The 72,089-nt window shown below is 42.9% G+C and overlaps 2 protein-coding genes across 3 annotated transcripts; one reads left to right on the forward strand and one right to left on the reverse strand.

Annotated features, from left to right (window-relative positions):
* Window positions 1–800: 800 nt before the first annotated feature.
* On the reverse strand, window positions 801–19,930 carry zufsp (zinc finger containing ubiquitin peptidase 1). Of its 2 annotated transcripts, none has more exons than XM_080038801.1 (11): window positions 19,814–19,930; window positions 16,969–17,420; window positions 16,146–16,247; window positions 15,213–15,323; window positions 14,367–14,455; window positions 13,533–13,701; window positions 11,579–11,767; window positions 8,077–8,242; window positions 6,178–6,338; window positions 1,889–2,109; window positions 801–920 (listed from the first exon to the last, which is right to left on the reverse strand). In XM_080038801.1, the coding sequence occupies exons 2-11, from the start codon at window positions 17,405–17,407 to the stop codon at window positions 873–875; spliced, it is 1,695 nt and encodes a 564-aa protein (XP_079894927.1). In that variant the 5' UTR covers window positions 17,408–17,420; window positions 19,814–19,930; the 3' UTR covers window positions 801–872. The 2 variants fall into 2 exon arrangements, with proteins under 2 accessions (XP_079894927.1, XP_079894928.1); XM_080038802.1 differs by having other exon boundaries at window positions 19,810–19,903.
* A 58-nt stretch (window positions 19,931–19,988) lies between these two features.
* kpna5 (karyopherin alpha 5 (importin alpha 6)) lies at window positions 19,989–38,126 on the forward strand. The gene is made up of 14 exons (XM_080039700.1): window positions 19,989–20,074; window positions 23,987–24,120; window positions 24,685–24,786; window positions 25,511–25,610; window positions 26,979–27,073; window positions 28,607–28,738; window positions 29,030–29,118; window positions 29,216–29,315; window positions 29,453–29,616; window positions 30,281–30,359; window positions 30,466–30,591; window positions 31,121–31,248; window positions 32,400–32,578; window positions 33,405–38,126. Exons 2-14 carry the CDS (start codon window positions 23,992–23,994, stop codon window positions 33,590–33,592), a joined length of 1,611 nt encoding a protein of 536 aa, XP_079895826.1. The 5' UTR covers window positions 19,989–20,074; window positions 23,987–23,991; the 3' UTR covers window positions 33,593–38,126.
* The last annotated feature ends 33,963 nt before the right edge of the window (window positions 38,127–72,089 follow it).

Raw genomic sequence — 72,089 nt, forward strand, 5'->3', positions numbered from 1 at the left:
CAGATAACATGTAAAAACCAACTTCTCAAACAAAAATATTGACGAAAATAATCTTTACTCAATGCCACTTGCAATTTTTTTCCACCATCCATTATCTTCATCAGCAAATGACACAGCCCAGGAAGACGGTGGAAACTACATCATCTTACTGCAATTTTCAAATGAATTAACTTCCCTACTTAAATGCATAAAAAAATAAATCAGTAATAAATAATTTTACATAAAATAAATTCCCTGCGTTCCAAATCACAAACTTTTTCTTTTTACTACACTACATACTAAAGTACAGAAGAGTTTAAGGGCCACAGGAGAGAGAAAAAAATCAGATATGGAAGTTTTTTGTCGAGAAATGTCAAGAATAAAGAGAATACTGCAAAACGCTAATGGAGTTAGTGTGGCATTTATGTATTTTCAGCATACTACAATTGACTTGCTTCTGCTATATTTACAATAACAACCTCATGATCACACCTTGGTTTCACACAGATGAAATGTAAAAACAGATGGCTACTGGCTGATTTAGGTGTGTCAAAGACAAGGGAGTAATTCACTTACGCAATCAAATATTTGTGGTTTTACTAACTTTCTACATATTTTAGCTCATATTGTAGGGATTGGCTTTCAATTAACCTCACTGTGTATATTTCAGATGAGCAGTGTTTTTTCTGCCAGTCATATGGCTCCATTTCCTCTCACAAATTAACTAATAACGGCAAAATAACTGGAAAGCAAAGAGAAGCAGATATTGTATTCAAATCTTTATTTAAAAAAATATTACATTTCTTTGCAAATTAAAATAACTCCTAAAGTAAAAAATTCAAAGTGTGTTCACAGTAAAAACCAACAGAAGAGATAAGGAAGTGCATTCCTGTTCATGGAATCCTTTCAGCGCGTAACGTCCTGGAGTTCAAGATGCTCGTCTGTAAAAACAAACAAAGTATACTCACTCGTACAGCACACTTCATCAACATTTGAATTCTTAATCGTTCAAACAAGCCCAGAGCTGAATCAGTATGTGTATCCTGAATACTCATTCAGTTCAGTATACACATACTACCATACATTTTATAACCTTTATTTGTATAGTATCTTTCAAAACAAAGTTACAAAGCTCTTATAACCAGGACAAAGTTCATAACGTAAAGACACAACATATACAGTCAAAACCGAAATGATTCATACCCCTTGCATATTTTGACTTACAGTTACTTTTATGAAACCAGCAAGCTTTTTCTTGATTGGATATGACCATAGATAGTAAATAATATGGCTGACCTCAGTTATTCACACGGCATCCAATAATCCTGGTTTGTGCACGTCGCCATTTTGTGAGATTTTTACTCCGCCTCACGTCGGGGGGAGGGAGATAGCTGACGTATACCTCCGAGGCAAAGTGAGGGACAACGGGCGGAGAGCTGTCACTCAAGAGATCGCGGCAATACATTTTAACCTCCAAAAGAATAAAAACCTAGCGTGGTCCAAATAAATTCACCCCCCTCAGTGTTGTTATGGAGATATGACCTAAACATACAGACTAGAATGTTTTTTTTAATCCAGGCCTGAGATAGGTTTAATAATGCTGTGAAAACGGCATGTTTAACATTGGAGTCAATGAGAAATGGCTGTCTTCTGCATCCAGCCCCCAGTGGCACTTCCGGGTTACTACAGTTGTGGTCACTTCCTTGTAAAAATCGCTGAGGTTGGGGCTTGGATATGACACAGGCTTCTCCCAAAAGATAATAAGACGATGTACAAATAAAATTAACAATTTTGGTTTTGACTGTAGGTAAAACGAGTGAGTTTTTTAACTGAGATTTTAAATAAGTTATACACGCATGCTAGGCATTTGACAAATAAAGAACTTGAAGTGGAACAATGGGAAGCTGACCTGTTTCTCTTCCTCAGATAGCAGTCCCTGCACGGCCACCACCTGGTACTGTTTGTGCTTCAGAGCGCTGGGGAACTTCCTGATGTGTCGCACGGCGGTGGAGACCGTGTCCCGGCTCAGTAGCCTCCTGGTGAGTGAGGCTGCAGAGCCCGGGTCCAGCAGCAGGAGGCACAGGCTGCCATTCTTCTTCTGCTCCAGGCCCACTATGGAACGGCTGTGTCCTGCAGGAGCACACAGGGCATGACAGGGGAGGGGGGTGGGGGGTATGGGATTATGTCAACTGCTGTTTTACCAGGTCTCAAAACTGAACAGCAACACAACATGCTAAACTTTCAAGTCAACATTGATTAGAAGTCACAGTCAACCTCACAGACAGTTTTGAACATCTACCATTTTGTGAGAACTGCGCAAAGTACATGTGCATTTTAATCAAAAGTTCGAGGACAAGAAATTAAAGGCCACATATTATGCCAATTTTTAGGTTCAAAATAGTTATTTGGTGTAGTGTTAATTTTTTTTTTATATTCCATACAGTACCATTTCTGAATATTCTCTTCTCATCCTCTGTCTGAAATGCTCTGTTTAAGAGTCTGTCCCTCAAACCCTACCTACCAAAAATCCCAGTCACAAAAGGGAGATATTTCTGACCACATCTGATCTGTTTTTGACCACAGGTTTTCAAACAGGTGGAGAGAAAGAGAGAGGGTGGTGTTTTCTCAGGGAGTCACACTCAATGTATTACAGGTAATGGAGATTGATTATCAGACTGAGCTGCCATCATATCAGAAGTAACAGGCAGCCTTCGAGGGATAAAGCAACACCAAGACATAAACAAGAATTAGGGGAAGTGGAGGCTTAACAGCGTAATTACCGTAGAGTGTGTCTGTGATGTAGTGTGCAGGGGAAATGTAACCACTTATTGTGTACCAAAAAAGGGCAATAACATGAAAGCTAGGAAATGGGGGAAGTACCTTGGTCAGAATTTGACCAATTACCTTATGGAAGATGTGTCTATATTAGGGATGGTAAAAAGAGTGTTATGAACCCTAGACAAAGATTCTGGAGTGCAAGAGGACCCTGCCACTACACTGAATGAAGAAATCGTCCTAAAGAGTAAAAGACAACTGTTGAGAGCTGAAAAAAAAACACTTCAACTTAGCTGGACCCTCAGGAGCACTATAGGGAGGCTGCTGGCAGAAGACCTAGGCCTGGCTCCTAATAGGGGAAACAGACAAAGAAGTCTGGGGGTTCAGCAGGTGCTTAGTGGCGCTCCGGGGGAATACTAAAAACCTCCGAGAGAGAGATGCTCTTGCACAATTCAAAGATGTTTGGGCCTTTTCCCATCCCATCTGAGTCAACCCTTTTCAAAGTTCCAATGAGTCTGTGAGTGGAGCAGCATTAAGGACAAGGTTTTTTAAGATTATTTTTTGGGCATTTTTGCTTTATTAGATAGTTTAGAGAGACAGAGTTGAAATGGGGCAAAGAAGAGAGGACATGCAGAGAACTGACCCAGGCGGGATTCAAACCCGGGTCTGCTGCGGAGCCTGGGGGGAAAGCCCTAGGGTTACTTTAACACATCGAGAAGCTTCTCCTTGCTAATGTAAAGGTGCAGCTTGTGTGTGTCTGAACCAGGCTCATAGATTGTGGGTCTGAGAGCAGCGCATTCTTACCAGCAAAAGTATACTTGCTTCTTAAAAACACCATCAACTAGAACAACTGTCACTAAAGTATTTTAACATAGCATATTTAAAGGTGAAATCAGTGATTCTGGAGAAAGCTTGTTGTCAAAAACCCTTTTTGTCAAAATCAGAGAATATCCCTTCACGGTTGCGATCTGTAAGTACCGTAATTTTCGGACTATAAGCCGCAACTTTTTCCCCATTTTTCGACCCTGTTATTACACAGCACAGTATATGTTCTGTAGCTACTAGGGATGGGCGTTAGTAATCGAGTACTCCTCGTTTCAAATGAACTCGATTGGTGGATGAGGAAAATCTTTTTTTATTTAATTTTTTAGTGTCTGTAGCCTTTTGGCCGGCGGGCCGCCCCTATTTTAAAATGTTATATACGTGTACAAAACGGCACGTTATTAAATATTTTGATGCAAGTGCAATAAACTGAGCGTTGTGTCAAAAAGCAACTGCAAATAACTGCCACCTCCGTGCCACCGCAGCGCAGCCTGTGTTCTCCACAGCACCGCGGAGCTGAACACGGTCTCTCCTTTCTCCAGAACATTTTCAGGAATATAACTGTCCAATTATTTCAAAGCAGATGATAAAGTTACGTTTATAAAAAGGGGAGATGACAACTGTTACTCTCAGTTAGTAATGAGTAGATTCCAGGTGAGCATGCAAGGTGCTCTCCGCTTGGAAAGAAAAGTAAAGAAGAAGCAAGGCTTACTTCAGGCACATTCGCTCCGAGCCAACAACAGTTAAGAAGCCTTCAATAGGGAATATGGGGATAAGATTCAAAAACCGACCGGTGTAACGTTCCGTTAATGAGGAATTAGTCGCGGTAATTATTCACGGACACGGAGTGAGCATTACGCGGTTGGATATACAACTATCTGCTTTGGTGAGTTATTTATATGTATTTAAATTGTAGGACAACCATTTTATATTATTTGCTGCACTTCTTTTTTTAAATGGGTGACCTAGGCTATTTTTCGGTTTAAATTGTGGCCCGTCTATTTAATTAGCCTACTTTCAGTGAGGAAAATGTTTTAAACTTTTGGAAAAAAATCCTTAATATCATATGCCAACTGTGACTGTTTGACAATAAGCATTGAGCGCTTTATTGCGGTCAACCGTTGTTCTGCAGACAGATGCGTTCTAAAAATAGAAAAAAGTTTAACGAGGAATCGATTGATCCTCGAGGAATGCAAGCGATCACACGAGTAGCGAAAACACTCGTGCCCATCCCGAGTAGCTACTATTGCACTAAATGGTAACACTTGAAAACGTTATGCAAATATGCAACTTGTTTGTTGAAATGTTAATAAATGGGAGATTCCTCAAGCAGCCATCTCTTTCCCGACAATCCCCTCTGTGCACAAACTCTTACATATGGTAATTAAACATTATAACACCTGCGGCTTATAGTCCAGTGCGGCTTATAGTGCGGAAAATACGGTACTGTGTGTGCGCTGGAAATAAAAAAGCCAGTGTTAATACACAGCTTAGGCTCTGTAAATGGGTATGTTGCTAGCTACAGTAGGCCCTTTTGTTTACATACAAAAGGTGATTTTGACAACAAGCATTCTCCAGAATCGCCGAGTCCGCCACTAAAGGTAAGAGTGAGAGGGCAGTGGAGAAGGCTGCAGGAGGAGGACAGTTAACAGCTGGATGCATCTCTTTCACATTAGTGTTTTGATAATGAAATACTTGACATACCCTGAGTTCCAATACCCATACTTCCCTACTATTTAGGATGCCAGAAAAAGATTTAGGATGTCCCAATACATGCACGTCAATTGTAGTATGCTGAAAATACATAAATGCCCCACTAACTCCAATAGCATTTTGGAGTATTCGTCTTTATTCTTGACATTTCTAGTTGACATAATAAAAAAAATTTCTTTCTTTCTCTCTCCCATGGTCCTAAAACTCTTCTGTACTTTAGTATGTAGTGTAGTGAAAAGAAAGAGTATGGGATTTGGAACGCAGGGTTAGAATACCAGTTTACCAAGTGTCCACAGCTGACTTAATACATTACACATATTTCACTGACTATACCCTCTGCACAGTGCAAACAGTGAACATTTGCACATCCATCTACTATATTTGAAACATTGTGCAGCTATTTCAATTAAACAAAAATGTACATTTTACATACAGTATTTTTCCAATATTTTTAATATTTGTAGTTTTCTAGTTTCTCTTTCCCTGTGTTCCGAATCACATACTCTTTCTTTTTTCCATTCTACATTATAGATCTGACGATAAAAACAATCTAGTTAGGATGCAGTATGCCACAATTGGGACAAACTTTTACTTATTTATTTCATCATAACATCGCGCCGTCGCATCCCTGTTTGTTTTCATATGGAGGCTCCCGTCGATGTGACGTCACTTCACGTGCGCACTGGATTATGGGTCAGAATCGCCCAAATAGGATGCTGTTTTCAACACAAAAAATCTTGGCCGGATGTAGTAGACATCAGGACTAACCATCCTAAATCTCGCCACAAGAATCGGGAAATCCTAAATATTTTTTCTAACATACTAAATAGTAGAAAGTATGCGATTCGGAACGCAGGGATTATTTTTTGGCAGGTGATCGCTGTGTACCTTGGTGCTGCAGGTATAGTGGGGGCAGGGAGGTTTGGATAAGTCTGGGGGGCAGTCTGCTGCTCCTGCTGGCCTGACAGTAGTACTGCTTGACCCAGTCAAAGAGCCGGAGGTGGGTGTCACCTGGGCCCGTCGGACGGTGGAAGTCCATGATGCGGGCGCTGAAAAGACACCGCAGAACAACAAACCTTAATCAGTGTTACATTTAACTAATACCATCACCAGTCCAGCTTCTCGAAGATTAAATCTCGCAGCTAAAATGTGGCAACGTGCAATGTTAGCTTTAAAAACAAAATGTATTAACGCAAATATTTGACTTGTATTTTTTCTATTTCAAAGATTACTGACGGCTGGACAGAAATCCAGCGGTCCCTAATGGTAATATTTTACAGAGCCAGGGAAACCAGGGAAGGACAAGTGAGATCGACAATGCCCCTTTTGTATTCTCAAATATTTTTCTGTGTCATTTTCATTCAAGTTTAGTTTTGTTTCTTATTTGTTGTCATTATTAGAAGGTTGTATTTATCAAATGTATTACCTGCTCTCTACATATCGTTATCGACCATAAAAAAACCCATATCAGTACACCACTACTTAAGTTGGTTAGTAGCCTAAAGTTGTAACCATGAAAACAACTGTAAAACGAAGCGCCCATGTTGTGTCCGTTGTTTAGCTTCACTGAGAGAATAGATTAATAGTTGACTATATAATGAGGCAGTATGACGTTGATATGGAATCAGTATCATTCATTCAGATTCCCTAGGCTCAAAGGTGCAGTAGATTTATCACATATCGAACTTAATCATTTAAAGTTAATTCACTTTGAGGTGGCCAATACCAAAAGCCATTTCCACTGACCTATGTTATGGGACACTCAGTGCGTTTACATGCAGACTCATAATCGGGTAACTAAACGAATAAGACTTCAACAGGACTTTTAAACTGCATGTAAACACCTTTATCCGATCTACTTCGCACACAAATCGGCACAATAACGGACAAGAGATGTCGGATAAGAACACCTAGATAAGTCGTTCGTTGTCGGCATTCTCTCTGCATGTATACAGGGATCGGACATCGCTTATCGGACTTCTCGTTCTGTGCTTGTGTGCCTGCGCGTGATAGGCTACACCATGGGTTATTGACGGAAGAGAACCGGACGTGGCTCTTTCAACACTTGTTGAAAGCATGGTTGAAAGGGCTACAGCGCCACCTAGCATAGTGGAGACAGCCATGCATTGGACATTTATCCGATATCTGAAAGGCCATGTAAACTCAGACAAGTGACACGGTCCGTTCGAGTGTCTAGTTCGATATATGTGATAATCTAATCTAGTTGTGCCATGGAAACGCACTGAGTGTCAGCCCTAAAGGCAGTGCTTGTGTTTAGTGTTGAAATATTGAATTTAAGGTTCTACAATGTGCAGCTGTCATGTTAGAAATAATAATCATAGTAGGCACTGAGAATCATCCAGCTCTACAATAAATGTATTCCTTTAAGGAATTAAGACATTAGTAATTGTCTGCCAGCATTCCTCTACCGCTTTAATATTCAGGGACAGTGTTGCTTTAAGTTGTAATATTTTTTTTTCATAGCTATTATAACAAACTAAACCTGGTGCAAATTGCTGTTCTTTGTGCCATACTTACCCTGCATTCCAAATCACATACTTTATACTACACTACATAGTAAAGTACAGAAGAGTTTTAGGGCCACAGGAGAGAAAAAAAATCAGATAAGGAAGTTTTTTTTGGCATACTGCAATTGACATTAGGACATCCTAAATCTTTTTCTGGCATACTAAATAGTATGGGGATTCGACCGCATGGTTTTTGTTACATGGCGAGCGCCTGAGGATGTGTGTTCTAGCAGCACACTACAGAGCGTCTTTTGCTTACTGAATTCCAAGAGAGGTGAGCACGCTGTATATCTCGGTGGCTCCGATCCAGGCCCGTGTTCCCTGCAGCTGCTGGTTGAAGTGGGATGCGCCCTGTGAGTCCACCCCTTGTCTCCAGGCCTCCTCGATCATACCCTGCACCCGAGGGATACTGGGCACTGCCTTCCCTGATGGAGGGAGAAGGACATTGTCAAGTAAAGAGCTGAAACAACATGTCCAGGTAAAGACCTAGGCGGAACAAAAACACAAAACCTCAACATTTTTTATTGTTTCACTCATTCTTTTAAAAGTATTTATAAAACTAGTTATATATCATCTTCACTAACTTTCTTCTCAGTATATCCTGTCTGTTTCAAGTGGCTACGAGGAACATTCCGTTAATTCTAGCGCCCCCTTTGGACAAAGCGTTTTCTTTCTGGAGTGTTTCTATCCATGGCTAACTGGTCGGATGTGATAGTTTCAGTACGGCTACAGTGGAACTTGACAGTAGACGGTGTAACAATAGTCAAAGTGACACATCTTGCTTGTCAATTTTGCAGCCACTGTCAACAACACTAAGAACAGGGCGAGATTCTAATCCTCTGCAACCACAATAGTGTCATCAGACCAGAATGCAGAACAAGTACAGGATGTAATGTACTTCTAGTAAAACAGCATTGCTTGCCATTGGACACACCCAGAGCTTACTTAACTACTGGACAGCTTTGAAAACTAGCTGTGTTCATACTGTATAGCCACATGCCCAGTTTCAGGAAAAAAATATTCAGTTTTCTGTTGCCAAAACTTAAACCAAACCAAATTCAACAACATGGACATGCCACAGCACTCTTCTTTTTTTTAAAGATAATTTTTAGTAATTTGTTTGCTTTTGTCAGAGAGTTTTGCAGAGACAGTGGTGAAATGAGGCAATGATGCTGCTATTGAGGACTGAGCCTCTATTGGGGAGGCGCTCTAACCACTACACCACGAGTGCCCCCTTCACAGCACTCTTCTGAGAACACTTCATTTAAATACACTTTCCTGGACAAAGTACATGCACGTGCTATTTGCTATTCACTGACAGATGTAGCGCTTTTTATAATGTAAAAGCAGGTCAGGATAAACAATATAATTCATAATGATGGGAGGTTATGTAAACCTGCAACAAGCTCATATTACTGGGTCCAGAAGGAATCCATTATCATCCATTATAGGCGGGTTGTGTTAGAGACAATCACACTCACTGCTTCCTTGTGTTAACACATGGTCTGCTACACGGAGAGCTGCAATATGAATACAGCAGCTCAAATATCCTGACACATAATTCCTGAACCGTTAGTCACAATGTTTTCGGTGCATATTTGTACTCATTCTTCTGTTGGTTTTGGAATATTTGAAGTGTATAAACGGTATTTAGATTTCTGTACCAATACTCTGCCAGTTATGATGAGCATCTCCTCTGCATTTTTTAGCTGAGCTGAAAGCGCGAAGTCATGTCAGGATACTTACACACCATTTACTGTATGTTATGATTCATCATATTTGTGGCTTTCCTATGCTGATACTCTGTCTGTGTGACACAAAGCAGACTATTATCTTCCTAATCATGTAATCAGCGGCTGTCATTTGAAGAATTGAAAGAATGTTGATATGTAACTTTCACGGACAGCTGCCAACTCATCTCAGTGTTCTTTCTATGATCATGATATAAATAATCACATACAATTATGAATACCGATAAACAGTCAATAATACAACTAGTTTCCTGGTAACACTTTACTATAAGGGGATATTAAGTTACTGTGCATTAATGCTTAGTTAATGCTATTAATCACTCATGGTCTCACTGCCGCTGCACGCCAGAGCAACAGATGGGTGAATGTTTATGCGCCTGCAATGGCGGAGCAGGTAATAATCCTTCCCAATGTCTGTTTTGATGGTTTTTAATCATGTTTTATCACACTTAAGGATCTGAGATGATGCTAGATAACTCGCTGCTTGAAGATCGCAGTGCATTAATGTGGTGACATAGGGACGAGCGAGGGGACTGCTAACTGCAGTCACTGACAGAAAGTTAGCTAAAAGAACCATTCCGCTTACAGCACCTTTAATGCTTATTAAACATCACATAAGCATTTATTAACGGTTAGTTAATGATGAGTTAATGTTCAGTATGCATCAGAGGTGTGGACTCGAGTCACATGACTTAGACTCGAGTCATGAATTTGATGACTTGAGACTCGACTTGACTAAATGTTAAGAGACTTGCAACTCGACTTGGACTTTAACATTAATGACTCGTGACTTGACTTGGACTTGAGCATTTTGACTTGATAAGACTTGCTACTTTCCCCCAAACCCAAAGATTAAAAAGTAGGCTATATTTTTAAGTAGGCCTACCGCTCTGTATCTTTCATCATGTAGTGTAGCGGAGGAAACTGGTGGATGTACCGGTACCGCGCTGATCTGCTTATCACTGGTTTCACTTCAGAGGTGTCGGCCAGAACACCACTTAAGGCCAAAAACGTCAGACTATAAGCATGAGACTAGGAGAGGAGGAGTATGGTTTATCTGCTCTTTATTTTCCTTCTTTCACAGAAACAGCAGCATATAGATCGCGGGAAAAGAACAAAAGCTTACATTCCGCTCGTGAGGAGACGTTAGAACAGCTGTAGCGACCGGCGAGTCGCGGCCGTTAATAACATGCATAAACTGTAACTTATAACAGCGATCGGGACTGCATGTACTCACACACGGGTGATTCACATAAACTCAAATAAACACGTTTCAACTGTGGAATGATCGACTACTGCAGCAACATGCACGTCGCTCACACACCTGACCGAGAGAGAGAAGAAAAGGAAACTTACTAAACAGACTCTCCGGCCGACTGACGTCACGGCCACTAACTGACAGCTATAATGTCATCCACACTGAACAAAACACATCTTAACACACTATAAGAAATAACAACACTGTTACCTATAAACTTTGGGGGCTTTTCTACATGTAGTCTATGTGTGAGTGTCTGTGCCTGTATGTGCTAAATATGAGTTAAATGTTAAAAATCACTGGTAAATAGGCTAGTGCAATTGGGAAGTGCAATGTCCGTACAATTTTTTTTCCACAATTTCAATTGCACTTGTTTTAATAAATAAATATAGATTTTAAAAGCGTTCATGGTGTGGGTAAATATAGTATTACTTTTTGGTTAAAAGGACTCGAAATGACTCGAAGCTCAAACTGCAGGACTTGGGACTTGACTCGAGACTTGACTCGGGACTTGAGGGCAAAGACTTGAGACTGCCTTGTGACTTGCTAAACAATGACTTGGTCCCACCTCTGATATGCATTTAGTGTACATTTACTATGCATTAACTAACAGTTAATTAATGTACCCTTATTGTAAAGTGTTACTAGTTTTCTTTGAATATCCACATGGAACATTCACAAAAAACCTCAGACTTACAAAAAAGAAATATAGAGTTGTCAAGGAAGCATTTTGAAGCAGTGTGACTGTGTACCTTGTAGGGATGGAGCGTATGTCTCTATTCTGTGCAGAGAGGAGAGAAGCATCTGGAAGTTCCTGTACCCACAGCCCCAGCCTTTGTCCCCCGCTGATGAGCAGTAGTGGTCGGTGTCGACACTCAACCACACGTGGGCACAGTCTCTGCATTCAGTCTGGTAGTATTCATACAACGCTCTGAGCACGCCTAGACAAGAGGGGTTAACAGGAGAGCATTTGACACAGGTTAAATTCAGCACATTCCAGCTCCAGTGTAACTGAACGCCATGGCTGATGGCTTGACACACATCAAGCCATCAGGTCGGACTCTCTCTGACCAATAGGAAAGGTTCAACCGGCAGAAATGTTTGCATGTCAATAAATCATTGTGGAGACAGCGGTCGAGATAGCTGTCATAAACAGGGGCTGGCAGATCACTGTTTGTCCAAACCCAACTCAAACATTATTATTTATTTGTCTTATAAGACAGAAAAAAAACTAAAACTAAAAAAAAAACACAGATCTCCCAATTGTTTTGGCTTGTTCTTTTTTAAACTAAATGAAGTGCTAAGATGTTTTTTGCGTTGGGAGAATGTTAAGATAACTGAAACCGAATGAGCATAGTAATTAGAGAGAGATGTACCTCCCGTTGCATGTACAGTCAGTAGCTACAAGTACCATTTGTGACTTCAGCTGTAGGGGAAGGACTGGACAAAACACCATTCGGACCATTCTAGGAAGAAAGTGGACATCTGTGAGTTCACAAAAAAATCCCCCCCGCTTTTCTCAGTACGTATCGCACAGTGCAGGTGCTCCTGTGGCCTACGGGGTTTAAAGGTTCAGTAAGAGGAATGGTCTGCTTAGCTAACTTCCTGTCAGTGACTGCAGTTAGCAGTCCCCTCGCTCGTCACCACATTAATGCACTGCGGTCTACAAGCAGCGAGTTATTTAGCATCATCTCAGATCCATAAGTGTGATAAAACATGATAAAAACCATCAAAAACTTGGGAAGGATCACTGTATGAATAAAGAGCGATTCAACATTTATATTAACATAAATAAATCGCTTACTTCACCTTTAAGGCAACCAACACCAGAGTGGGAACTTTTGTTGCATGAAACCCAGCCAACCCACACCACACACAAAAATAATAAAAAGATTTACAAAAGGAAATCTATATATATATATATATTAATAAGTCATACAACAGGAATTGACACACAACTCTCCCACTGCATGCCTCGCTTGTTAAACTGTTGCATCATTTGCAGAGCTGACAGTGGTTTGTATAAGCAGTTTTAATAGAGCACATGTCATTCGGTCAATTAACCTATCCCAACAACTACACAATGCTAGACATTAACTCAAAGAACATTGTGTGAAAATGGAGAGAATGTTGAAGGACTGGTTTGTGAGGTAAAGGCATAATTGAAACAGGAACTGCCAGGGACTCTTTGACATTCTCATCCCTGGAAACACGTCAAGGCTATTAACTGAAGGAATGACTACAGAAGCCACAAACCACTGGATAGGTGATCGGTGTGATTCCAGCAATAGCTACACACATACTAAACATGAACTCATTATGAGCTCAGTGTTTCGATTAGACTGCTTCTATCCTGCCATTTGATTTTACTAATACATGTCCTTTTTTTCGGTACTCTTTTTACTCATTAATCTTTTTTGGGAGATGTCAATTTTCTAAAACATCTTTTGTTATGATGAAATAAATAAGTAAAAGTATGTCCGCATTGTATGCCTATACTGCATGCCAACTATAGATACTTTTTATGATAAGCTGCACTATGTAGAATAGTTAAAAAAAAAATATATATATATATGCAGTTTGCAACACATGGCCGGACACAGGGATGGACAGTAGTGGAATATAGGGACGACTTAACCGACAGAGGCATTGGTGGATCTCTCTGTGTTGTACAGTGGTGGTTGCGGGACGTGCACACATACATACCCTGAGTTCTGGTTGTGCCATCATCCACCCCTGAGGCCAGAGACTCCATCATCTCAGCCTTCTTACAGTGGAACTCGGCGGGGGCCATGAGTCCCCGAGCGACAGCCGTCTCCATGGTCCTCTCCATCTGTCTGCTGTAGCCCCCCGTGCCGTCCACGCCAAACTGCCTCTGCGCAGACAACACACACACCACCCAGGTCACACTGACAGATAGGGTTACTCATAATGGGGAAACATAATGGGGAAACAGTAGTAGTAATAATACTAGAACGTTTTTTACAAGTGGCTGTAATCAGAGAACCCCACATGTCTAAACAGGAGAGCAGGACAATGATGGAGCTACACTTTACACACGGTTCACCGATAGACTGTATCAAAGAGGGGTTCAACCCACTATGAAAGTAGCCTGGCTCCGCCCGCCTACCTACCTACTTCCGCTCTATTTTCATTTCCCCTCAGTAGTCAGTCTGGGTCCGAGGTAAATTTGCGGGTTTTCTCAGGATATATTTTTTACATGACCAATCAGCGAACAGAAGGGAGTGGCTGAGAACAATGACGTGCGCCAGTTTCAGTTTTTAGAAGCTGGTGCATGATATACAACGCTATGTGATTGGTTGGCAGATCCAGAGTGGCACTGGGCAGATCCAATAGTTTTAAATTTCAACAGACACCCACCTTCAAGTGAGTTTACGTTTGTCAATTGAGCGATTCCAGACCTTCTGTACAAATGAAATGAAGTATGATGGTCTGGTAGGACCAGGCTACTATGAAAGTGATCCTACAAATGAATGCTAGAAGTCGGGCACTTTTGCTTTTCTAGTAATTCAGTCCGACCTGCAGCTTCTTGAAGTCCTCCCTCTCCTGCCGGGCCTCCTCTTCCTGCTGCAGCTGCATGGCCAGCTTCAGGTCTGAGTCAGGGCTCCCTGAGTGTGCACCAGAGCACAAGCATAAGACAAGGAGACAATACAAGCTTTTAATGTGCAATAGAAAGTTCTGAGTGAATCACCACCATCACCAACACAAATCACAAGTCTACCACAAAGTTCTATTGTATTTCATACAAACATATTGGATTTTATTAATATTATCTATCTTTGGACTTTCTGCACAATTTTAAATATTTTTTTAATTTGAACTTTTTTTATTATGTTTTCCGGTTGTCTGTCTGAGTGCAATACCTCATGAACGCTTTGAGGAATTTTCTCCAAATTTTGCACAATTGGTCGACTGACTCAAGGATGAACTGAATAGATTTTGGAGGTCATAGGTCAAAAGGTAAAGGTCCCTGGCTGTGACCCCATGCCTCATGAACGCTTTGAGGGGTTTTCATCAAAGTTTGCACACATGTCGAATGTCAAAGATGTACTGAATAGATTTTGGAGGTCAAAATCCTTAGATATTGTGAGGTCTCAGTGACCTTGTACCATATTGTAGCTTCTTAGGAGCATAACTTTGTTTGAAAAATTGCCTACCTACAACTGTACTTTTCATATCACTGCCAGGCCTAGGTTGTCTTAGTTTCTCTCATGCTTGATTTGATTAAATCATTTTTAAGAAAGCATCAGAAGTTTATTTTTGCAATGAATTCTTCATGTGTTGCTGTGGATGAGAGATTTGACAGTATCTGGGACATCTTCTGAATTGAATAGCAGGGAAGGACCTGTGTGAATATATGCTCACCTGCAGAGTTCCCAGCTGCCCCGTGTTCTAAATGCAGTTCCACATGTTCCTGCAGAGAGGCACTGTCACTGCAGATGACCGAGCATACTGGACACTCAAATCTCTTCTCTCCTGTAAAATAGATGGGGAAAGTCCATGTAAGTCCAGTTGTCTTCAAACTTACAGTCAGATCCAGTAATATTTGGACATTGACACGATTTTACTCATTTATGTACACCACCACGATGCAATCCAACGCTGCCTGCTAGCATGGCTAAAGAAAAAGCAGATGATAGCTTTCTGAGCTTTCTGCAGAGTAATACAAATCGTTAGCCTCATAGCATAATTGCCTAAATCATATTTACTCTACTCTACTTTTACTCTACATCTGCTGTATTATACATCTACTCTATTCTACATCTACTCTACATCTACTTTTGGTCAGCCTAATAGCATAATTGCCCAAGTCATATTTTAAGGGTTATAGAGTAGGGTAAAGTAGAGTAGAGTAGATGTAGAATAGAGTAAATGTAGAGTAAAAGTAGAGTAGAGTAAATGTGATTTAGGCAATTATGCTATGAGGCTAACAAAATACACCTTGAGAACCAGCTGCCACGAGACACATTCTGTGCCATTTCAGCTAAGGAAAAAAAATGTGATGGTGATGTCATGGCCTCCGGTATTAACCCCAGAACAAACAACCAGCCATGAATAAATAGACATCATGTACTAACAGACAGTACATGTGGCCTACGGGCATCTTAATTCTGAGGAACAATGCACTCGTCTATCTCCACTAAGCTCTCTCCTGAGTGGCTAGGTATGTGTGAAACGGAGGAAATTGGTCAGATTAGCATTAGTGCGCTGATGACGACATGTGACAGGCCGGCTTGAACAGAGTGTTCTGTACATGCCGAGTGAAGGGGTGAAACTCTGAGAGGCAGAGAGAGTTACCGTCAGCTGAGAGCTGTTCCTGTAGATGTAGCTCCACGTGCTCCTGCAGGAGAAAGCAGCTGCTGCACACCAGTGCACACATGGGGCAAGAAAACTGCTTTTCTGAAAAATACAGAAAAAAATAAATAAAGATTTCACCCACAAATTTTTTTCTCAAGCTGATCTACTAAGGTTTGCTCACTGAGGATTGTGTGTCAGATAAAACACGCTGTCCATTTAGTACGTTTGCCTGAATGAATATGCAAAAATCAGGCGTTTCTTCCTGAATGCGCAAAATATGGGAGGAGTAGATGCAAAAAGGTTTATTTAGCACACGCACTGTGATGTACAAAGCTTGAAAATAATTGCAGTAGTGATCCCGTCTTTATTTAATACGTTTCGAAAAGCAGGTGTTAAACTGTTGCTCAAAGACGCTTGGTGAGGAGGAGACATAAAAGACAACGGATAAAGTTTTTTTTCTGCTCGTGTTATATTTGGATTGACAGAAATAATCCAGACATATCGCCATGATGACACCCTTAATAACCATTATTTATTTACAGATTAATTGACGTTTATTCTGCGGCTTTAAAAGGAGAAAGAAAAAGGAATACTGGAAAAAATGGGATTGCTACAAACACAAAGAATAACTCCTAATTAATTCTATTTTTAATGTCAGAATATATTTATATGCATCACCTTCCATACCTGTGCATTTCATATTTGCACCTACATTTCCAATGTTTGTATTGTCTCCTTTCTTTGTTTCTTCTTGTTTTATGTTTATAACAATAACAAAATAGTAAAAGAAAACATAACAATAAAAAAAGGAAAGTTGAATCACCTTTTCTTGTTAATGACGGCCTCTTCTGTTTGGCCTTGCTGTGCTCAGGTTGACTGGCAGACTCCCCGGGAGATGGTCCACTGCTTCCTGGTGTAGGCCTACTATTCCGTTTGGGTCGCACTGAGTCCGAGGCTTCACCGGCTGTATCACCGGACTGAGAGGATGACCGCGACTTTAAGGCTGTGTGGAGCTCCCCCCTCTCCGCTCCACCACTAGTGTCTGTGGCAGCAGCGTTGCAGCCTGGAGTGGGGGTGGAGTGAGGCGTCCGCTGCTTCTCTGGATGTGCCGAGCTGATGTGGAAGGAGAGCTGGTCGTAGGACACTCCGGACAGGGAGCAGAGCGGGCAGCGCATGTCGTTCTCCAGGTGGCTGAGGAGCAGATGTGTCTTCATGTCTTCCTCCAGCAGCATCTCCTCGCCACAGATTTCACAGGTCAGCATGGCTGCAGCAGGCCTATATACAAGACACATCAGAGTTATCCAATCCAATCCAATCCAACTTTATTTATAAAGCGCTTTCATCAAACCAGAGCAGAGACAAAGTGCTGTACAGGCCTAAAATAAGGTACAATAAAAATAGATAAAAATAAGTCAAATAAAGTACAATAAAAATAAGTAAAATAAGGTACAATAAAAATAAGTAAAATAAGGTACAATAAAAATAGATAGAAAAATGAATAAAGCTAAGGTAAAAAATAATATCTAAAATAACAAAAATAAGGTACAATAAAATAACATCAAAAGTCTCACACTGGGTCGAAAGCCAGCGAGTAAAAATGGGTCTTGAGGTGTTTTTTAAAAATTGTGATTGAAGGGGCCTGTCTGATTTGGAAGGGCAGATTGTTCCATTTTTGGAGCAGCGATGGAAAACGCTCTGTCCCCTCTCAGCTTCCTCTTTGAGCTGGGTACTGCCAGGAGGAGCTGATCAGCTGACCTATCTGACAGGATCAACACAATCCTGTCAGAAGCACAGAGTTCTAGAAACACTCGCAGTGCCCTATCCAGGATTAACCAGACCAGACAACATCTCTGGTCGTATACTCAAGGACTGTGCGGAGCAGCTGAAAGACGTCCTGACAGACATCTTTAACACATCTCTACGTCAGGCTGCTGCTCCCAAGTGCCTCAAATCTGCCACCATCATACCCGTGCCAAAAAAGGTCCCCTGTATCATGCCTCAATGACTACCCCCCCACTGCACTAACACCAACCTTAATGAAATGCTTGAGAGACTGCTCATATAACACATCAGATCCATCATCCCCCCTAACCCTGGACCACCCTTCAATTTGCAAATGGTGCCAACCGGTCTACTGATGACATCATATCCTATGGACTGGACCTAGCCCTCAACACACCTGGATAACAAGGACACTCACGTCAGAATGCTATTCATACACTTCAGCTCCGTGTTGAGTACAATCATTCACCTTGCAGACCCATGACTGCACCACCTCATCCAGCTCCAACCACATCATAACGTTTGCAGATGACACAACTTTTTTTTGACAATTTTATTTTATTTTATCGTTCCAACTGCACTGTGGGCCAGAGATAAACACCATTTGGATTCTAATGTATGCCTTGCACATATCAGAACTGACAATAAAAGACTTTGACTTTGACCTGTTGTGGGACTCGTCACAAATAATGATGAGACGCACTATAGAGAGGAAGTACAGACATTGACCACATGGTGTGTTAACAACGATCTCTCCTTAAATGTGGAGACAAGCGAGATGGTTATTGACTTTAGGAAAAGCAGCAATGAGCACGCCCCACTGACCATCACTGGTGCTGCTGTTGAGAGAGTCAGTAGCACTAAGTTCCTGGGAGTACACATTTCAGACGACCTGTCCTGGTCCACCAACACCACAGCACTCACCAGGAAAGCCCAGCAGCTCCTGCACTGTCTGTGGAGACTGAGGAAAGTGAACATGTTCTACAGAGGAACCACTGAGAGCATTCTGTATTTAAAATGCATCACAACCTGCTTTGGGAACTGTACAGCTTTTGGACCGTAAGTCTTTGCAGCGGATAGTTAGGAGGACGGCGGAAAAAATCATATGTGTCTCTGTGCCTACCATAGATGACATCTACAAAGCACCATGTGTCCCAAAGGCCACACACATAGCAGCCGACCCCTCCCATCCTTCACAACACCTCTTTGCACTATTACCATCCGGGAGGAGGTTTCTGAGCATCCGGGCCACGTCTGACAGACTGTGCAACAGCTTCTTCCCCCAAGCCATCAGAACTCTGAACACACAACTTATTGTTAATTGCTCATCACCAAAACAGCGTTCAATAGTCATTCCTACATTAAATTGAAGCTTAAGCTTGAAATGTGTATCCCTCTCAGTTTCCAACTTACTGTAACAAAGAAGAAATTAATCATCAAAGACACCCTGACACATTGTGACAACCAACCCCATCAAGCCTCTCTCAAGTTACTATCTATGGTAACCCACCTATAATCTGAACTACTCCAGCCACTTTCACCCTGACTGGTCACTTCGAACACAGAATTGCTTGTCGGACGGGAGAAACGGTATTTCGTTTCGCTGTGTGTGCGTTCACAGGTGGGAATCATTCAGTAGCAAAGAACACTCTCTAGTCCTTGTCAGTTACTGAACCCTACTGGTTGTAATCAGGTCTGCACAACGCGTATGGAACTGGTGTGAGCCTGCTTGTTCAGCTTGTCACTGGTGAAAGGACCAAATGTGAGTAGGCTAGCAGCAGTTTGAATAGGAGCACAAGCTAGGTTAGGCTATACACTCGCCTTTATGTGCAGACACCATGCAGTGTTGCCGTGTCTCTGTCAACAACAATATAACACGTACTCACGGTTAATGCCACGACCTCTATGTTCAGAGGAACGACAAAGTGTATGTTTTGCTGTCCGTTCTCTGAAAGGGTCTGTATCATTCGGGGGAAAGCACTACTTCCGGCTAGAGAAATCGGCGGCCAGCTGACGGAAGTGGCGTACAGTGTTGTTGATGCGAGGGGTTCTCTGGGAAAGTTTCAGGAGTACGCCATTTTGCTCTGAGCAGCAAAGGCAGAGCAGCAGAGGTTGTAGCCTTTTCAGGTCCATTAAATCTTCAGTGGGTAAGATTCGGGGTTTCTGGGAATATTTTGTGGGGAACCGATGTTGTTTTCACTGCACCTCAATACCTTTGAAGTGCGTCACATGAGCTGCATTAGCTCGGGAGCTAGCCGCGGAGCTAGTTCAGTAACTGGCCAGGAGCAGCCCCAAATTGTTCTGTTGCACGGAGCGAGATCGTTACTAAACCTCAGTAAAACAAAGTGTTACTCGACTACGGGTTAATGTCCGCTGTAAGGTGCTTAACACAAAATTGACCAGAAAACACCCCACATGCGTTCGTGTTAGCCCAGTTATTCAGCTGTCTGTCAATGTGTACAAGCACATTCTCCTAAAATGACCACACAGTGACAGTGACTGGGAGTAGTTCCGCCTGTCAAAACTCCTAACATGCGGCTGCTAGTCACTACCTGAAGGGAGTGAAGTTCGTGCTCTGCACATTTCCTCTTGTTTTCTTGATGTTTGACATAAAGCTATAGTGCGTAACTTATGTCGCCCCCCATGAGGAATTCTGAGTAATTACAACAACACTGTCCGTGCATGTACATGAGGTAAGCCTTGGTGATGACGTGTGGATTTTTATACCTTCTGCTGTACATCCAGGTTTTTTCTTAAGAGCATAATCAGCCATTGCACCAGTGTGAGTGTCGACACCAGTTTGTAAATGCTGTCATACTGAGCAATGCAGAGACTTTTGTGGAGCTGATGGGCTTTATCAACTTTGTCAACCTATTTGGCGATGACTTGAATGTAAGCGAGATTCATTTAGATCGAAAAGTTAGGCACTCTAGCTTTAAACAATAGCATGATTTGCCAGGACAACCTACAGCACAGATGAAACTCGAAAAATTAGAATATCGTGCTAAAGTTCAGTAATTCAACTTTAAAGGTGAAACTAATATATTATACAGACTCATTACATGCAAAGTGGGATATGTGAATTCTTTATTTGTTATAATTGTTTGTGATTATTATGGCTTACAGTTTATTAAAAACCCCAAATTCAAAATCTCAGAAAATTAGAATATTACATCAAATCAATAAAAAAAGGTTTTTAAATACAGAAATGTCGGCCCTCTAGAAAGTATAATCATGCATATGTACTAAGTACTTTGTTTGGGCCCCTTTTGCATGAATTCTTGGCTCAATGCGGCGTGGCATGGATGCTATCAGTCTGTGGCACTGCTGAGGTGTTATGGAAGCCCAGGTTGCTTTGATAGTGGCCTTCAGCTCGTCTGTATTGTTGGGTCTGGTGTGTATCAAGGCCAGGACACACCGGCCCGATAATCGCCGTCGTAGAGTCGGAGGGGGCGGGGACACGAATCTGTTTGGTGTGTGCCGTGAAATCGGTCGTCGTAGATGTCGTCGGGCTTCTTTTGAGCCGATTGAACATGTTCAATCGGCGGCGGGCAGTCTTTCAGTTGGAGCAATTTGATTTGTGGAGGGCTAGCGAATCAGTGAAGCCCGGAAGTGAGGCGGGTAGCACAAACAGCTAACAACAGTTAGCCATCGTTTTAATGTGTTTGTTTGTTTCGTTCAGCGAGTACTCACATGCATCAACCCTTGTTGACTGCTCGACACCATGCTCGACACTCTCTGCTAAAAATGGTGCTCTTTATGGTCCATAAATATAAATACGTATTTCTATCTATGTTTATGGTCTAGAGAGCCGTCCCATCATTTCCGGCTTCCGTATTTTTTCGGGCCACAATACAGATTAGCGCCGCCTGCTGTTATGGAGACATTACGTCCCGGCGCGCAAGCGCAGAGCGTACGGAAAGTCAGCAGTCGGTTTGGTGTGTTCTTTGCACTTTTTCGGCCGTGACGGGAAGACTGGAGCTCCCTGAATCGGCAGTCTCCATTTTCGGGTAGTCGGACTGGTGTGTCCTGGCCTTCATCTTCCTCTTGACATTACTCCATAGTTTCTCTATGGAGTTCAGGTCAGGAGAGTTGTCTGGCCATTCATGCACAGTAATACCATGGTCAGTCAACCAGTTACCAGTGGTTTATGGTACTGTGGGCAGGTGCCAAGTCTAGCTGGAAATGGAAATTGTCATCACCATAAAGCTTGTCAACAGACAGAAGCATGAAGTGCTCTTAAATCTTCTGGTAGACGGCTGTGGTGACTTTGGATTTGATAACACAGTGGACCAACAGCAGCAGATGACATGATACCTCCAACCATCACTGATCCAAATTAAATGTTGCGTTTCATTTGGAAATCAAGGTCCCACAGTCTAGAGGTAGAGTGGAGGAGCACAAAATCCAAGGGGCAGTCAGTGATGATTTGAGGCACCCTGTCATCTGATGATGTTGGTCCACTGTGTTATCAAGTCCAAAGTCACCACAGCTGTCTACCAGGAGATTTTAGAGCAAGGCAAGGCAAGTTTATTTATATAGCACAATTCAGACACAAGGCCACTCAAAGTGCTTTACAGGGGCAAGATTAGAATACATAAAACACATTATAAAACATTTAAAAGCGAATAAAAGAAGCAAATAAAATAAAAATTGCAGGTTAAAATGGAAACAAAAAAGTCTTCAGACTCGATTTAAAAGAACTGAGAATTGCAGCAGACCTCAAGTTTTCTGGGAGTTTGTTCCAGATTTTTGGTGCATAAAAACTAAAAGCTGCTTCTCCTTGTTTAGTCCTAACTCTAGGGACTGTAAGTAGACCTGTCCCAGACGACCTAAGGGCTCTGGACGGTTCATAACGTATCAGCATATCAGTAATGTATTTTGGCCCTAAACCATTTAGTGCTTTATAAACCAACATCAGTATTTGAAAATCAATTATTTGAGTGACAGGAAGCCAGTGTAAAGACCTCAGAACTGGGGTAATGTGATCCACTTTTTTGGTCCTAGTGAGGACTCGAGCAGCAGCGTTCTGAATTAGCTGAAGCTGTCTGATAGATTTTTTTGGAAGGCCAGCAAGGACACTGTTACAGTAGTCAAGTCTACTAAAGATAAATGCATGGATAAGTTTTTCTAAATCTTGCTGAGACATAAGCCCTTTAATTCTTGATATGTTTTTTAGGTGGTAGTAGGCTGATTTATTAATTGATTATGTGTTTCTTGAAATTCAAGTCGGATTCAAGTCGGAGCACTTGATGCTCCTGTCTGTTGACAAGCTTTATGGAGATGCTGAATTACTTTTTCCAGCAAGACTTGACACCTGTCCACAGTGCCAAAATCAGAAGTAACTGGTTGACTGACCATGGTGTTACTGTGTTGATTGGCCAGACAACTCTCCTGACCTGAACCCAATAGAGAAACTATGGACTATTGTCAAGAGGACGATGATACACACCAGACCCAACAATACAGACGAGCTGAAGGCCACATCAAAGCAACCTGGGCTTCCATAACACCTCAGCAGTGCCACAGACTGATAGCATCCAAGCCACGCCGCATTTAGGCAATAATTCATGCAAAAGGGGCCCAAACCAAGTACTTAGTACATATGCATGATTATACTTTCTAGAGGGCTGACATTTCTGTATTTAAGATCCTTTTTTTATTGATTTGATGTAATATTCTAATTTTCTGAGATTTTGAATTTGGGGTTTTCATTAGCTGTAAGCCATAATAATTTATAACAAATAAAGGCTTGAAATATCTCACTTTGAATGTAATGACTCTATATAATATATTAGTTTCACCTTTTAGGTTGAATTACTGGAATAAATGAACTTTTGCACGATATTCTAATTTTTCAAGTTTCACCTGTACATGTCCTGTTGTCATAATTTTCAGCAATTAGCCCATACCTTTCTTTAAAAAAAAAAGCATACGTATTCTCACTCGGCCAACTGTTTGAGTACGGGTTAAAATAACTGAATGCAGGTCCTCAACATTTGATGAGTGAAATGCCCCCTCGATCCATATGCCTTATTTTCTTCCCCCTGCCCTCTCAGGCACCATGGCCAGTCCGGGGAAAGACACAGACAGGATGAAGAGCTACAAGAACAAAGCCCTGAATCCTCAGGAGATGCGTCGTAGGAGAGAGGAGGAAGGAGTCCAGCTCCGCAAACAGAAGAGAGAGGAGCAGGTAAACACTCCCTGCGTTCCAATCCCCATACTTCCCTACTATTTAGTATGCCAGAAAAAGATTTAGGATGTCCCAATACATGCAGGTCAATTGTAGTATGCTAAAAATACATAAATAACCCACTAACTCAAATAACATGTTGGAGTATTCGTCTTTATTCTTGACATTTTTCGACATAATGATAAAATAAATCTTCCTTATCTTTTTTCTCTCTCCTGTGGCCTAAAACTCTTCTGTACTTAAGTGTGTAGTGTAGTAAAAAGAAAAAGTATGTGATTTGGAACGCAGGGACTGTCTCACCCGTAACCCAAATCTACTTGTATTTATCCAAGAGTCTGAAAGCTTATGAAAAGTCTTATTGTGAAAAATGATTGACATCCTGTTTGTGTAATTCAGAATATGAAATGTTCTCAATTACAATTAAACCTCTCTGAGCTTCTTTCTATTTCTTTGTCAAATATGTTCTTGTGTATTTGTTTGTGCCAAAAATCTGTGTTACAAGTAAAGGTGGTAAAAATAGAAACAGCAGGTTAACTCATGTGACCTGAACTCTGTGCCCCACAGCTGTTCAAGAGGAGAAATGTATGTGTACCTGCAAATGAAGAGTCAATGCTGGAATGCCCCATCCAGGATCCAGACATCAGCTCCACAGTACCTGTGTCAGGTGTAAGTGTTGCTTTACTGTTGTGTTCTTTCATTCAGTGTACTTGTGGGACCTGGGAATTAAAGGAATACTTCACCCATACAGAACCAGCGTTCTATCATTATAAAATCACTATCATAATATAATGAATGAGGTTTTTCTTCCCTCAGTCTTCCCTTGGCCCAGCTGTCCTGTTAATCCTAGCCCTTACTGTGATCAGGAAAATGTAGGGTTAGACAGCGACACCATAAAACACTCTTTCTGCCTTTTCTCAGGCTAGGATGAACCAATTTTTTTTTTTTTTGCACATTTATACTAAATAGGATCTCAGAGTTCAATACACCTTCATATTCCCACCGGTGAAGTAGGGCTTTAATTACAGTTACACTGAAAGCTAAATCTCATTAAAGAATATGGTAAATGGATTCCACTTATATAGCGCTTTTCCCTGGTTTCTCACAGACTCAAAGCGCTTTACATTGTTTTGTACACATTCACCCAATCACACACACATTCATACACCGATAGCAGCAGCTACCACGCAGGGTGCAAGCTAACTATCGGGAGCAATTCGGGGTTCAATGTCTTGCCCAACGACACTTCGGCGTGTGGTGGGGAGGCGGGGAATCGGCCACTGCACTCCACTGGCCGACCGCCCTACCCGCTTTGCCACAGCCGTCCCTGAATATGCCGAATATGAATTTGAACATAATGTTAAATGTTTATCTCATCTTGACATCTGTGCAGGAAGGCGTCATTACTCCAGATATGATTCAGATGATCTTCTCTGAAGACCCAGACCAGCAGCTCATTGCTACACAGAAATTTAGGAAATTACTCTCTAAAGGTTTGTGTTGCGTCTCAGGAATACATTTGTTTTATTTGATTTGAAGTTAAAGTCCTAATCGATCACAGCTTTATTTAAGTGTGTTGTTTTTGTTGTACCACTCTTTCACTACTTGACATAATAGAGAGATATAAAACTGAAATATTAAGGGCCCACTTCTGAAACCCACAGCTACGCCACAGTTGAACAAGACAGTTTGACAAGTGATGAGCACTACGCATGGAATTGTTTTGATTGAAGTCATTAAAACTCAACTCGTAATGTTTTGTGTCAGGGTCATATTACACTTTAGGCAAGGAAAGTGTATTTATATAGCACAATTCCGACACAAGGCCATTCAAACTGCTTTACAGGGGCAGAAAAAACAATCAAGATTAGACATTAGAAATTGCATATAAGAAATAGTAAAAACAAAGAAAACACATCAAGATTAACGATTCGCCAACATTAGACATCATGTTGGCTGATCACATCCGTGTCTGTTCGGATTGAAGTCTCTTTCACCAAATTCCAGTGTAGATGAGAGATGGCAATTGAAAACCAGTTAAATACCAGTTGACACAATTTTCAATTAGGTGTGTCCCAGACACTTAACTCTTTGTGTATCCCTGACACTTATTTGTTTAAAATCTATTTTGTCAAACTAACCCGTCATTGTCCAAAACTAACTGGTAGACTAGCCGTCCACTGTACTTGGTAGCTACTCAATAATGTGTCCAACAGCATTAATAATAGGCTCGTTAGCTCTTTAGCAAGTGTTTCCCTTTAGGTCTTTTTCCATTACTTACGTGCAACATTGTGTCCTCATCTATTAAAGGAATACTTCACCCATACGGAACCAGCGTTCTATCATTATAAAATCACTATTATAATATAATGAATGAGGTTTTTCTTCCCTCAGTCTTCGCTCAGTCTTCCCTTGGCCCAGCTGTCCTGTTAATCCTGACCCTTACTGTGATGTCACAAGAAGGAAAATGTAGGGTTAGACAGTGAGACCATAAAACACTCTTTCTGCCTTTTCTCAGGCTAAGATGATCGGATTTCAATTTTTTTTGCACATTTATACTACATAGGATCTCCGAGTTCAATACACCTTCATATTCCAACCGGTGAAGTAGGTATTTAAGTTAGATTACTATGTGCAATTTATCACAGTGTATTAGCACAAAACAGCGTACAAATAACCTACATTTACCAGAATCAGCTCGATAAGCTTTTTATACACTCAGAAGTTCCCTTTCTAATAAATACAAAGGAATCAAATCTCTTTTTAGCTCTGATTAGCTGATCAGAACCAATATCGTCCTGTCATATATCTCTTTAATTCAATGATAAATGATCTGACCTGTTTTCTGTTGTTCTGTGCAGAGCCCAATCCACCTATCGATGAGGTCATTTCCACTCCCGGTGTTGTGAACTGTTTTGTGGAGTTCCTGAAGAGGAGTGAAAACTGCACACTGCAGGTGAGAGCTTCACAGCACAGCACAGGCTCTCTATATCTGAAGCCATTATTAACAAGAACCTACCAGGCATGAGTTAAAGGTGCTGTAAGCTAAATGGTACTTTTAGCGAACTTCCTGTCAGTGACTGCAGTTAGCATTCCCCTCGCTCGTCCCTACGTCACCACATTAATGCACTGCGTTCTTCAAGCAGCGAGTTATCTAGCATCATCTCAGATCCTTAAGTGCGATAAAACATGATTAAAAACCATCAAAACAGACATTGGGAAGGATTTTCCCAATGTAGGCGCATAAACAGGCTCCGCCATTGTAGGCGCATAAACATTCACCCCTCTGTCGCTCTCTGCGCCTGCACCGGCAGAGAGACGTGCCTGTTTGTAGCGTTCTCCCCTTTGATTGGGTATCAGTTGTGGGATCCCAGAAAAGTTTATTTGCCGATTACATGCAGAGCGGGTGACTGAGAGATCGTAGTTATTAGTTACTTCACCTTTAAGGAATTTGGACGTAAGATAACAGCTATGTTTTTTTTTAATGTACTGTAGAACTGCTTCTCCTTGGGACATATTACTAACTTTTAGTTCTGAATACAGATTTGTATTCATTCAGTTTAAGGAGCTTTTGGAAAGTAAAACTTCTGTTATTTCAATGTATTACATATTTATATTCAACATTTGATATATTCTGCTGCTATATTAATGTGTTTCTATCTTATCTCTTTTATTTTGCAGTCACATGTTACATGTACATTTTAATTAGGCAACAACTCAAAACTCGCTGTCTTCTCCACCTGCAGATTTTACCTTGATCTTAAGTTTCAAAATGATTTTAGTAACATCCAAGTTAAGTCAGTTTGCCCCTGTGTAAATAAATGCATTAATATTGCTTGATCCATTTGTAATTAATAAAGTAGTAAGGTAACTGATAGCATGGGAAAGCTGGTTAAGATCATAGATAGTATATTAAAATGGATGTAGCATCCGGGCTGACCTCAGTTATTCACACGGCATCCAATAATCCTGGTTTATGCGCGTCGCCATCTTGTGAGATTTTTACTCCGCCTCACTCCTCTTGCCGAAAAAGGGAATCGACGTCACGTCGGGGGGAGGGAGATACGCCCATTGAGCTGATGTATACCTCTGAGGCAAAGTGAGGGACAACGGGCGGAGAGCTGTGACTCAAGAGATCGCTCCAATACATTTTAACCTAGAAAAGAATAAAAACTAGCCTGCTAGAAGAAAATTCACCCCCCTCAGTGTTGTCATGGAGATATGACCTAAACATACAGACTAGAATGTTTTTTCGGACCAGGCTGTAAATAAGTTTAATAATGCTGTGAAAACGGCCTGTGAGTCAAAGAAAAAATGCTCAGTCTTGGTACCACCCCCAGTGGCCACCGGAAGGTACTGCAATGTGTGTCACTTCCTTATTGGATGCTGGTTAAAATCGCTGAGGTTTGGGCTTGGTTAAGATCTTACTTTGCGGGTGGTGATCTCACACTGTGGATTGACCCATATGTCATTATTGTGTTTTTAACAGTTTGAAGCAGCCTGGGCACTGACAAACATCGCCTCAGGTACCTTCCTGCACACCAAGGTGGTCATTGAGACAGGAGCTGTTCCCATTTTCATTGAGCTGCTGAACTCTGAGTACGAGGACGTCCAAGAACAGGTGAGAGCCTCTTAAACATAATATAATATACACTACGCAAAAAAAGTCAGGGATATTCAACTTTTAGGTGAGATTTATGGAACATTTCTAAAGTTTTTGATTGATTGATTTGAAATGTCATATTTCGAACATTTAAAAGAAAAAAAGAGAATGTCATACAGAAAATAAGGATATTACACAAAATAGAAAACAGAATTAGATACATGAGGCAACAGGATAGCACCTGAACTACACTGGGACGCTGAAGTGTGCTGACTGTGTGTGTGTTGTGTGTTGTGTGTTGTGTCTCAGGCGGTGTGGGCACTGGGGAACATAGCAGGAGACAATGCCGAGTGCAGAGACTACGTGCTCAACTGTGGCATCCTGCCTTCTCTACAGCAGTAAGTGTCCTTCCCCTCTCTCCCTCCGTCTGAATGTCTCACTTTAAAAGTATTATTATGTGTTAACAACTGGATCCTGTTTGCTGTCATGTACCAGGCTACTCGCCAAATCAAACCGTCTCACAACAACCCGCAACGCAGTGTGGGCTCTGTCCAACCTTTGCCGAGGGAAGAACCCACCGCCGGAATTTGCCAAGGTTGGGTCAACTTGTCGTAACTAAATGAACTAAAGGCACCGTAACTAAAACACCATTGAATTGTTCATCCAGCTGTGGTGTTTTAACTGTCCCTGCTTCTGGGTGTATGTATGTGTGTGTGTGTGTGTGTGTGTCAGGTGTCTCCTTGTCTCAGTGTGCTGTCCAGGCTTCTGTTCAGCAGTGACCCAGATGTGTTGGCCGATGCTTGCTGGGCTCTGTCCTACCTGTCCGACGGCCCCAATGAAAAGATCCAGACGGTCATAGACTCCGGGGTCTGCCGCAGACTTGTAGAGCTGCTCATGTAAGGAACTGACAAGTCAAGTGTCCCCGTTATTGGAGAATAGTCCTTTTCTTAAGTCACTAGATGAAGAACAGGCCAAAGTTACCTGTCAAAATATTAGGCTGTGATATATATATTATATACAGCCAGGTGACAAATGAAAGGAGAAACCTGAAGAAATTAATGGACAAACATAACCAATGCATGCTACCACACTCACACAATCATTACTTTATTCTATCGAGTATTTTCAGTTTCTATATCTTTTGGCATCAAAACCATAAATTCTTTTTAGCACACAATTTAGCCAATTTTAACCATCAGTAGGTTTTTCTAAAAGGTAGGGAATTGGCATTTTTCGTAACAGACTTTTTTTTACTCAATGGCCTTGCACATTTTTATATATAGTGGGCGTCCTGGGGAAATGCACCAGAAGAAGTACTATAGAATAAATAATTTAATACATCTTCACCTCAACAGTTGGTAATCTGGAAATACTTGAGGCAGTGGTGGATGATGCCATCTTTAGTAACAAGATTCTTGTCCTTAAAGGCCACCTTAGCTTCTGTAAATTCTTCAAAAGGAAGGGGTTAGCAAGGGAGCACCACTAGATGACGAAGAAATACACCTTTATTACACACAGCACCTTTATAATCAACAATGGTTTTTTTTGTGTTTTTTACAGGCACGGTGACTATAAGGTTGTTTCTCCAGCTTTGCGTGCTGTGGGCAACATTGTAACAGGAGACGACATTCAGACTCAGGTAGTGGATCAACAGACACTGATTCTCTCATTTAGGAAATTTGTTAGGGATAATACACAGTGGTGAATGTAAATGTTGCCATCTGATGTCTGTCTGTCCATTTCAGGTAATCTTGAACTGTTCAGCACTGCCATGTTTACTCCACCTCCTCAGCAGTCCCAAGGAGTCCATCAAGAAGGAGGCGTGCTGGACCGTGTCCAACATCACAGCAGGAAACAGAGCTCAGATTCAGGTAAAGGCTGCTTCCCCTGAGCTGAGAACCACTACTCTGACGACACTGCTATATATACAATAACTCTGTATAAGATTACCACAACACTGTCACACACTTCTCCCAATGGTGCATACATAACTTCCTCCATCTCAATGTAGCCAAAACAAAAGAAATAACAACAGGTACCCCATCTCCCCAGCCCCCCACTCTCATCAGCAACGAAGTAGAAACAGTTGACAGCTTTAAATACCTTGGACTCACACTTGACAATAAACTTCTCGACCAGCACACAACGGACATTCAAAAAAGGAGCCACCAAAGACTGTATGCCATCCGTAAACTCAAAGGACTCTATGTTGCCCCCCATCTCCTCCTTCTGTTGTATCAAAGTATTGTCCAGCCCATCCTGCTCTTTTGTTCCACCTGCTTCTTCAACATGCTCACTGTCAAAAACCGGGTCAAACTCACAACTCAGTCTAAATGCATTCTGAAGGACAAGATTTTGTTGGGTGTCTGTTTAGCTGACAATCTTTCTTCTTTTTGTCAGAATGTGATCGATGCCAACATCTTCCCGGTTCTGATTGAGATCCTTCAGAAGGCCGAGTTTCGCACAAGGAAGGAAGCAGCATGGGCTATTACTAACGCCACCTCCGGGGGCACTCCTGCACAGATCAGGTATGTTCACCAGAAAGAGGTGGTGTTCACTCGGTTTACACCTAAGGGTCGTCATCCTTGGGTACAGATCTGAGTTCCATACATTGTTTCATTATTCAGATTGTTTGGGTTTGTATTCACAAAAAACTTAAACGGACTTTAAATTGACAACAAAAATCACGTGCACAGAAATGCTGTTTAATTATTGGTCAGAAAGTTAAACAGGTAAAAAGGCAAATCCCAAGCAAACTCTACCATAGCCTACACAGTGGAGCTTCAGCAGGTTACTCATGTTGATCTTAATGTGGAGTGCATATTGTAACAGGCAGAGTCTATTAGATGTAGTTCCACAAGGTGGCAGTTCATGTATATTTAATGGGTGTAGTGCCGTGGAGACCTGGTGTTGTATGGTAGATTTGTTAAATATGAAAAAATTACAATAAAGTTGCAGTGTGGAAATCCAACTTTTATGCAACTCTTTAGTTCAACCACCAAGGCTGGTGTGAAAGTGCCCTAAAACAAAATGTGACATGTCCCTCACTACCAGCACATTTCAGTCACACTAATGCCAAAGTTGAGTCTGCCTTGGAAATGTTTTGAAATGTAACCCGACTTGTGTTTACAGTTTGAACGCAAAAACAAAATCAGTTGCAAATAATTTTTTTATAATTTCAACAACCAAAACCTTTAATAACATATTCATTAAAGGCATACTATGCAACATTTTAATGAAAATAATTAATTATTGAGTCACACAAAAATAATCCCTCTCAATGATCACTTCTGCCCCACTAGAATATGTGGTGGTGTGTTTGTCTGCACAGTCCTCCTCTCTCTGGCTGTATTGTACATAGTAGAATTTGTTGGTATTAACAGAAGACTCAGGTCTAAGCTCCACCCAAGCTCCTCCCTGCTACTTCGCCGGGCCCAGAGCAGAAGCCTCTCCACTTCCTTGACTTGGGTTAGCTTTGGTTAGCTCAGTGGCTAACACAATGATATGTACTGTATGTCTAACTGGAAAGTGGTGTCCTCTCTCCCTCCACCGAGTGTTGATGCCTGCACACCTGTTTGTGCGGCTCGCGCGAACATGCATAGTCAACCTTTAGAATAAATGTATTATTAATTAAATCAAAATACTTCATTTGATGACCATTTTGTCTTTGTGTGAACAGGTACCTGGTGTCTTTGAATGCCATCAAGCCCATGTGTGACCTGCTGACAGTGATGGACTCCAAGATCGTGCAGGTGTCTCTGAATGGCCTGGAGAACATCCTCAGACTGGGAGAGCAAGAGGCCAAACAGAACGGATCAGGCATCAACCCGTACTGTGCTCTTATAGAGGAGGCTTACGGTACACTTCTGCAACACAACACACACACACACACACACACACACACACACACACACACACACACACACACACACACACACACACACACACACACACACACACACACACACACACACACACACACACACACACACACACACACACACACACACACACACACACACACACACACACACACACACACACACACACACACACACACACATCAACTAACATGCTAACACTCTACAAAACATATCCTTATCAAGATGGGACAGGAACTCTTTATATTTTGTTGCTGTTTCCGGAAACAAAAATACATCTGTGAGCCAATGATTTATCAACTACTGTATTTACAATCGGAACTTCCCGAATTAATGGTTTCCTTTTTAGCGTATACTTACTGATGACATAACCAGCTCAGTGGATACACGGCTTTAGTAACCAATGCACTCATTACCAGGGCTAAGTCTTTACGGCCTAAGTATCATTACATTGTCAGAGGTAGTTACTAAGAACTGTATGAAGGACTGCACACAAACTAAGTGAAGGATTTATGAACAGCTGGTGCAATCCCATTACGGAATTTTAACAAACAACAAAGTAATCACTATCAGTGCACCAAAGAAAATGATGTTTTCAAATGAAAACCGAATGTGAATGTACTCAGGAGGACATATCTCACGGAAAACCTCCACTGTTTTTATACTTGGTCCTAAAGTCAAAGCTGTATCATCAATACTCATTCTACAGTTCAGTTGTTCCTGTTTGAACTTTTTGCCACATAGTTGAATTATTAAAGAAGAACTAGAATGAGCCGTGTATATGTGTGTTCATCCTCTCATAGGCCTGGACAAGATCGAGTTCCTGCAGAGCCACGAGAACCAGGAGATCTACCAGAAGGCCTTCGACCTGATCGAGCACTACTTTGGTGTGGAGGAGGAGGACGCCAGCCTGGCCCCGCAGGTGGACCAGAGTCAAGGCCAGTTCATTTTCCAGCAGCAGGAAGGACCCATGGAGGGGTTCCAGCTTTAACGACCGGCTCACACCCATAAAGCCCTTCTTCTACTTCTTCTTCCTGCTCTCTAAACCTCTGCCAGAGATCAGGGGCTGATTGGCCTGCAAACGCTCCTGGGAGGGCCTCACCTCATCTCTGCTGGGCCAGCTTCGCGAGCTCCTCCCCCAGGCCTTCACTTCTACTGTGTCCTCTCACAACAGAACCCACTCTGGAGGAGACAAGAGACATTTGTGAATATGGAGATGAATAAGGTAGAGCCTACAGTATTGATGCTGTTTGGAGCCTGAGCGGAGGGTTCGGCTTTGCTTTCCATCCCGCCGATGAGATGTCTATGCCATGGAAAGCCGACTCGTGCAAAGAACGAGACGTTGTCTTTCCTTTAGTGCCGCAGTATGCTGGTCCTTTGACTTCCTGTGATATTCATTTTATCATTCTAAATGTCAATGGTATTTGGGTTACAGTTAGATAATGGCGTCTCCAAATCAGCATCCAAATCCCCTTTTTTCAATGTGAAACTACCTCTTCAGTCTTCAGAGAGAAAAGAAACCAAAATAAAGAAAGAAAGGATGGACGGATTGAAATTCCCTAAATGAACTGACAAAGCAACAAACTGATTTATTTCCTTTTTATTCTGGCTAAAATCCAATCTTGAATCTTATCCTGGGTGTAGTGGCTGACCTGTCAGAGGTCTGTCAGCAGTTAGTGGATGTAAATACAGTACTACTGTACGTCCTGGTGTTGCCATACTTTAGGTGTGAAGCAGCTGCACATGCTCTGTGGGCTCCTTCTCCTCTACTGTCAAGTTCAAAGGACTTGCAGCAGAGCACCTGGAGCCTCCTGCTCTTTCATTTATTTTTCTTTTGCGCGCTGTGGAGGAGTTCCTCTTTCTCTTCTCCACTGACTGAAGGCGACTGCTTCCTGTGTGACATATCGAGCCCGAGTTGGAAATCTCTAACAATGTTGGCTAATCACTAGTGGTTTTTGCTGCTTATTTTAAATGTTCTCTATTTCAGAACTCAGTATCAAAACAGGCCAGGTGCTGTCTGTGTTACAAGATGCAGTGTGTGCATCAATATTGCTAGTTTCTTGAGATTTTTTCTCTTTAGTTTGTAACTCCTAACTAGCAACGTAATACAGTTTAACTTATTGTTTTCCCCTTTGCAGTCATTTCCTTGATGTGCTGGAACTCGTTGACTGGTTTGGAGGGTTGTATATTATATACAGTGCTGCTCGAAAGTATGTGAACCCCTTGAGCACTTTGGAATTTTATTTAGTTTAACCATTAATCATACATTTTTAACAATACCAGTATTTTTTTATATGAAATAACAGATTAAACATCATCAACATTTTTCTTTTCTGCAAATCAATTGTTAAAACAGATAAAACAAATGATTTGACAACTTTTGTATGTGCAAAAGTTTGTGAACCCTGAGCTGCATTGATTAAATCGAGCAAGGTAAACACAATCAGGTGGGCCAAATTGAGTGATTAAATGGACCAATGTAATGAGAGATCTTTAGGGAAGAAATTGGGCGGCACTAGATAAAACAGATCAAACCAGGTCAGTTTAGGCCCACCAAAGTGAACCCATTCAGGTCAGACACCTAAAAGGGAAAGTCTCAGAGTATCATAGGAATAGAGTTGTGATGCTGCACATTTGTCCGGGGACAGCTATAAATTGATTTAAAAAAAGTTTGAGCTCCATCGGTCCACCTTGAGGCAAATAATCTACAAATAGAGTGCTTTAAGAGTGACTGAATATCTGCCTAGAAGTGGACTTCCTTCAACAATATCCTCAAGCGCCACAAGAAAAGTGTTTTTTTCTGGTAAAGGCCAACCCACACATTACATCTGGAGATTTGTAGACCATTTGCCACCACCATTCTTCACTTGGGAGATGGTTCTTCTGGTGGTAGGCAGAGTTGCGTTTTAGCCCATGGCGGTTTTGGTTATGACTAGGGTTGCAAAATTCCGGGAATTTTCAAAGTTGGAAACTTTCCATGGGAATTAACGGGAATTTATGGGAATTAACGGGAATTTTGGGAATTAACGGGAATAAACGGGAATTTACTAAATTTAAAGCAACCCAAATGCACTAAATTCTCCTAACTATGTTATTTCAGTCCAGGCAAACGTTCTAGACTGTAAAAAGCAGTTTTTTCAATTAAGTTTTAATATATTTATGAACATTTAATTTAAAATCAGATTTTTTTTTTAAGTTTATTGAGATACCGAACTTGATATCATAAATTGATTTTTACTAGACCAGGTTTACAGAGGCTTAAGCTTTGATTTTAAATATAGTTGGGGACAATATATTTTAGCATAATCTTGACTAAAACAACCAGATTTTATGCAAGTACACTTGGCAAATTGCACATAGCACACATCCTACTGCAGGGGTACTGAGGCCACGTCCCCTACATGCTCTGTGCATTCCTCCATCACATGGTGGGGGGGCATTTGACTTTATTTATTGAATGGGGTCAGACATATGAGTAATAATTTAATCAACATTCATCTTTTTGTTGTTCAGTGAAATTATTCATTGTTCATAAAATAATCAAAACTTGATAAAGTTCTTCTTACAAATAAATCTGTTCAAATGTAATGTTTTTTGATTGTATTATTTTGCATAGATGTCTGCCTATGACCAAACATAGTGTTAAAAAGTTTAGATTTATGGTTGGTTATGAAAAAAAAATCATTTAAATTACCGCCATTTTGTTAATTCCTATAATATCCAATTTTGAATATTCCCAAAATTCCCGAGCGAAAGTTCCCGTGGAAAGTTTCTGGAAACTTTCCGGTAATTTACCGGAAACTTTCCACCCCTTTGCAACCCTAGTTATGACCAAACAGTTAAATTTTGGACTAATCTGTCCACAGAATAAGACTTCAGGTATGTCCAGGTGCTCTCTGGCAAAGTTGTGACAAGCAGTTTTGTTCTGTCTTGAGAGCAGAGGCTTCTTCAGCAAACCTCCCATGACAGCCATGTTGACTGAGTTTTTTTCTTATTGTGGAACCATGCACATCTGTCCCAGATGCTGCAAGAGAGGTCTGCAAATCACTACATGTAATGTTTGGGTTGTCTTTTAACTAAAAAATCACTTTTCTTGTGGCGCTGGTGGATATTTTTGAAGGAAGTCTACTTCTTGCCAGATGTTCAGTCACTCTTAAAGCTCACAATGGACCGATGGAGCTCACACTTTTTTTAAATCAATTTATAGCTGTCCCCAGACAAATGTGCAACATCACAACTCTATTCCTGAGATACACTGAGATTTCCTTTAGTCTTGGCATGTCTGACCTGAATGGGTTCACTTTGGTGGGCCTAAACTGACATGGTTTTATATGTCGCCAAATTTCGTTCCTAAAGATCTCTCATTACATTGTTACATTTCATCACTCAATTTGGTCAAACTAATTGTGTTTACCTGCTCGATTTTAAGCAATGCAGCTCAGGGTTCACACATTTTTGCACATGCAATAGTTGGCAAATCATTTGTTTTGTCTGTTTTAAAGGTGAAGTAAGCGGTTTATTTATGTTAATATAAGTGTTACATCGCTCTTTATTCATACAGTGATCACTTACATAATGTGCGCGTTTCATAAAGCCGATCTCTCAGTCAGCTGCTTTGCATGTAATCGGCAAATAAACTTGTTGGAGGATCCCGAAATTTTTATCCAATCACAAGAGAGAATGCTACAAACCGACACCCGTCTTATTCATGGTCTCACTGCCGGTGCACGCCAGAGCAACAGATGGGTGAATGTTTATGCGCCTACAATGGCGGAGCAGGTCAAAATCCTTCCCAATGTCTGTTTTGATGGTTTTATCATGTTTTATCACACTTATGGATCTGAGATGATGCTAGATAACTCGCTGCTTGAAGACCACAGTGCATTAATGTGGTGACGGAGGGGACAAGGGGACTGCTAACTGCAGTAACTGACAGGAAGTTAGCTAAAAGAACCATTCCGCTTACAGCACCTTTTACAATTGATTTCTGGAAAAGAAACATGTTGAATTGATAAACAAACATCTGTTACTTCATATAAAAAATACTGGTATTGATAAAAATGAATTAGTAATGGTTAAAATAAATAAAATTCCAAAAGGCTCAAGGGGTTCACATACTTTCAAGCAGCACTGTATACATGTAAGACTGCAAAGACTGTATTTTAGTGGATTGGGAAGGTATGATAAGCAATTATGTTTTCAGACCGATATGCAGTTGTTGTGTCTCCAGTCCATCGATGCTTCTCCTTCATGCATCCTTATTTTGAGTTTTGTTTTCTTGGCTTCGATTTATTTTTTATTGTGTGTTCTGAGTTTGTGGTGGAAGTCTTAAGATGGAATCACAGTCTTTCGTCTTCCAGACTTCTGGTTCCACCCCCATAACCATGATTTGACCGTTTTTTTTCCATGCGTTCATATTGGAAGACAGCAGCATTAATTGACGGAGAACTGAACACAGAATCAATATTTATGTGAAATGGAAAATATTTGTAATGCAGATATTACATAAAGCACATTCAATCGTGTATAGTTTTCTAATATGTCTGGTTTGTATCATTATGTATGTCTTTTTTTAGGTTTTGGTAGTGATTTTGGTTTTTCTCCTGTTTGGGAATTAATTTGGTGTGTTCTCGTGGCTCTCTGTAGGAATTGCGTGTTAGAACTGAAGCATCCAGTGTACAGGTGTGACTTTACTGAATGCAACTACAGTCTGGTTCCTTACACTGACAGGATCACAGAGGCTAGACTGTCTGGAATTATGCCTGGCTCTTTTGTGTGGGGATGCACACTTATATTATGTAACAATAATTAGGGGGCCAAGCCCGAGTAGGGCTGGGACCGCGTAATGCAGAGCAACGCGGTTCCCAAGCCCTGCGGGGCAGGGAACCCTATTGTTTTTGTTGGGCCTTTTATTATTAGGGGGCCAAGCCCGAGAAGGGCAAGGGACCGCGTTATGCAGAGCAACGCGGTTCCCAAGCCCTGCTGGGCAGGGAACCCTATTGATTTAGTAGGAATTATTATTATTATTATTATTTGGAGTCGTGTAGAAGTGGTGCTGCAGCCCAAACCAGAAAGTGTTTGGACATGCCACTTGTCGGGCTTATCCAGGTCCGTGCCTGGTACGCCGACACAAAAATTCAGACATGCCAACCACTAGGTGGCGCTACAGCAAAGGACAACGCGTTTGGGGCTATAACTTCCACACCGAAAGTCCGACAGTCAAAAACTTTATATCCACAGATGCCCACAAGTCAGCTGCAGCTTCCGGGATAGGCCACGCCCATTTGCGTATAGATAGATTTTTTGCTACATCGCAAAAACTGTGTCAGTCACCAAAACACACTCCTCCTACAGTTTTTATCCGATTTGGACGAAACCAAAAGCATTATGCTCTACCGACTCCCACGAGCAAAAGTTATAAAAAAGAATTTTTCGACGACCGTCGGAAGACCAAACGGTAGCGCTTTAAATATTTGTTGATTAGCTACGTTTTACGTAGAAATTCATAAATCCAAAATCATAAGTCGGATCAAGTCCAAATTTTAAACATATGTTGGGGCTACCCTTAATTGCGTTCAATAAAAAATTTGGAGAATTTCGCCATAAGATGGCGCCATAAACGAGGACATTTTATATCTCCTAATTGGCCAAAGGAATTTTCTTAAAACTCACGGGAAACCATCAAGGGCCATACCCGAGTCTATACAAAAAATATGGCCAAGAAATAGTAATGTTTAAGGGACTTTTTAATACAATTAGATTTTTTTTTTTTCCGTCAAAGAAAAAAGGCGGGAATGCTAGCATGTCCATTGACATTACATTGTGCAATTAGCTCCGGCCGCCATTTTGTCAAGGCTGACAATCTGCTTTTGCTCATAACTCCCCAACCACACATCGCACATTAAAAAACTTGACATCCACTTGTTTGGTACATTGACCTGCATCTTTCTATCTAACGCAGTTTTGCGAATGTCATCCATAGGGGGCGCCAAAACCACAAAATGCAAAGAAAACGCGTTTGGGGCTATAACTTCCACACCGAACATCCCACAGTCAAAAACTTCATATCCACAGATGCCCACAAGTCAGCTGCATCTTTCGGGATAGGCCACGCCCATTTGCATATGGGAAATTATTTCGCTACATCGCAAAAACTGTGTCAGTCACCAAAACACAGACCTTTCGGTCTATAACTCCCAGACCGAACATCCCACATTCAAAAACTTTACATCCCCAGATTCCGTGAAGCGAGGGGCCGGCGCCGCGCACGACGACGCCCGATCCCGAGTCGCGCGGGACGGCTTGGCCCCCGTCCACAACTGCTTGCAGTTCTAGTTAGGGGGCCAAGCCCGAGTAGGGCTGGGACCGCGTTTTGCAGAGCAACGCGGTTCCCAAGCCCTGCGGGGCAGGGAACCCTATTGTTCTTGTAGGGATTATTATTATTCTTTATTCTTCCATGCGTAAAAGTGGTGCTGCAGCCCAAACCGTAAAGGCTTGGGACATGCCACTTGCATGGCTTATCCAGGTCCATGGTACGTACGCAGACACAAAAATTCAGACATGCCGGCCACTAGGTGGCGCTACAACAAAGGAAAAGGCGTTTTGGGCTATAACTTCCGCACCGAAAGTCCGACAGTCAAAAACTTTATATCCACAGATGCCCACAAGTCAGCTGCATCTTTTGAGATAGGCCACGCCCATTTGCGTATATATACATTTTTTGCTACATCGCAAAAACTGTGTCAGTCACCAAAACATACTCCTCCTACAGTTTTCGCCCGATTCGGACGAAACCAAAAGCGTTATGCCCTCCTAACTCCCACAAGCAAGAGTTGGTCAATTAGTTTTTCTACGACCATCGGAAGACCAAACGGTAGCGCTTTAAAAATTTGCGAAAATCTGTAAAAAAAAAAAAAAAGAGGGATTTTCTTGAAACTCAAGGGAGACTATCATGGGGCATACTTGAGTCTATCTAAAAAATATGGGCAAGAAATTCCTTTGTGGGCCGGACTTATTAAAAAAAAGAGTTTTTCAATTTTTTTGCCTGTTTTCGCCATTTCCTAAGTCTTTCGGCGGGAAAATGGGAAAATTCAAAAAAGTGTCTTTACAATGGAGAGGTTGAGAATTTGATTTTGCTATAACTCCCCAACCGAACATCGCACATTGAAAAACTTGACATCCACTTGTTTGGTACATTGAGCTACATCTTTCTATCTAACGTAGTTTTGCGAATGTCCTCCATAGGGGGCGCCAAAACCACAAAAAGCAAAGAAAACGCGTTTGGGGCTATAACTTCCACACCGAACATCCCACAGTCAAACACTTTATATCCACAGATGCCCACAAGTCAGCTGCATCTTTTGAGATAGGCCACGCCCATTTGCATATGGGATTTTCTTTCGCTACATCGCAAAAACTGTGTCAGTCACCAAAACACACTCCTCCTACAGTTTTTGCCCGATTTGGACGAAACCAAAAGCATTATGCTCTACCGACTCCCACGAGCAAATGTTGTGTAAAGAATTTTTCTACGACCATCGGAAGACCAAACGGTAGCGCTTTAAAGATTTGCCTATTAGCTACCTTTTACCAAACTGCTCCTAAATCCAAAACGATTTATCCTATTTACACCAAACTTCACACATGTGTTTGTCCTATGGTTCTCAGGCTGGTTCTACTTTTTCCTTAAATTGCTCCAAAAGGGGGCGCCAAAAACACACTTGAGCATCTTTCTCTGCCATTATTTTTGCCTTTTGGTCTATAACTCCCAAACCAAACATCCCACATTCAAAAACTTTACATCCCCGGATTCCGTGAGGCGAGGGGCCGGCGCCGCGGACGACGACGCCCGATCCCGAGTCGCGTGGGAGGCTTGGCCCCCGTTCACAACTGCTCGCAGTTCTAGTTATTATTATTTTTCTCCGCGTAAAAGTGGTGCTGCAGCCCAAACCGTAAAGGGTTGGGACATGCCACTTCCAGGGCATATCCAGGTCCGTACCCCGTACGCAGACACAAAAATTCAGACATGCCTGCCACTAGGTGGCGCTACAGCATAGGAAAAACATGTTTTGGGCTATAACTTCCGCACCGAAAGTCCGACAGTCAAAAACTTTATATCCACAGATGCCCACAAGTCAGCTGCATCTTTTGAGATAGGCCACGCCCATTTCCGTATATATACATTTTTCGCTACATCGCAAAAACTGTGTCAGTCACCAAAACCTACTCCTCCTACAGTTTTCGCCCGATTTGGACGAAACCAAAAGCATTATGCTCTACCAACTCCCACGAGCAAAAGTGGGTCAAATAGTTTTTCTACGACCATCGGAAGACCAAACGGTAGCGCTTTAAAGATTTGCGCAAATCCGTAAAAAAAAAAAAAAAGAGGAATTTTCTTGAAACTCAAGGGACACTATCATAGGGCATACCTGAGTCTATAAAAAAAAATATAGCCAAGAAATTCCTATGTATGCCGGACTTATTAAAAAAAAGAGTTTTTCAATTTTTTTGCCTCTTTTCGCCATTTCCTAAGTCTTTCGGCGGGAAAATGGGAAAATTCAAAAAAGTGTCTTTACAATGGAGAGGTTCACAATTTCATTTTGCTATAACTCCCCAACCAAACATCGCACATTGAAAATTTTAACATCCACTTGTTCGGTACATTGAGCTGCATCTTTCTATCAAACACAGTTTTGCGAATGTCATCCATAGGGGGCGCCAAAACCACAAAAAGCAAAGAAAACGCGTTTGGGCCTATAACTCCCACACCGAACATCGCACATTCAAAAACTTTACATCCCCGGATTCCGTGAAGCGAGGGGCCGGCGCCGCGGACGACGACGCCCGATCCCGAGTCGCGTGGGAGGCTTGGCCCCCGTTCACAACTGCTTGCAGTTCTAGTTAATAAATTGATCTGTTGGATAAAAATCATACTCACTTGCATTACTGCTTTTTCTTCTTTTTGTAGGAAAATCTCATGCTGATTGACTGTCACATTTATTTTTTAATTGAGTTTACCTAAAATTCAAGAGACTGAAGAAAACAATATTATTCTGTATACTCTGGAACATAGGTATCCTCTTTTGTCCACAGTGTTTCGAATGGCATGCCTTCGTCAATTTTATATTCTCAAATGTTTGTTGTCTTGTTTATCTTTAATAAGCAACAGTAGATCAAACTGCTGATTGGCGGATTGATACGCTGCACTGCACCAGCAGGAGTTGCAATAGTAATACGTAACATGGCCGAACTACGCTTGAAAAAAAAAGTTAAAAAAATAAACGGCAGCCTGGTGACCGATTAAAGCTTTGCAGAAACCCTGCATTTAGCGTACAATTTTTCATATTTATTTTTTAATTAAGCATTTAGGCTATATGGTGAAAACTATTTTTCTTCTGGCCTCCTCTGCAACAGTACAAGGCTAACTTCTGCTACAGCAACATGTCCCGAAAACTCCTGACTGCAGTGACTGTCTGCGCTGATCGCCATCCACATAAGGTAAAAGACTAACAATGCTTAGTAGGCTACTTCATAGGCCTACAACCCCACTTCAGTTATACTGCACTATCCCTTGAACTCACACATTACTATCAATTACAATTGAGGTATTAATATGTCCATTTCATTCTACATTTATACTGTTGTAACTCGCATTCATTTGACTCTCTAGTTTTTGTTTTCTTGTTTATAAATGTTAAACTATTAATCATTTTAAAACCAAAGGCTGTAAACTGCATTAAGAAATGAGTCCTTGTCTGAGACCTTGGACAGGCCTCCTCCTAAAGGGTCTGGGGGCTGTTCTGATTGGTGACTGGGTAGTGCAACCTGGAGCACCAAGTCATCTCCCCAGGGTTTGAAGGCGGCTAGGACAGGAACTTCCCTGAGCTCATACAGCTTGATAGAATTGATTAAAATATAGAAAAAGAAAGTTTAAAAAAAGAGAAAAGAAGGAAAAAATTAAAATAAAAATTTAGTGAAAATAATCAGAATCAGAATCAGCTTTATTGGCCAGGTTTGCGTAAATAAACAAGGAATTTGACTTCGGCAACCATTGCTCTCCAACTACAACATACACTAAAAACTAAAACATTAAAAATACTGTTAAGTAAACAATATTACAAATGAACAAAAACAAATACACAACAACAATTCAAGAGATGGAAGAAATGGTGCAATCAGTCAGTTAGTGATTAAGAATTAAATAAAATATAAATATATAGATACGGTATACATGGTCAGATTTAAGAATACAAAATAAATATAAAAATATAAGTACAGTGCAAGGCAGATCTACGGAGCCCCTCTGGTGACATCCGAAAAAAAAAAAAAAACTGTTTGCCCGACTTAGTGATCTGTTTGCATGACTTAATAATCTGTGGCCACAGTTTAATAATTCGTGGGAACGAGATAATTATTTTGTGGCCACAGTTTAATAATTCGTGGGAACGAGATAATTATGTTGTGGCCACGAATTAACAATTATAAAAGGAGTGTGTGCTGTGTTGTCTATCGTTGTAGTGTGTGTACTTCCGCCTGCACTGGATGCATGCGCACTCGTTAGTCATCAACGAGGTTGCAAAGTAGTAACTTCGGGCATATCTCTCCAAATAAATGTTTTTATTCTTCCTACGTGTTGACGATCTGTATTCAGTCATTGCGCCGCGGCCGAGGTGACAGCTGTCTACTGAACCAGCTGATCGTATTTTAAGGCTAATTCAAATTTCAGTTGCAACATCTGCCTTTCATTAGCCTACCCTACACAAATAAATACGAAAAATAGCCAAACGGAATAATGGATAAATAAAGCCAGCTCAACTGTCTACAGGTTGTGAAGGTAACGGAAGTAGGCTATCCTGTAAACCCTGTTGGCTCACGCATACGCCCCCTTCAGTGAGGCAGAGGAAGCCTACTTACTGGCTGCCTCATTTCATGCCTTTTTCAGCGCGGTTTTATGTTAGATCAGCATTTTATTTAGTCATGAAATAAAATGGCATTAAATAGGCTATCATTGTATATCATTCCGAGGTTAAAATAGAACGATATTTCTTCTAGCTTGTCCATAGCCGACATGGTCTAACCCCTGCTGCAACGATAGACAACACAGCACACACTCCTTTTATAATTGTTAATTCGTGGCCACAACATAATTATCTCGTTCCCACGAATTATTAAACTGTGGCCACAAAATAATTATCTCGTTCCCACGAATTATTAAACTGTGGCCACAGATTATTAAGTCATGCAAACAGATCACTAAGTCGGGCAAACAGTTTTTTTTTTTTTTTCGGATGTCACCAGAGGGGCTCCGTACAGATCAGTGCTGAGGTAGTGTTAACAATATTTGAGTTTGAAAATATACATGAGGTACATCACAATTTATAATGGACCTTCAGCGACAGGATGTGGGAGATCTGAGAGTTCAACAGAGTGACTGCATGGGGAAAGAAGCTGTCTTTGTGTCGGCTGGTTTTGGCAGGCAGTGCCCTGTATCGCCTACCAGAGGGGAGGAGGTTGAACAGAGTATAACCAGGATGTGAGGGGTCTGCAGATATTTTTACGGCCCTTTTCCTGACCCTGGACTGGTACAGGTCCTGGATGGAGGGGAGGTCAGCTCCTATGATCCTCTCTGCAGTCCTTATTGTCCGTTGCAGTCTGGCTCTGTCCCGTTTGGTGGCTGACCCAATCCAGTGATGGAGGTGCAGATGACAGACTGAATGATGGCGGAGTAGAAGGTGGTCAGCAGATCTTTAGGCAGATTAAACTTCCTTAATTGTCGCAGAAAGTATAACCTCTGCTGGGCCTTTTTCCGGACAGAGTTGATGTGGGGACACCATTTTAGGTCCTGTGAAATGGTTGTTCCCAGGAACCTGAAGGACTCCACAGTGGACACTGTGTCGTTCTGTATGGTGAGGGGGAGTAGTGGGGGGGGGCTTCTCCTAAAATCCACTGACATCTCTAGAGTCTTCCTGTTGTTTAGCTCCAGGTGGTTCTGACTGCACCACTCGACCAGCTGGTCCACCTCCTGTCTGTAGGCAGACTCATCACCATCCTGGATCAAACCAATGACGGTGGTGTCATCTGCAAACTTGATGAGTTTTACGGACGGGTTCTTTGAGGTGCAGTCATTGGTGTAGAGGGAGAAGAGCAGCGGGGAGAGGACACACCCCTGTGGTGCGCCAGTGCTGATGGACCGGGTTTTGGATGTGGTGCTCCCCAGTCTGACATGCTGCTGCCTGTCAGTCAGGAAGCTGATGATCCACTGACAGGTGGTGACAGGAACTGCAAACTGGGTGAGCTTATGATGTAGGAGTTCAGGGATGATTGTATTAAATGCCGAGCTGAAGTCGACAAACAGGATCCTGGCATACGTCCTTGGGCAGTCAAGGTTGTGCAGGATGTATTGTAGTCCCATATTGACAGCATCATCCGCCGACCTGTTAGCCCTATAGGCAAACTGCAGGGGGTCCAGCAGGGGTCCTGTTATGTCCTTCAAGTGGCTCAACACCAGTCTTTCGAAGGCTTTCATGACCACAGACATCAGGGCGACCGGCCTGTAGTCATTTAGTCCTGTGATGGAGGGTTTTTTAGAGACTGGAATGATGGTGGAGCGTTTAAAGCAGGAGGGCACTACACGCAGCTCCAGAGAACTGTTAAAGATATGCGTGAAGATTGGCGCCAACTGTTCAGCACAGACTCGCAGACAAGAGGGGGACACACCATCAGGTCCTGGAGCCTTCTTGATTTTCAGCTTCTGAAACAGCCGGCACACATCCTTCTGGTGGATAGTTAGCGCAGGTGGAGGGAGGGGGTTGGGTGTTGAGGGAAAACCTTTAGCGCGTGAGGGGTGTGATGGTGGGTGCTTTTCAAACCTGCAGTAAAAGTTGTTCAGGTCGTCAGCCAATCTGAGATTTTCTGCAGGGTGGGGGGGTGCCCTCTTGTAGTTTGTGATCTGTTGCAGGCCTTTCCAAACTGATGCAGGGTCATTGGCTGAGAGGCTATTATTTAATTTCTCACTGTAGCTTCTTTTGGCTACCTTGATCTCCTTTGTCAGATTGTTCCTGGCCTGCTTATATAGGTCCCAGTCCCCACTACTGTAGGCCTCCTCTTTGGCTCGACGCAGCCTCCTAAGGTTAGGAGTAAACCAAGGTTTGCTGTTGTTGTATGTGCAGAAGGTCTTGGTTTGCACACAGATGTCCTCGCAAAAACTGATGTAAGATGTTACAGTGTCAGTGAGCTCGTTGAGGTCTGTAGCTGCAGCTTCAAAAACGCTTCAGTTGGTGCAGTCAAAACAAGCCTGCAACTCCAGCTTTGATTCCCTTGTCCATTTCTTTACAGTCTTTGCCACAGGTTTAGATGTTTTTAGTTTTTGTCTGTAGATTGGAATGAGATGAAGCAGACAGTGGTCGGAGAGACCTAGAGCTGCCCGGGAAACGGCACGGTAGGCATCTTTAAAACAGTGTAGCAGTGGTCAAGTGTATTTTTGTCTCTGGTGGGAATCTTGATATGCTGTCTGTATTTAGGGAGTTCCTGGTTGAGTTTGGCGCTGTTAAAATCCCCAACAATGATAGCGAGAGAGTCCGGGTGTTTTTTCTCTGTCTGTTATCTGGTCGGCCAGCTGTTGCAGCGCGTCTGCTACGCAGGCTGACGGTGGTATGTAAACACCGACCATAACAAACGAGGAGAACTCCCCCGGAGAATAAAAGGGCTTGCAGTTTAAGAAGAGGGTCTCTAAGTGAGGGCTGCACGTCTTTTTCAGCACTGTAACATCTGTACACCAACCTTCGTTTAAGTAGAAGCAGATTCCTCCGCCTTTCGTTTTCCCCGAAAGCTCTGTGTTGCGGTCCGCTCGGATGAGTTGGAAACCGGGCAGCTGAAGTGCGCTTTCCGGTATGCGATCACTGAGCCATGTTTCAGTGAAACACAGGGCGGCGGATCTGTAAAAATCCGAGTTGTTTTGGATGAGAAGCAGCAGCTCGTCCATCTTGTTTGCCAGGGACCGGACGTTTGCCAGGTGAATGGCTGGAAGCGAAGTGCGTATTCCCCGTTTCCTTAATCTCACCAGCGCTCCTGCTCGTTTCCCACGTCTGCGTCTCCGGCTGAGAACTGCTGAGCCTCCAACCAGGATTTCCATAAAACTTGCTGAGTTTGTGAACACCGGAGAAGAGGTACCTGAAAAGGTTTGCCTGATGTTTAGAAGTTCCTCTCTGGTAAATGTTGTTGGTGAAAAACCGCAGAAAACGTAACAAACAAAGCACAAGAGAGCGAAGTACCGAGGCTGCCATCCGCGGCGCCATCTTGCTGCTGTATTTCCGTGTAAATACAGCAGCAATAATAATGATAATAATGATAATAATAACAATAATAACAATTTTGAATAAAATTAATAATTGTTGTTTGTGCTCTATCTCCTCGCCCTCCTCCTCTTCTGCAGGACTGAATTAAAGGCTAGAGAGTCGACTATTTACTCTATATTTATTTATTTTTGTCTCAAGTAATATTTCTACTATTATTCATTATTTAATATTTTATTTTTTATTTACACTCAACAAAAATATAAACGCAACACTTTTGTTTTTGCTCCCATTTTTCATGAGATGGACTTAAAGATATAAAATTCATTCCAGATACACAATTGTACCATTTCTCTCAAACGTTGTTCACAAATCTGTCTAAATGTGTGATAGTGAGCACTTCTGCTTTGCTGAGATAATCCATCCCACCTCACAGGTGTGCCACATCAAGATGCTGATCTGACATCATGATTAGTGCACAGGTGTGCCTTAGACTGTCCACAATAAAAGGCCACTCTGAAATGTGCATTTTTTTGCTTTATTGGGGGTCTGGGGACTCAGAACCAGTCAGTATCTGGTGTGACCACCATTTGCATCAACATACACGTTAGCCACAGATACTATCCCATCATCTCTATACATTTTCCCTCCTGAGCAAGGAGTTTTGGGTTTGAGTCCAGAACTATGTCACACTTTTGTTTCGACTCCTCTTTTCAGCCATACCTTTGATTGATCGAAACCATCCTCTGCTAAAAGCATCTTACCGGTAGTTAGTGGGCTGTTACAGTGCTTTCTAATTGACACAGTCAAGAGTTTACCCAAATTTGATGTTTCTCTGAATTAGTCAACATAGATGTGAGCCATAGATACAATCTCATCTTATCACCTCTATAACATTTGCCTCCTGAGCAAGGAATTGAGGGTTTGAGTCTCATTTGCAGCAGAGTGGCGCAGCGGAAGCGTGCTGGGCCCATAACCCAGAGGTCGATGGCTCAAAACCATCCTCTGCCAAGAGCCTTTTACTAGCAGGTCACACTGCTTTTTCATTGACGTTCAAGGGTTTAAGCAAAATGTGTTGTCCCTCTGAATAAGTCAACATTGTACACCAGCAACAACTTATATCCTGTCCTACCATCTCTATAACGAAGGCCTGCTGAGCAAGGAAAGGTAGGTTTGAGTCCCATCTAGGGTTTTTCACAGCAGAGTGGCGCAGCGGAATAGTGCTGGGCCCATAACTCAGAGGTTGATGGAACGAAACCATCCTCTGCTAAGAGCAATTTAATAGCAGGTAACACTGCTTTCTCATTGACGTTCAGGGGTTTAAGCAACATTTGTTGTCCATTTGAATAAGTCAACCTTGTAAGCCAGCCACACCTAATATCCCGTCCTACCATCTCTATAAAGAAGGCCTGCTGAGAAAGGAAATGTAGGTTTGAGTCCCATCTAGGGTGTTTCACAGCAGAGTGGCGCAGTGGAAGCGTGCTGTGCCCATAACCCAGAGGTCGATGGATCGAAACCATCCTCTGCTAAAAGCATCTTACAGGTAGTTTGTGGGCTGTTAGAATGCTTCCTAATTGACACAGTCAAATTTTTACCCAACATTTGACATTCCTCTGAATGAGTCAACATACACGTTAGCCACAGATACTATCCCATCCAATCCTCTCTATACATTTTCCCTCCTGAGCAAGGAGTTTTGGGTTTGAGTCCAGAGCTATGTCACACTTTTGTTTCGACTCCTCTTTTCAGCCATACCTTTGATTTTGCACTGATCTTTCTGCCGCTGTTGTCGCAGCAGTAGCATCAAGGGCCTTTGGGACGTCACTAAAAAAACATGTATTACAAATGTTAAGCCCCAGTGGCCACTGGGGCTTAACTCCTTGCTCAGGAGGGAAAATGTATAGAGAGGATTGGATGGGATAGTATCTGTGGCTAACGTGTATGTTGACTCATTCAAAGGAATGTCAAATGTTGGGTAAAAATTTGACTGTGTCAATTAGGAAGCATTCTAACAGCCCACAAACTACCTGTAAGATGCTTTTAGCAGAGGATGGTTTCGATCCATCGACCTCTGGGTTATGGGCCCAGCACGCTTCCGCTGCGCCACTCTGCTCCAAATGAGACTCAAACCCTCAATTCCTTGCTCAGGAGGCAAATGTTATAGAGGTGATAAGATGAGATTGTATCTATGGCTCACATCTATGTTGACTAATTCAGAGAAACATCAAATTTGGGTAAACTCTTGACTGTGTCAATTAGAAAGCACTGTAACAGTAAGATGCTTTTAGCAGAGGATGGTTTCGATCAATCAAAGGTATGGCTGAAAAGAGGAGTCGAAACAAAAGTGTGACATAGTTCTGGACTCAAACCCAAAACTCCTTGCTCAGGAGGGAAAATGTATAGAGATGATGGGATAGTATCTTTGGCTAACGTGTATGTTGACTCATTCAGAGGAACATCAAATGTTGGGTAAAAAGTTGACTGTGTAAATTAGGAAGCATTGTAACAGCCCACAAAATATTGGTAAGATGCTTTTAGCAGAGGATGGTTTCGATCCATCGACCTCTGGGTTATGGGCCCAGCACGCTTCCGCTGCGCCACTCTGCTCGAAATCACCCCAGATGGGACTCTAACCCACAATCCCTGGCTTAGGAGGCCAGTGCCTTATCCATTAGGCCACTGGGGCTTAACATTCGTAATACATGTTTTTTTAGTGACGTCCCAAAGGCCCTTGATGCTACTGCTGCGACAACAGCGGCAGAAAGATCAGTGCAAAATCAAAGGTATGGCTGAAAAGAGGAGTCGAAACAAAAGTGTGACATAGTTCTGGACTCAAACCCAAAACTCCTTGCTCAGGAGGGAAAATGTATAGAGAGGATTGGATGGGATAGTATCTGTGGCTAACGTGTATGTTGACTCATTCAGAGGAATGTCAAATGTTGGGTAAAAATTTGACTGTGTCAATTAGGAAGCATTCTAACAGACCGCAAACCACCTGTAAGATGCTTTTAGCAGAGGATGGTTTCGATCCATCGACCTCTGGGTTATGGGCCCAGCACGCTTCCGCTGCGCCACTCTGCTGTGAAACACCCTAGATGGGACTCAAACCTACATTTCCTTGCTCAGCAAGCCTTCTTTATAGAGATGGTAGGACGGGATATTAGGTGTGGCTGGCTTACAAGGTTGACTTATTAAAATGGACAACAAATGTTGCTTAAACCCCTGAACGTCAATGAGAAAGCATTGTTACCTGGTATTAAATTGCTCTTGGCAGAGGATGGTTTCGACCCATCGACCTCTGGGTTATGGGCCCAGCACGCTTCCGCTGCGCCACTCTGCTGTGAAACACCCTAGATGGGACTCAAACCCAAAACTCCTTGCTCAGGAGGGAAAATGTATAGAGATGATGGGATAGTATCTGTGGCTAACGTGTATGTTGACTCATTCAGAGGAATGTCAAATGTTGGGTAAAAATTTGACTGTGTCAATTAGGAAGCATTCTAACAGCCCACAAACTACCTGTAAGATGCTTTTAGCAGAGGATGGTTTCGATCCATCGACCTCTGGGTTATGGGCCCAGCACGCTTCCGCTGCGCCACTCTGCTCCAAATGAGACTCAAACCCTCAATTCCTTGCTCAGGAGGCAAATGTTATAGAGGTGATAAGATGAGATTGTATCTATGGCTCACATCTATGTTGACTAATTCAGAGAAACATCAAATTTGGGTAAACTCTTGACTGTGTCAATTAGAAAGCACTGTAACAGTAAGATGCTTTTAGCAGAGGATGGTTTCGATCAATCAAAGGTATGGCTGAAAAGAGGAGTCGAAACAAAAGTGTGACATAGTTCTGGACTCAAACCCAAAACTCCTTGCTCAGGAGGGAAAATGTATAGAGATGATGGGATAGTATCTTTGGCTAACGTGTATGTTGACTCATTCAGAGGAACATCAAATGTTGGGTAAAAAGTTGACTGTGTCAATTAGGAAGCATTGTAACAGCCCACAAAATATTGGTAAGATGCTTTTAGCAGAGGATGGTTTCGATCCATCGACCTCTGGGTTATGGGCCCAGCACGCTTCCGCTGCGCCACTCTGCTCGAAATCACCCCAGATGGGACTCTAACCCACAATCCCTGGCTTAGGAGGCCAGTGCCTTATCCATTAGGCCACTGGGGCTTAACATTCGTAATACATGTTTTTTTAGTGACGTCCCAAAGGCCCTTGATGCTACTGCTGCGACAACAGCGGCAGAAAGATCAGTGCAAAATCAAAGGTATGGCTGAAAAGAGGAGTCGAAACAAAAGTGTGACATAGTTCTGGACTCAAACCCAAAATTCCTTGCTCAGGAGGGAACATTTATAGAGAGGATTGGATGGGATAGTATCTGTGGCTAACGTGTATGTTGACTCATTCAGAGGAATGTCAAATGTTGGGTAAAAATTTGACTGTGTCAATTAGGAAGCATTCTAACAGACCACAAACTACCTGTAAGATGCTTTTAGCAGAGGATGGTTTCGATCCATCGACCTCTAGGTTATGGGCCCAGCACGCTTCCGCTGCGCCACTCTGCTGTGAAACACCCTAGATGGGACTCAAACCTACATTTCCTTGCTCAGCAGGCCTTCTTTATAGAGATGGTAGGACGGGATATTAGGTGTGGCTGGCTTACAAGGTTGACTTATTAAAATGGACAACAAATGTTGCTTAAACCCCTGAACGTCAATGAGAAAGCAGTGTTACCTGCTATTAAATTGCTCTTAGCAGAGGATGGTTTCGACCCATCGACCTCTGGGTTATGGGCCCAGCACGCTTCCGCTGCGCCACTCTGCTGTGAAACACCCTAGATGGGACTCAAACCCAAAACTCCTTGCTCAGGAGGGAAAATGTATAGAGATGATGGGATAGTATCTGTGGCTAACGTGTATGTTGACTCATTCAGAGGAATGTCAAATGTTGGGTAAAAATTTGACTGTCAATTAGGAAGCATTCTAACAGCCCACAAACTACCTGTAAGATGCTTTTAGCAGAGGATGGTTTCGATCCATCGACCTCTGGGTTATGGGCCCAGCACGCTTCCGCTGCGCCACTCTGCTCCAAATGAGACTCAAACCCTCAATTCCTTGCTCAGGAGGCAAATGTTATAGAGGTGATAAGATGAGATTGTATCTATGGCTCACATCTATGTTGACTAATTCAGAGAAACATCAAATGTTGGTAAACTCTTGACTGTGTCAATTAGAAAGCACTGTAACAGTAAGATGCTTTTAGCAGAGGATGGTTTCGATCAATCAAAGGTATGGCTGAAAAGAGGAGTCGAAACAAAAGTGTGACATAGTTCTGGACTCAAACCCAAAACTCCTTGCTCAGGAGGGAAAATGTATAGAGATGATGGGATAGTATCTTTGGCTAACGTGTATGTTGACTCATTCAGAGGAACATCAAATGTTGGGTAAAAAGTTGACTGTGTCAATTAGGAAGCATTGTAACAGCCCACAAAATATTGGTAAGATGCTTTTAGCAGAGGATGGTTTCGATCCATCGACCTCTGGGTTATGGGCCCAGCACGCTTCCGCTGCGCCACTCTGCTCGAAATCACCCCAGATGGGACTCTAACCCACAATCCCTGGCTTAGGAGGCCAGTGCCTTATCCATTAGGCCACTGGGGCTTAACATTCGTAATACATGTTTTTTTAGTGACGTCCCAAAGGCCCTTGATGCTACTGCTGCGACAACAGCGGCAGAAAGATCAGTGCAAAATCAAAGGTATGGCTGAAAAGAGGAGTCGAAACAAAAGTGTGACATAGTTCTGGACTCAAACCCAAAACTCCTTGCTCAGGAGGGAAAATGTATAGAGAGGATTGGATGGGATAGTATCTGTGGCTAACGTGTATGTTGACTCATTCAGAGGAATGTCAAATGTTGGGTAAAAATTTGACTGTGTCAATTAGGAAGCATTCTAACAGCCCACAAACTACCTGTAAGATGCTTTTAGCAGAGGATGGTTTCGATCCATCGACCTCTGGGTTATGGGCCCAGCACTCTTCCGCTGCGCCACTCTGCTGTTAAACACCCTAGATGGGACTCAAACCTACATTTCCTTGCTCAGCAGGCCTTCTTTATAGAGATGGTAGGACGGGATATTAGGTGTGGCTGGCTTACAAGGTTGACTTATTAAAATGGACAACAAATGTTGCTTAAACCCCTGAACGTCAATGAGAAAGCAGTGTTACCTGCTATTAAATTGCTCTTAGCAGAGGATGGTTTCGACCCATCGACCTCTGGGTTATGGGCCCAGCACGCTTCCGCTGCGCCACTCTGCTGTGAAACACCCTAGATGGGACTCAAACCCAAAACTCCTTGCTCAGGAGGGAAAATGTATAGAGATGATGGGATAGTATCTGTGGCTAACGTGTATGTTGACTCATTCAGAGGAATGTCAAATGTTGGGTAAAAATTTGACTGTGTCAATTAGGAAGCATTCTAACAGCCCACAAACTACCTGTAAGATGCTTTTAGCAGAGGATGGTTTCGATCCATCGACCTCTGGGTTATGGGCCCAGCACGCTTCCGCTGCGCCACTCTGCTCCAAATGAGACTCAAACCCTCAATTCCTTGCTCAGGAGGCAAATGTTATAGAGGTGATAAGATGAGATTGTATCTATGGCTCACATCTATGTTGACTAATTCAGAGAAACATCAAATTTGGGTAAACTCTTGACTGTGTCAATTAGAAAGCACTGTAACAGTAAGATGCTTTTAGCAGAGGATGGTTTCGATCAATCAAAGGTATGGCTGAAAAGAGGAGTCGAAACAAAAGTGTGACATAGTTCTGGACTCAAACCCAAAACTCCTTGCTCAGGAGGGAAAATGTATAGAGATGATGGGATAGTATCTTTGGCTAACGTGTATGTTGACTCATTCAGAGGAACATCAAATGTTGGGTAAAAAGTTGACTGTGTAAATTAGGAAGCATTGTAACAGCCCACAAAATATTGGTAAGATGCTTTTAGCAGAGGATGGTTTCGATCCATCGACCTCTGGGTTATGGGCCCAGCACGCTTCCGCTGCGCCACTCTGCTCAAAATCACCCCAGATGGGACTCTAACCCACAATCCCTGGCTTAGGAGGCCAGTGCCTTATCCATTAGGCCACTGGGGCTTAACATTCGTAATACATGTTTTTTTAGTGACGTCCCAAAGGCCCTTGATGCTACTGCTGCGACAACAGCGGCAGAAAGATCAGTGCAAAATCAAAGGTATGGCTGAAAAGAGGAGTCGAAACAAAAGTGTGACATAGTTCTGGACTCAAACCCAAAACTCCTTGCTCAGGAGGGAAAATGTATAGAGATGATGGGATAGTATCTTTGGCTAACGTGTATGTTGACTCATTCAGAGGAACATCAAATGTTGGGTAAAAAGTTGACTGTGTAAATTAGGAAGCATTGTAACAGCCCACAAAATATTGGTAAGATGCTTTTAGCAGAGGATGGTTTCGATCCATCGACCTCTGGGTTATGGGCCCAGCACGCTTCCGCTGCGCCACTCTGCTTAAAATCACCCCAGATGGGACTCTAACCCACAATCCCTGGCTTAGGAGGCCAGTGCCTTATCCATTAGGCCACTGGGGCTTAACATTCGTAATACATGTTTTTTTAGTGACGTCCCAAAGGCCCTTGATGCTACTGCTGCGACAACAGCGGCAGAAAGATCAGTGCAAAATCAAAGGTATGGCTGAAAAGAGGAGTCGAAACAAAAGTGTGACATAGTTCTGGACTCAAACCCAAAATTCCTTGCTCAGGAGGGAACATTTATAGAGAGGATTGGATGGGATAGTATCTGTGGCTAACGTGTATGTTGACTCATTCAGAGGAATGTCAAATGTTGGGTAAAAATTTGACTGTGTCAATTAGGAAGCATTCTAACAGCCCACAAACTACCTGTAAGATGCTTTTAGCAGAGGATGGTTTCGATCCATCGACCTCTGGGTTATGGGCCCAGCACGCTTCCGCTGCGCCACTCTGCTGTGAAACACCCTAGATGGGACTCAAACCTACATTTCCTTGCTCAGCAGGCCTTCTTTATAGAGATGGTAGGACGGGATATTAGGTGTGGCTGGCTTACAAGGTTGACTTATTAAAATGGACAACAAATGTTGCTTAAACCCCTGAACGTCAATGAGAAAGCAGTGTTACCTGCTATTACATTGCTCTTAGCAGAGGATGGTTTCGACCCATCGACCTCTGGGTTATGGGCCCAGCACGCTTCCGCTGCGCCACTCAGCTGTGAAACACCCTAGATGGGACTCAAACCCAAAACTCCTTGCTCAGGAGGGAAAATGTATAGAGATGATGGGATAGTATCTGTGGCTAACGTGTATGTTGACTCATTCAGAGGAATGTCAAATGTTGGGTAAAAATTTGACTGTGTCAATTAGGAAGCATACTAACAGCCCACAAACTACCTGTAAGATGCTTTTAGCAGAGGATGGTTCCGATCCATCGACCTCTGGGTTATGGGCCCAGCACGCTTCCGCTGCGCCACTCTGCTCCAAATGAGACTCAAACCCTCAATTCCTTGCTCAGGAGGCAAATGTTATAGAGGTGATAAGATGAGATTGTATCTATGGCTCACATCTATGTTGACTAATTCAGAGAAACATCAAATTTGGGTAAACTCTTGACTGTGTCAATTAGAAAGCACTGTAACAGTAAGATGCTTTTAGCAGAGGATGGTTTCGATCAATCAAAGGTATGGCTGAAAAGAGGAGTCGAAACAAAAGTGTGACATAGTTCTGGACTCAAACCCAAAACTCCTTGCTCAGGAGGGAAAATGTATAGAGATGATGGGATAGTATCTTTGGCTAACGTGTATGTTGACTCATTCAGAGGAACATCAAATGTTGGGTAAAAAGTTGACTGTGTCAATTAGGAAGCATTGTAACAGCCCACAAAATATTGGTAAGATGCTTTTAGCAGAGGATGGTTTCCATTCATCGACCTCTGGGTTATGGGCCCAGCACGCTTCCGCTGCGCCACTCTGCTCGAAATCACCCCAGATGGGACTCTAACCCACAATCCCTGGCTTAGGAGGCCAGTGCCTTATCCATTAGGCCACTGGGGCTTAACATTCGTAATACATGTTTTTTCAGTGACGTCCCAAAGGCCCTTGATGCTACTGCTGCGACAACAGCGGCAGAAAGATCAGTGCAAAATCAAAGGTATGGCTGAAAAGAGGAGTCGAAACAAAAGTGTGACATAGTTCTGGACTCAAACCCAAAACTCCTTGCTCAGGAGGGAAAATGTATAGAGAGGATTGAATGGGATAGTATCTGTGGCTAACGTGTATGTTGACTCATTCAGAGGAATGTCAAATGTTGGGTAAAAATTTGACTGTGTCAATTAGGAAGCATTCTAACAGACCACAAACTACCTGTAAGATGCTTTTAGCAGAGGATGGTTTCGATCCATCGACCTCTGGGTTATGGGCCCAGCACGCTTCCGCTGCGCCACTCTGCTGTGAAACACCCTAGATGGGACTCAAACCTACATTTCCTTGCTCAGCAGGCCTTCTTTATAGAGATGGTAGGACGGGATATTAGGTGTGGCTGGCTTACAAGGTTGACTTATTAAAATGGACAACAAATGTTGCTTAAACCCCTGAACGTCAATGAGAAAGCAGTGTTACCTGCTATTAAATTGCTCTTAGCAGAGGATGGTTTCGACCCATCGACCTCTGGGTTATGGGCCCAGCACGCTTCCGCTGCGCCACTCTGCTGTGAAACACCCTAGATGGGACTCAAACCTACATTTCCTTGCTCAGCAGGCCTTCTTTATAGAGATGGTAGGACGGGATATTAGGTGTGGCTGGCTTACAAGGTTGACTTATTAAAATGGACAACAAATGTTGCTTAAACCCCTGAACAACAATGAGAAAGCAGTGTTACCTGCTATTACATTGCTCTTAGCAGAGGATGGTTTCGACCCATCGACCTCTGGGTTATGGGCCCAGCACGCTTCCGCTGCGCCACTCAGCTGTGAAACACCCTAGATGGGACTCAAACCCAAAACTCCTTGCTCAGGAGGGAAAATGTATAGAGATGATGTGATAGTATCTGTGGCTAACGTGTATGTTGACTCATTCAGAGGAATGTCAAATGTTGGGTAAAAATTTGACTGTGTCAATTAGGAAGCATACTAACAGCCCACAAACTACCTGTAAGATGCTTTTAGCAGAGGATGGTTTCGATCCATCGACCTCTGGGTTATGGGCCCAGCACGCTTCCGCTGCGCCACTCTGCTCCAAATGAGACTCAAACCCTCAATTCCTTGCTCAGGAGGCAAATGTTATAGAGGTGATAAGATGAGATTGTATCTATGGCTCACATCTATGTTGACTAATTCAGAGAAACATCAAATTTGGGTAAACTCTTGACTGTGTCAATTAGAAAGCACTGTAACAGTAAGATGCTTTTAGCAGAGGATGGTTTCGATCAATCAAAGGTATGGCTGAAAAGAAGAGTCGAAACAAAAGTGTGACATAGTTCTGGACTCAAACCCAAAACTCCTTGCTCAGGAGGGAAAATGTATAGAGATGATGGGATAGTATCTTTGGCTAACGTGTATGTTGACTCATTCAGAGGAACATCAAATGTTGGGTAAAAAGTTGACTGTGTCAATTAGGAAGCATTGTAACAGCCCACAAAATATTGGTAAGATGCTTTTAGCAGAGGATGGTTTCGATCCATCGACCTCTGGGTTATGGGCCCAGCACGCTTCCGCTGCGCCACTCTGCTCGAAATCACCCCAGATGGGACTCTAACCCACAATCCCTGGCTTAGGAGGCCAGTGCCTTATCCATTAGGCCACTGGGGCTTAACATTCGTAATACATGTTTTTTCAGTGACGTCCCAAAGGCCCTTGATGCTACTGCTGCGACAACAGCGGCAGAAAGATCAGTGCAAAATCAAAGGTATGGCTGAAAAGAGGAGTCGAAACAAAAGTGTGACATAGTTCTGGACTCAAACCCAAAACTCCTTGCTCAGGAGGGAAAATGTATAGAGAGGATTGAATGGGATAGTATCTGTGGCTAACGTGTATGTTGACTCATTCAGAGGAATGTCAAATGTTGGGTAAAAATTTGACTGTGTCAATTAGGAAGCATTCTAACAGACCACAAACTACCTGTAAGATGCTTTTAGCAGAGGATGGTTTCGATCCATCGACCTCTGGGTTATGGGCCCAGCACGCTTCCGCTGCGCCACTCTGCTGTGAAACACCCTAGATGGGACTCAAACCTACATTTCCTTGCTCAGCAGGCCTTCTTTATAGAGATGGTAGGACGGGATATTAGGTGTGGCTGGCTTACAAGGTTGACTTATTAAAATGGACAACAAATGTTGCTTAAACCCCTGAACGTCAATGAGAAAGCAGTGTTACCTGCTATTAAATTGCTCTTAGCAGAGGATGGTTTCGACCCATCGACCTCTGGGTTATGGGCCCAGCACGCTTCCGCTGCGCCACTCTGCTGTGAAACACCCTAGATGGGACTCAAACCTACATTTCCTTGCTCAGCAGGCCTTCTTTATAGAGATGGTAGGACGGGATATTAGGTGTGGCTGGCTTACAAGGTTGACTTATTAAAATGGACAACAAATGTTGCTTAAACCCCTGAACGTCAATGAGAAAGCAGTGTTACCTGCTATTAAATTGCTCTTAGCAGAGGATGGTTTCGACCCATCGACCTCTGGGTTATGGGCCCAGCACGCTTCCGCTGCGCCACTCTGCTGTGAAACACCCTATCTGGGACTCAAACCCAAAACTCCTTGCTCAGGAGGGAAAATGTATAGAGATGATGGGATAGTATCTGTGGCTAACGTGTATGTTGACTCATTCAGAGGAATGTCAAATGTTGGGTAAAAATTTGACTGTGTCAATTAGGAAGCATTGTAACAGCCCACAAACTACCTGTAAGATGCTTTTAGCAGAGGATGGTTTCGATCCATCGACCTCTGGGTTATGGGCCCAGCACGCTTCCGCTGCGCCACTCTGCTCCAAATGAGACTCAAACCCTCAATTCCTTGCTCAGGAGGCAAATGTTATAGAGGTGATAAGATGAGATTGTATCTATGGCTCACATCTATGTTGACTAATTCAGAGAAACATCAAATTTGGGTAAACTCTTGACTGTGTCAATTACAAAGCACTGTAACAGTAAGATGCTTTTAGCAGAGGATGGTTTCGATCAATCAAAGGTATGGCTGAAAAGAGGAGTCGAAACAAAAGTGTGACATAGTTCTGGACTCAAACCCAAAACTCCTTGCTCAGGAGGGAAAATGTATAGAGAGGATTGAATGGGATAGTATCTGTGGCTAACGTGTATGTTGACTCATTCAGAGGAATGTCAAATGTTGGGTAAAAATTTGACTGTGTCAATTAGGAAGCATTCTAACAGACCACAAACTACCTGTAAGATGCTTTTAGCAGAGGACGGTTTCGATCCATCGACCTCTGGGTTATGGGCCCAGCACGCTTCCGCTGCGCCACTCTGCTGTGAAACACCCTAGATGGGACTCAAACCTACATTTCCTTGCTCAGCAGGCCTTCTTTATAGAGATGGTAGGACGGGATATTAGGTGTGGCTGGCTTACAAGGTTGACTTATTAAAATGGACAACAAATGTTGCTTAAACCCCTGAACGTCAATGAGAAAGCAGTGTTACCTGCTATTAAATTGCTCTTAGCAGAGGATGGTTTCGACCCATCGACCTCTGGGTTATGGGCCCAGCACGCTTCCGCTGCGCCACTCTGCTGTGAAACACCCTAGATGGGACTCAAACCTACATTTCCTTGCTCAGCAGGCCTTCTTTATAGAGATGGTAGGACGGGATATTAGGTGTGGCTGGCTTACAAGGTTGACTTATTAAAATGGACAACAAATGTAGCCTGGAAATCCTGACCCTGATATCTTGAACGATAGAGGGTCTGGCGACGATCAATAGTAATTTCCAACTCTAGGGGCGGCTCCTACTCGTGCATTTCAAATGCCACTGCACGCAGTTGGATAGCACTACAACCAATCAGAGCGATGCACAAGTGACGTAAGCCCCGTTCGTTTAGCGAACAGCTGTTAAACTGTTCAATTAAACGTTTGCCGTTGTCGGTCGGCAAAACAGAACATTCCACTTACTTGCTAGTGAAAGCTATGAGTCCCGTCTTCCAATTCGTTAAGGGTCGAGGCCAAAGCAGTCTCAAACTCACACAACATATCCGCAGCCATCTTTGATGTTTACTATCACAGCTTCGACGTCGCATGCACGTCACTGTCGTCATCCGGTTACGTCCTCCCCAGAGCACCATATAAAGGGCTCTGGCGCGCCCATATTAGATAGAACCAATTGAAACGTTATACCAGATTTCTGGTAGTCTTGATAAGCTTCAACGGAGCGTCTCCAGACCAACACGCGCAGCAAATTTAATTTGCCAGCGCCTAGTGGCAGGTCTGGGAATGCCAGGCTACAACAAATGTTGCTTAAACCCCTGAACGTCAATGAGAAAGCAGTGTTACCTGCTATTAAATTGCTCTTAGCAGAGGATGGTTTCGACCCATCGACCTCTGGGTTATGGGCCCAGCACGCTTCCGCTGCGCCACTCTGCTGTGAAACACCCTATCTGGGACTCAAACCCAAAACTCCTTGCTCAGGAGGGAAAATGTATAGAGATGGGATAGTATCTGTGGCTAACGTGTATGTTGACTCATTCAGAGGAATGTCAAATGTTGGGTAAAAATTTGACTGTGTCAATTAGGAAGCATTCTAACAGCCCACAAACTACCTGTAAGATGCTTTTAGCAGAGGATGGTTTCGATCCATCGACCTCTGGGTTATGGGCCCAGCACGCTTCCGCTGCGCCACTCTGCTCCAAATGAGACTCAAACCCTCAATTCCTTGCTCAGGAGGAAAATGTTATAGAGGTGATAAGATGAGATTGTATCTATGGCTCACATCTATGTTGACTAATTCAGAGAAACATCAAATTTGGGTAAACTCTTGACTGTGTCAATTAGAAAGCACTGTAACAGTAAGATGCTTTTAGCAGAGGATGGTTTCGATCAATCAAAGGTATGGCTGAAAAGAGGAGTCGAAACAAAAGTGTGACATAGTTCTGGACTCAAACCCAAAACTCCTTGCTCAGGAGGGAAAATGTATAGAGATGATGGGATAGTATCTTTGGCTAACGTGTATGTTGACTCATTCAGAGGAACATCAAATGTTGGGTAAAAAGTTGACTGTGTCAATTAGGAAGCATTGTAACAGCCCACAAAATATTGGTAAGATGCTTTTAGCAGAGGATGGTTTCGATCCATCGACCTCTGGGTTATGGGCCCAGCACGCTTCCGCTGCGCCACTCTGCTCGAAATCACCCCAGATGGGACTCTAACCCACAATCCCTGGCTTAGGAGGCCAGTGCCTTATCCATTAGGCCACTGGGGCTTAACATTCGTAATACATGTTTTTTTAGTGACGTCCCAAAGGCCCTTGATGCTACTGCTGCGACAACAGCGGCAGAAAGATCAGTGCAAAATCAAAGGTATGGCTGAAAAGAGGAGTCGAAACAAAAGTGTGACATAGTTCTGGACTCAAACCCAAAATTCCTTGCTCAGGAGGGAACATTTATAGAGAGGATTGGATGGGATAGTATCTGTGGCTAACGTGTATGTTGACTCATTCAGAGGAATGTCAAATGTTGGGTAAAAACTTGACTGTGTCAATTAGGAAGCATTCTAACAGACCACAAACTACCTGTAAGATGCTTTTAGCAGAGGATGGTTTCAATCCATCGACCTCTGGGTTATGGGCCCAGCACGCTTCCGCTGCGCCACTCTGCTGTGAAACACCCTAGATGGGACTCAAACCTACATTTCCTTGCTCAGCAGGCCTTCTTCATAGAGATGGTAGGACGGGATATTAGGTGTGGCTGGCTTACAAGGTTGACTTATTAAAATGGACAACAAATGTTGCTTAAACCCCTGAACGTCAATGAGAAAGCAGTGTTACCTGCTATTAAATTGCTCTTAGCAGAGGATGGTTTCGACCCATCGACCTCTGGGTTATGGGCCCAGCACGCTTCCGCTGCGCCACTCTGCTGTGAAACACCCTAGATGGGACTCAAACCTACATTTCCTTGCTCAGCAGGCCTTCTTTATAGAGATGGTAGGACGGGATATTAGGTGTGGCTGGCTTACAAGGTTGACTTATTAAAATGGACAACAAATGTTGCTTAAACCCCTGAACGTCAATGAGAAAGCAGTGTTACCTGCTATTAAATTGCTCTTAGCAGAGGATGGTTTCGACCCATCGACCTCTGGGTTATGGGCCCAGCACGCTTCCGCTGCGCCACTCTGCTGTGAAACACCCTAGATGGGACTCAAACCCAAAACTCCTTGCTCAGGAGGGAAAATGTATAGAGATGATGGGATAGTATCTGTGGCTAACGTGTATGTTGACTCATTCAGAGGAATGTCAAATGTTGGGTAAAAATTTGACTGTCAATTAGGAAGCATTCTAACAGCCCACAAACTACCTGTAAGATGCTTTTAGCAGAGGATGGTTTCGATCCATCGACCTCTGGGTTATGGGCCCAGCACGCATCCGCTGCGCCACTCTGCTGTGAAACACCCTAGATGGGACTCAAACCTACATTTCCTTGCTCAGCAGGCCTTCTTTATAGAGATGGTAGGACGGAATATTAGGTGTGGCTGGCTTACAAGGTTGACTTATTAAAATGGACAACAAATGTTGCTTAAACCCCTGAACGTCAATGAGAAAGCAGTGTTACCTGCTATTAAATTGCTCTTAGCAGAGGATGGTTTCGACCCATCGACCTCTGGGTTATGGGCCCAGCACACTTCCGCTGCGCCACTCTGCTGTGAAACACCCTAGATGGGACTCAAACCCAAAACTCCTTGCTCAGGAGGGAAAATGTATAGAGATGATGGGATAGTATCTGTGGCTAACGTGTATGTTGACTCATTCAGAGGAATGTCAAATGTTGGGTAAAAATTTGACTGTGTCAATTAGGAAGCATTCTAACAGCCCACAAACTACCTGTAAGATGCTTTTAGCAGAGGATGGTTTCGATCCATCGACCTCTGGGTTATGGGCCCAGCACGCTTCCGCTGCGCCACTCTGCTCCAAATGAGACTCAAACCCTCAATTCCTTGCTCAGGAGGCAAATGTTATAGAGGTGATAAGATGAGATTGTATCTATGGCTCACATCTATGTTCACTAATTCAGAGAAACATCAAATTTGGGTAAACTCTTGACTGTGTCAATTAGAAAGCACTGTAACAGTAAGATGCTTTTAGCAGAGGATGGTTTCGATCAATCAAAGGTATGGCTGAAAAGAGGAGTCGAAACAAAAGTGTGACATAGTTCTGGACTCAAACCCAAAACTCCTTGCTCAGGAGGGAAAATGTATAGAGATGATGGGATAGTATCTTTGGCTAACGTGCATGTTGACTCATTCAGAGGAACATCAAATGTTGGGTAAAAAGTTGACTGTGTCAATTAGGAAGCATTGTAACAGCCCACAAAATATTGGTAAGATGCTTTTAGCAGAGGATGGTTTCGATCCATCGACCTCTGGGTTATGGGCCCAGCACGCTTCCGCTGCGCCACTCTGCTCCAAATCACCCCAGATGGGACTCTAACCCACAATCCCTGGCTTAGGAGGCCAGTGCCTTATCCATTAGGCCACTGGGGCTTAACATTCGTAATACATGTTTTTTTAGTGACGTCCCAAAGGCCCTTGATGCTACTGCTGCGACAACAGCGGCAGAAAGATCAGTGCAAAATCAAAGGTATAGCTGAAAAGAGGAGACGAAACAAAAGTGTGACATAGTTCTGGACTCAAACCCAAAATTCCTTGCTCAGGAGGGAAAATTTATAGAGAGGATTGGATGGGATAGTATCTGTGGCTAACGTGTATGTTGACTCATTCAGAGGAATGTCAAATGTTGGGTAAAAATTTGACTGTGTCAATTAGGAAGCATTCTAACAGACCACAAACTACCTGTAAGATGCTTTTAGCAGAGGATGGTTTCGATCCATCGACCTCTGGGTTATGGGCCCAGCACGCTTCCGCTGCGCCACTCTGCTGTGAAACACCCTAGATGGGACTCAAACCTACATTTCCTTGCTCAGCAGGCCTTCTTTATAGAGATGGTAGGACGGAATATTAGGTGTGGCTGGCTTACAAGGTTGACTTATTAAAATGGACAACAAATGTTGCTTAAACCCCTGAACGTCAATGAGAAAGCAGTGTTACCTGCTATTAAATTGCTCTTAGCAGAGGATGGTTTCGACCCATCGACCTCTGGGTTATGGGCCCAGCACGCTTCCGCTGCGCCACTCTGCTGTGAAACACCCTAGATGGGACTCAAACCCAAAACTCCTTGCTCAGGAGGGAAAATGTATAGAGATGATGGGATAGTATCTGTGGCTAACGTGTATGTTGACTCATTCAGAGGAATGTCAAATGTTGGGTAAAAATTTGACTGTGTCAATTAGGAAGCATTCTAACAGCCCACAAACTACCTGTAAGATGCTTTTAGCAGAGGATGGTTTCGATCCATCGACCTCTGGGTTATGGGCCCAGCACGCTTCCGCTGCGCCACTCTGCTCCAAATGAGACTCAAACCCTCAATTCCTTGCTCAGGAGGCAAATGTTATAGAGGTGATAAGATGAGATTGTATCTATGGCTCACATCTATGTTGACTAATTCAGAGAAACATCAAATTTGGGTAAACTCTTGACTGTGTCAATTAGAAAGCACTGTAACAGTAAGATGCTTTTAGCAGAGGATGGTTTCGATCAATCAAAGGTATGGCTGAAAAGAGGAGTCGAAACAAAAGTGTGACATAGTTCTGGACTCAAACCCAAAACTCCTTGCTCAGGAGGGAAAATGTATAGAGATGATGGGATAGTATCTTTGGCTAACGTGTATGTTGACTCATTCAGAGGAACATCAAATGTTGGGTAAAAAGTTGACTGTGTCAATTAGGAAGCATTGTAACAGCCCACAAAATATTGGTAAGATGCTTTTAGCAGAGGATGGTTTCGATCCATCGACCTCTGGGTTATGGGCCCAGCACGCTTCCGCTGCGCCACTCTGCTTGAAATCACCCCAGATGGGACTCGAACCCACAATCCCTGGCTTAGGAGGCCAGTGCCTTATCCATTAGGCCACTGGGGCTTAACATTCGTAATACATGTTTTTTTAGTGACGTCCGAAAGGCCCTTGATGCTACTGCCGCGACAACAGCGGCAGAAAGATCAGTGCAAAATCAAAGGTATGGCTGAAAAGAGGAGTCGAAACAAAAGTGTGACATAGTTCTGGACTCAAACCCAAAACTCCTTGCTCAGGAGGGAAAATGTATAGAGAGGATTGGATGGGATAGTATCTGTGGCTAACGTGTATGTTGACTCATTCAGAGGAATGTCAAATGTTGGGTAAAAATTTGACTGTGTCAATTAGGAAGCATTCTAACAGACTGCAAACCACCTGTAAGATGCTTTTAGCAGAGGATGGTTTCGATCCATCGACCTCTGGGTTATGGGCCCAGCACGCTTCCGCTGCGCCACTCTGCTGTGAAACACCCTAGATGGGACTCAAACCCAAAACTCCTTGCTCAGGAGGGAAAATGTATAGAGATGATGGGATAGTATCTGTGGCTAACGTGTATGTTGACTCATTCAGAGGAATGTCAAATGTTGGGTAAAAATTTGACTGTGTCAATTAGGAAGCATTCTAACAGCCCAAAAACTACCTGTAAGATGCTTTTAGCAGAGGATGGTTTCGACCCATCGACCTCTGGGTTATGGGCCCAGCACGCTTCCGCTGCGCCACTCTGCTGTGAAACACCCTAGATGGGACTCAAACCCAAAACTCCTTGCTCAGGAGGGAAAATGTATAGAGATGATGGGATAGTATCTGTGGCTAACGTGTATGTTGACTCATTCAGAGGAATGTCAAATGTTGGGTAAAAAGTTGACTGTGTCAATTAGGAAGCATTGTAACAGCCCACAAAATATTGGTAAGATGCTTTTAGCAGAGGATGGTTTCGATCCATCGACCTCTGGGTTATGGGCCCAGCACGCTTCCGCTGCGCCACTCTGCTTGAAATCACCCCAGATGGGACTCGAACCCACAATCCCTGGCTTAGGAGGCCAGTGCCTTATCCATTAGGCCACTGGGGCTTAACATTCGTAATACATGTTTTTTTAGTGACGTCCGAAAGGCCCTTGATGCTACTGCCGCGACAACAGCGGCAGAAAGATCAGTGCAAAATCAAAGGTATGGCTGAAAAGAGGAGTCGAAACAAAAGTGTGACATAGTTCTGGACTCAAACCCAAAACTCCTTGCTCAGGAGGGAAAATGTATAGAGAGGATTGGATGGGATAGTATCTGTGGCTAACGTGTATGTTGACTCATTCAGAGGAATGTCAAATGTTGGGTAAAAATTTGACTGTGTCAATTAGGAAGCATTCTAACAGACCGCAAACCACCTGTAAGATGCTTTTAGCAGAGGATGGTTTCGATCCATCGACCTCTGGGTTATGGGCCCAGCACGCTTCCGCTGCGCCACTCTGCTGTGAAACACCCTAGATGGGACTCAAACCCAAAACTCCTTGCTCAGGAGGGAAAATGTATAGAGATGATGGGATAGTATCTGTGGCTAACGTGTATGTTGACTCATTCAGAGGAATGTCAAATGTTGGGTAAAAATTTGACTGTGTCAATTAGGAAGCATTCTAACAGCCCAAAAACTACCTGTAAGATGCTTTTAGCAGAGGATGGTTTCGACCCATCGACCTCTGGGTTATGGGCCCAGCACGCTTCCGCTGCGCCACTCTGCTGTGAAACACCCTAGATGGGACTCAAACCCAAAACTCCTTGCTCAGGAGGGAAAATGTATAGAGATGATGGGATAGTATCTGTGGCTAACGTGTATGTTGACTCATTCAGAGGAATGTCAAATGTTGGGTAAAAATTTGACTGTGTCAATTAGGAAGCATTCTAACAGCCCACAAACTACCTGTAAGATGCTTTTAGCAGAGGATGGTTTCGATCCATCGACCTCTGGGTTATGGGCCCAGCACGCTTCCGCTGCGCCACTCTGCTCCAAATGAGACTCAAACCCTCAATTCCTTGCTCAGGAGGCAAATGTTATAGAGGTGATAAGATGAGATTGTATCTATGGCTCACATCTATGTTGACTAATTCAGAGAAACATCAAATTTGGGTAAACTCTTGACTGTGTCAATTAGAAAGCACTGTAACAGTAAGATGCTTTTAGCAGAGGATGGTTTCGATCAATCAAAGGTATGGCTGAAAAGAGGAGTCGAAACAAAAGTGTGACATAGTTCTGGACTCAAACCCAAAACTCCTTGCTCAGGAGGGAAAATGTATAGAGATGATGGGATAGTATCTTTGGCTAACGTGCATGTTGACTCATTCAGAGGAACATCAAATGTTGGGTAAAAAGTTGACTGTGTCAATTAGGAAGCATTGTAACAGCCCACAAAATATTGGTAAGATGCTTTTAGCAGAGGATGGTTTCGATCCATCGACCTCTGGGTTATGGGCCCAGCACGCTTCCGCTGCGCCACTCTGCTCCAAATCACCCCAGATGGGACTCTAACCCACAATCCCTGGCTTAGGAGGCCAGTGCCTTATCCATTAGGCCACTGGGGCTTAACATTCGTAATACATGTTTTTTTAGTGACGTCCCAAAGGCCCTTGATGCTACTGCTGCGACAACAGCGGCAGAAAGATCAGTGCAAAATCAAAGGTATGGCTGAAAAGAGGAGTCGAAACAAAAGTGTGACATAGTTCTGGACTCAAACCCAAAATTCCTTGCTCAGGAGGGAAAATTTATAGAGAGGATTGGATGGGATAGTATCTGTGGCTAACGTGTATGTTGACTCATTCAGAGGAATGTCAAATGTTGGGTAAAAATTTGACTGTGTCAATTAGGAAGCATTCTAACAGACCACAAACTACCTGTAAGATGCTTTTAGCAGAGGATGGTTTCGATCCATCGACCTCTGGGTTATGGGCCCAGCACGCTTCCGCTGCGCCACTCTGCTGTGAAACACCCTAGATGGGACTCAAACCTACATTTCCTTGCTCAGCAGGCCTTCTTTATAGAGATGGTAGGACGGAATATTAGGTGTGGCTGGCTTACAAGGTTGACTTATTAAAATGGACAACAAATGTTGCTTAAACCCCTGAACGTCAATGAGAAAGCAGTGTTACCTGCTATTAAATTGCTCTTAGCAGAGGATGGTTTCGACCCATCGACCTCTGGGTTATGGGCCCAGCACGCTTCCGCTGCGCCACTCTGCTGTGAAACACCCTAGATGGGACTCAAACCCAAAACTCCTTGCTCAGGAGGGAAAATGTATAGAGATGATGGGATAGTATCTGTGGCTAACGTGTATGTTGACTCATTCAGAGGAATGTCAAATGTTGGGTAAAAATTTGACTGTGTCAATTAGGAAGCATTCTAACAGCCCACAAACTACCTGTAAGATGCTTTTAGCAGAGGATGGTTTCGATCCATCGACCTCTGGGTTATGGGCCCAGCACGCTTCCGCTGCGCCACTCTGCTCCAAATGAGACTCAAACCCTCAATTCCTTGCTCAGGAGGCAAATGTTATAGAGGTGATAAGATGAGATTGTATCTATGGCTCACATCTATGTTGACTAATTCAGAGAAACATCAAATTTGGGTAAACTCTTGACTGTGTCAATTAGAAAGCACTGTAACAGTAAGATGCTTTTAGCAGAGGATGGTTTCGATCAATCAAAGGTATGGCTGAAAAGAGGAGTCGAAACAAAAGTGTGACATAGTTCTGGACTCAAACCCAAAACTCCTTGCTTAGGAGGGAAAATGTATAGAGATGATGGGATAGTATCTTTGGCTAACGTGCATGTTGACTCATTCAGAGGAACATCAAATGTTGGGTAAAAAGTTGACTGTGTCAATTAGGAAGCATTGTAACAGCCCACAAAATATTGGTAAGATGCTTTTAGCAGAGGATGGTTTCGATCCATCGACCTCTGGGTTATGGGCCCAGCACGCTTCCGCTGCGCCACTCTGCTCGAAATCACCCCAGATGGGACTCTAACCCACAATCCCTGGCTTAGGAGGCCAGTGCCTTATCCATTAGGCCACTGGGGCTTAACATTCATAATACATGTTTTTTTAGTGACGTCCCAAAGGCCCTTGATGCTACTGCTGCGACAACAGCGGCAGAAAGATCAGTGCAAAATCAAAGGTATGGCTGAAAAGAGGAGTCGAAACAAAAGTGTGACATAGTTCTGGACTCAAACCCAAAATTCCTTGCTCAGGAGGGAAAATTTATAGAGAGGATTGGATGGGATAGTATCTGTGGCTAACGTGTATGTTGACTCATTCAGAGGAATGTCAAATGTTGGGTAAAAATTTGACTGTGTCAATTAGGAAGCATTCTAACAGACCACAAACTACCTGTAAGATGCTTTTAGCAGAGGATGGTTTCGATCCATCGACCTCTGGGTTATGGGCCCAGCACGCTTCCGCTGCGCCACTCTGCTGTGAAACACCCTAGATGGGACTCAAACCTACATTTCCTTGCTCAGCAGGCCTTCTTTATAGAGATGGTAGGACGGAATATTAGGTGTGGCTGGCTTACAAGGTTGACTTATTAAAATGGACAACAAATGTTGCTTAAACCCCTGAACGTCAATGAGAAAGCAGTGTTACCTGCTATTAAATTGCTCTTAGCAGAGGATGGTTTCGACCCATCGACCTCTGGGTTATGGGCCCAGCACGCTTCCGCTGCGCCACTCTGCTGTGAAACACCCTAGATGGGACTCAAACCCAAAACTCCTTGCTCAGGAGGGAAAATGTATAGAGATGATGGGATAGTATCTGTGGCTAACGTGTATGTTGACTCATTCAGAGGAATGTCAAATGTTGGGTAAAAATTTGACTGTGTCAATTAGGAAGCATTCTAACAGCCCACAAACTACCTGTAAGATGCTTTTAGCAGAGGATGGTTTCGATCCATCGACCTCTGGGTTATGGGCCCAGCACGCTTCCGCTGCGCCACTCTGCTCCAAATGAGACTCAAACCCTCAATTCCTTGCTCAGGAGGCAAATGTTATAGAGGTGATAAGATGAGATTGTATCTATGGCTCACATCTATGTTGACTAATTCAGAGAAACATCAAATTTGGGTAAACTCTTGACTGTGTCAATTAGAAAGCACTGTAACAGTAAGATGCTTTTAGCAGAGGATGGTTTCGATCAATCAAAGGTATGGCTGAAAAGAGGAGTCGAAACAAAAGTGTGACATAGTTCTGGACTCAAACCCAAAACTCCTTGCTCAGGAGGGAAAATGTATAGAGATGATGGGATAGTATCTTTGGCTAACGTGTATGTTGACTCATTCAGAGGAACATCAAATGTTGGGTAAAAAGTTGACTGTGTCAATTAGGAAGCATTGTAACAGCCCACAAAATATTGGTAAGATGCTTTTAGCAGAGGATGGTTTCTATCCATCGACCTCTGGGTTATGGGCCCAGCACGCTTCCGCTGCGCCACTCTGCTCCAAATCACCCCAGATGGGACTCTAACCCACAATCCCTGGCTTAGGAGGCCAGTGCCTTATCCATTAGGCCACTGGGGCTTAACATTCGTAATACATGTTTTTTTAGTGACGTCCCAAAGGCCCTTGATGCTACTGCTGCGACAACAGCGGCAGAAAGATCAGTGCAAAATCAAAGGTATGGCTGAAAAGAGGAGTCGAAACAAAAGTGTGACATAGTTCTGGACTCAAACCCAAAATTCCTTGCTCAGGAGGGAAAATTTATAGAGAGGATTGGATGGGATAGTATCTGTGGCTAACGTGTATGTTGACTCATTCAGAGGAATGTCAAATGTTGGGTAAAAATTTGACTGTGTCAATTAGGAAGCATTCTAACAGCCCACAAACTACCTGTAAGATGCTTTTAGCAGAGGATGGTTTCGATCCATCGACCTCTGGGTTATGGGCCCAGCACGCTTCCGCTGCGCCACTCTGCTCCAAATGAGACTCAAACCCTCAATTCCTTGCTCAGGAGGCAAATGTTATAGAGGTGATAAGATG

This window comes from Ammodytes marinus (genome assembly GCF_949987685.1).
Source record: "Ammodytes marinus genome assembly, chromosome: 13".
In the NCBI taxonomy this organism is placed as follows: domain Eukaryota; kingdom Metazoa; phylum Chordata; class Actinopteri; order Uranoscopiformes; family Ammodytidae; genus Ammodytes; species Ammodytes marinus.

Bases quoted from the DNA above. Each gene is read 5' to 3' on its own strand.
- zufsp (XM_080038801.1), bottom strand. From the start codon at position 17,407: ATGCTGACCTGTGAAATCTGTGGCGAGGAGATGCTGCTGGAGGAAGAC. The intron at 11,768-13,532 runs GTATGTATGTGT...CCTCTTGTCTAG, and splicing joins TGGCACAACCAGAACTCAGG to GCGTGCTCAGAGCGTTGTAT. The intron at 6,339-8,076 runs GTAAGCAAAAGA...GTGTCTTTTCAG, and splicing joins CTCACCTCTCTTGGAATTCA to CGCCCGCATCATGGACTTCC.
- kpna5 (XM_080039700.1), top strand. From the start codon at position 23,992: ATGGCCAGTCCGGGGAAAGACACAGACAGGATGAAGAGCTACAAGAAC. The intron at 27,074-28,606 runs GTGAGAGCTTCA...TGTTTTTAACAG, and splicing joins GTGAAAACTGCACACTGCAG to TTTGAAGCAGCCTGGGCACT. The intron at 30,592-31,120 runs GTAAAGGCTGCT...TCTTTTTGTCAG, and splicing joins GAAACAGAGCTCAGATTCAG to AATGTGATCGATGCCAACAT.